Source organism: Triticum urartu, chromosome 4A (assembly GCF_056163025.1).
Source record: "Triticum urartu cultivar PI428250 chromosome 4A, HENAU_Tu73, whole genome shotgun sequence".
NCBI classification, from domain to species: Eukaryota; Viridiplantae; Streptophyta; class Magnoliopsida; order Poales; family Poaceae; genus Triticum; species Triticum urartu.
The window spans coordinates 576,641,542-576,713,630 of NC_141876.1; the positions used below are offsets into that span (position 1 = coordinate 576,641,542).

A 72,089-nucleotide genomic window follows, 5' to 3' on the forward strand; every position below is an offset into this window, starting at 1 on the left:
ATACTTCGACCGAATTATGCCCTCAAGGGGATCAGCCCTCCACCGAGCCGTAAGTAGAAAGGAGTTTTCTTTTTAAGAAACGAGAGAAATCCTTGCTTTAAATCTGAGAAAAGTAATAAAAAATTTACCTTGTAGCTCGGACCTTAGCCCTTCTCAGCTGAGCTCGTCTTCGGGGGATCTTCTTCCAGAGATGATGGAGAGCGGAACGCCTCCCCCTGCCGTACCGCCTTGCGAGGCGGGCGACCCTGAGGTATCGTCGCGAAGGGTTTCTTCGAATCCGGTAGGGCCGGAAGGTAGTCATATGGCCCCCCAAAGCCCTCCGCGTCCGGCCTTCGAAAAGGGCCATCAGACAAGTCCGGCGCCGTCTGGTGCGCGGTCAGAGGAGCTGAAGGATCTGCTAGGGCGAGCATCTATCTCAGAGGAGCACCGTGCATTGATGGGTACGGTGATTGAGAGGATTTCATCCGCGGAGAGCGGATTGCACGAGGCCGTCAGGAGTTTGCTGACAGGTTTTGAGGTACACGAAATAATTTACCCTTTTTGGACAGTTGCGCATAAATAAGATGCGCCCTATGTAGATAGTAGCCCCTGAGACTCTGTGCGTTCTCAAAAGTGATGGCGCGTAGAGGATCATAATACCAGGTCTAATATGCCGCCTTCATACATAGGTGGCGAAGTGTCCGGTGGCAAGCCGGACTGACGAATTTGCCGAGCTAAAGCAGCAACTTGACATGGCAGATGCCGACATCGCGCTTGTCAATAAGCGGCTTGACGAGGCACAAGGTATGTAATTCCTCTGGCGGCACCTGGTAAGAGGAGCTTTATGCCAGTATCTTACAATGTGTGCGCTTGATGCAGATGGTGCTGCTGCCATGGAGAATCTTCGGGCGGAACTTGCCCGAGCCAAGGAGCAAGCCAGGAAAAGTGATGCGGCTGCCGGAAAGGCAATTGAAGAGCTGAAAGCCGAACAGGCTGCTCACTGCCGAAGCAAGAAGGAAATGGCCGAGATGGCCGTGAAGCTGAAGAATGCTGCTGACCGTTGCAAGCTTCTTGAAAAAGAAGATCGGGCGGAACAAACGGACCTGGAGAAGGCCGTTTCCGATGCCAAGGATGCTCGTTCTGCAATGAGAGCTATGAAGGAGGAGCTGCGTCAGGACGGAGAGATCGCGGCTGGAAAGCCCTTTACGCTGCGGAGGAAGTTATGTGATCCTAAACATGCTCCGTTAGACCGGATGTGGAGTACGGCGGACACCTATCTGGATTTGGCAGCGAGTGCCGCAGATGTGGCCGAACACTTCTGAGATCAAGAAGATCGCGAAGTGGAAAAGCTCTTTTGGTCGCAGTTCCACAATCCGGAGCGTCCACTGTCATTAGCTGATCGTTTGGCCGAATGGGCTGAGCTAAATAGGTTGTCCGGACTCGCCATGAAGTATGTCGTGAGTCATCTATGGCCAGAGAGGCCAGAGCTGAAAAGTTATTTCAACTTAATGCAGCAGTTCCTTGGTGCGGCGCCGCATATCGATGCGATGAAGAGGTCAGCGTGCATAGAGGGTGCACGGATGGCTCTTGCCCATGTGAAGACATACTGGGCGGAAATGGAGGCCACCGCTGTTGCATCCCCAGACTCGAATGGAAGCCGAGTACCTGCCGAGCACTATTTTCAGGAAGTTCTGCAAGGTGCTCGTTTAATAGAGACGCAGTGCTCGAAGGATACTATATTCGAATAGCATATATTATTGTAAAACAATATTTTGATAAATTGTAGAAGCTTTTTATACTTGTGCCTGCAAGTATTATAATACCTCCTGTGCGGCCGTTTAACATATATGTATATATAATCTGAAAGATGGCAGTCGTCGGCTTCAGCCCCCACGCACATAATGCGGGGGTGTTCGCAGAAGGCGCATTTTCACACTTGATCCAACATCTTGGTCCTACAAAGGAGGTGATAGTGCAGCAAACTAGGCAATCGGACTATGATGCTTTATCACTTTCACTTAGCCATAGGAGTTTGACAGTGAGGCTACTTATATAGCCCCTGGTGGCGCCTGCGCTCGCCCGAACTTGGGGCGCGTATGTGCCTGGCCGGGAAGCGGCCCTTCGTTAATGCGGAGGAATCCTAAAGATTCCGGTAAGTCATCGAGTGGTTGACCAGTCTCACGCTATATCATGACAGTCAATTTTCGGCTTTCTCTACTGAGGTGCTCGCCTGGCCGAACCAGGGCACAATCGCAGTAGTTCTTCTGGTGCCGCCTTAGCCGATAGAGCGGAACGTAAGGTAGCAAAACACAGGAGCCGGGCAAACCCAACATTTGACCAAAGACATGATTCGGAGCCGATGCATATAAGGCCAAACTCACGACGCCGAACACTCCCTAAGGTATTCGGTCTTTATGAGGGTGGGCGGGATAATGCCCTTAGTAATAAGCCCCTAGTGTCCAGGTACGCGCAAAACTCTGACGTGGCCACATGGCAAAATGCCAGCCTCCTCCTTGGTTATACCAAGAAACCAGGGGATGTGTATCAACAAGAGACAGTAAAAAAGGTTTACACAGGGTCTTAATCTGAAAAGAATCCTTGGAACGGGTCCATGCTGCACGTCTGCGCCTGTGTCTCCGTTGTGCCGTATCCTGGACGGGCGTAGCACGGTGTTCATCTGGAAAAGAGAGGAACTTAGTTTAGGAAAGATCGTGCCGAACATGAGTTATACTAAATAAACGAAGTATAAATCGAAATGGGTAAAATTGAGCTTTATTGTCTCTTGTTTTATATGCACAGAGCCCCTAGTACAGGGGTATACGACTATTAAGCCTTTATCAATTGTATGTTTATGCCGGACTCGTCTAGCCGTGTCCGTGGTCTTGACGACCTGTTTAGGTGCTTTGGCTGGTGAAGCCGCTTTATTGTGGGGCTGTCAAGGCAGCCGCACTGTCCTCCGCGCGGGGGGAACACTCAATGTTTTCCCTTTAATGAGATGATACCTCGTGGACCGGGCATCTTAAGCGTGAGAGATGCATAATGCGGTATTGCGTTAAAGCGGGCGAAAGTTTCGCGTCCCAGTAGTGCTTGATAGCTACTTGAGAATGGGGCGATGTGGAAAGTTAGCTGTTCGCGACGGAAGTTATCGGGGGAGCCGAACATAACTTCTAGCCGGAGAGAACCCTGCAACGGGCATCCGGGCCTGGCGTTACCCCTTGAAAGGAGGTTTTGCTATGGCGAATTTTTGTTGGGTCTATCCCCATGTTGCGGATTGTGTCCTGGTATAACGGGTTTAGACCACTGCCGCCGTCCATCAGGACATTTGTAAAGTGGAGTCTGCCGATTATTGGATCTAATACCAAGGCAGTCCAGCCTGCGTTCCGGATACTTCTAGAGTAATCCTGATGGTCGAAGGTGATCGGTTTTAACAACCATTGGCGAGACTCCTTTGGGATAGGCCGTATGGCGCATATCTCTGTTGGCGCCATTCTATTCGTCACGTGAAGTAAGTTTACTGTTTTGACTTCTTGTGGGAAATCCTTTTGTTTCCTGGTGCTCTGCTTGTGGGGTTCATCGTCGTCCTCACTTGGTGTGTCGAGCCCCTTGTGTTCGGCGTTGAGTTTGCCGGATTGCTTGAAAACCCAACAATCTCTGTGGGTATGGTTCGTAGGCTTCCCGGGAGTACTGTGTATTTGACATATCTTGTCCAAGATTTTGTTTAAGTTGGATAGCTCGTCCCTGTTATCCTTGAGGGGCGGCTTTCTCTGATTCTGCCGTGAGCTTTTGAATCCGGTGTTGACCGCCGTGCTCTTTGGGATGTTTCTCTTATTCCGGCGCTGGTCCTTGTTGCATCGGGGTTTTCTGTTTCCATCCCTAACTTCGGATGTACTTGGGTCGCTGGTGCTACATCTTGCCAACCAGTTGTCCTCTCCTGCGCAAAAGCGGGTCATGAGGCTCGTTAATGCGGCCATTGTTCTTGGCTTTTCTTGGCCGAGGTGTCTGGCGAGCCATTCGTCTCGAACATTATGCTTAAAAGCTGCTAGGGCTTCGGTGTCCGGACAGTCGACTATCTGATTCTTTTTAGTAAGAAATCTGTTCCAGAATTTCCGGGCTGACTCTCCGGGCTATTGAGTTATGTGACTGAGATCGTCTGCATCCGGAGGGCGGACATAGGTCCCTTGAAAATTTGCCCGGAAAGCATCCTCAAGCTCTTCCCAACTTCCAATGGTGTTTTCGGGAAGGCTTTTGAGCCAATGCCGGGCTGGCCCTTTAAGCTTGAGGGGTAAGTATTTTATGGCGTGGAGGTCATCTCCTCTGGCCATGTGTATGTGGAGGATATAATCCTCGATCCAGACCCCAGGGTCTATTGTTCCGTCGTATGCCTCTATGTTTGCGGGCTTGAATCCCGCTGGAAATTCATGGTCCAGCACCTCATCGGTGAAACATAGGGGGTGTGCGTCACCCCTGTATTTGGGTGTGCCGTGATGTTCGGATATTTGTTGTGTTGCATTGCTTACTAGAGCTTGCTTTCTTGGCCCGTAGATAGATCTGGCTGGGCCATCTTTTTGATGCGGATCGTTTGGTGGATCGCGTGCCGGCTTGTGTGCGTCGCCGCTTGCCGCTCCATGCCGGCCATGCGGTCATCTATCCAACCGGGTGGCTTTCCTATTTTTTGACTGCGGGGGCTCTAAGGCCTCCTCGTCAAATTCAGGCAATAGCTTTCACTTTGGATAGCTTTTTGTGCGGCGACTGCCGCCATATTTGTCTGTGGTGTTGCGTACTTTGCTCCATCTGATTCTGAGTGCATCTTCCGCAGTTTTGAGCTTCCACTTCTGCTTTTTTAGGCTACGCGCAGTAGCGACGAGCCCTTCATGGAGGTTCTTCTGCTCCATGAGCCTATCCGGTGTAAGGTCGTCCGGACTGTTGCTTTCGCCGGGGACGGGGTGTTCGGTTTGTTTATCCAAGTTACCCTGTTCGGACGGTTACTCGAAGGCATGTTCGTCGTCCGCCGGCTCGTCCTGCTCTATGGCTGGGTCTTTATGGCTGTTGTCTCTGTCGAGGCGGGGCTTGGAGCGGCGCTTACGTCGCCGCTTTGATTGCTTTTCGAGTGAACAATCCCTCGTTGCATCCCTATTGTCGCTTCCTTTCGGTGTGTCCACCATGTATACATCATGAGATGAGGTGGCTGTCCAGTGCCTTATAGGCGTTGGTTCATGTTCATCTCCTACATCGTCGTCCATACCGTCGATGTCTTCGGAGTCGAAGTCGAGCACGTCATATAAATTATCGACAGTGGCTACGAAGTGGGTCGTGGGTGGGCTTTGAATTTTTTCATCATCCGCATCCCAACCTTGTTGACCATAGTCCGGCCAGGGCTCTCCTGATAAAGAGAGAGACTTTAGTGAATTCAGAATATCGCCGAAGGGCGAGTGCTGAAAGATGTCCGCGGCGGTGAACTCCATGATCGGCGCCCAATCGGGTTCGATCGGTAAGGGCGCGGAGGGCTCGGAGTCTGGAGAGGAGTCCGGCTCCTTGGAGTCACGAGCATCGCAGAGAATAGGGCTGGTGTTCAGCTCGATTGCCGTAGAGATTGCAGCCCCCGAGGCGGTGTCGAACCATCCATCCTCGATTGGCGCAATTGGCTCCGAATTAAGGGTCGGAGCTGATGCGGGTGCGGCCTCCAGGGCACTGTTCGGCGGCAGAGCTAGATCATGCCCATCGTGATAGTGCGGCGCGCTCGGCTGCGGCTCGAATTCGTCGAAGATCAAGTCTCCGCGGAGGTCCGCTGTGTAGTTTAAACTTCCAAATCTGACCTGACGGCCACGGGCGTAGCTTTCGATCTGCTCCAGATGGCCAAGCGAATTGGCCCGCAGTGCAAAGCCGCCAAATACGAAGATCTGTCCGGGGAGAAAAGTCTCACCCTGGATCGCATCGTCGTTGATGATCGGAGGAGCCATCAGGCCTAAAAGTGATGACACAGAGGAACTCTCAATGAAAGCACCAATGTCGGTGTCAAAACCGGCGGATCTCGGGTAGGGGGTCCCGAACTGTGCGTCTAGGCGGATGGTAACAGGAGACAGGGGACACAATGTTTTACCCAGGTTCGGGCCCTCTTGATGGAGGTAAAACCCTACGTCCTGCTTGATTAATATTGATGATATGGGTAGTACAAGAGTAGATCTACCACGAGATTAAGGAGGCTAAACCCTAGAAGCTAGCCTATGGTATGATTGTTGTTCGTCCTACGGACTAAAACCCTTCGGTTTATATAGACACCAGAGAGGGCTAGGGTTACACAGAGTCGGTTACAATGGTAGGAGATCTACATATCCGTATCGCCAAGCTTGCCTTCCACGTCAAGGAAAGTCCCTTCCGGACACGGGACGAAGTCTTCAATCTTGTATCTTCATAATCCAGGAGTCCGGTCGAAGGTATAGTCTGGCTATCCGGACACCCCCTAATCCAGGACTCCCTCAAGCGCATGAAGAAAATCCATGCTGATGGGCTTTTGGAATCACTTGATTATGAATCAGTTGATGCTTGCGAACCATGCCTCATGGGCAAGATGACTAAGACTCCGTTCTTTGGAACAATGGAGCAAGCAATAGATTTGTTGGAAATCATACATACTGATGTATGTGGTCCGATGAATATTGAGGCTCGCGGCAGGTATCATTATTTTCTGATCTTCATAGATGATTTGAGCAGATATGAGTATATCTACTTGATGAAACACAAGTCTGAAACATTTGAAAAGTTCAAAGAATTTCAGAGTGAAGTGGAGAATCATCGTAACAAAAAAAAAGTTTCTACGATATGATCGCAGAAGTAAAATATTTGAGTTACGAGTCTGGCCTTCAGTTAAAACAATGTGAAATAGTTTCACTACTCACGCCACCTGGAACACCACAGTGTAATGGTGTGTCTGAATGTCATAACCGTACTTTATTAGATATGGTGCGATCTATGATGTCTCTTACCAATTTACCAATTTACAGCTACATTCACGTTAAATAGGGCATCATCTAAATCCGTTGAGACGACACCGTATGAACTATGGTTTGGCAAGAAACCTAAGCTGTCGTTTCTTAAAGTTTGAGGTTGCAATGCTTATGTGAAAAAGTTTCAACCTGATAAGCTCAAACCCAAATCGGAGAAGTGCGTCTTCATAGGATACCCAAAATAAAATGTTGGGTACTGTTGGGGAACGTAGCATAAATTCAAAATTTTCCTACGTGTCACCAAGATCTATCTATGGAGTCATCTAGCAACGAGGGAGGAGTGGATCTACATACCCTTGTAGATCGCGCGCGGAAGCGTTCAAGAGAACGGGGTTGATGGAGTCGTACTCGTCGTGATCCAAATCACCGATGATCCTAGCGCCGAACGGACGGCACCTCCGTGTTCAACACACGTACGGAGCAGCGACGTCTCCTCCTTCTTGATCCAGCAAGGGGGAAGGAGAGGTTGATGGAGATCCAGCAGCACGACGGCGTGGTGGTGGAAGTAGCGGGATTCCAACAGGGCTTCACCAAGCGCTGCGGGAGGAGGGAGATGTGTCATGGGAGGGAGAGGGAGGCGCCAGGGCTTAGGTTAGGCTTCCCTCCCTTCCCCCCACTATATATAGGGCCAAGGGAGAGGGGGGAGGCACAGCCTTGGCCCTTCCTCCAAGGAAGGGTGCGGCCAGGGAGGAGTCCCTCCTCCCCAAGGCACCTCGGAGGTGCCTTCCCCTTTTAGGACTCTTCCTTTCCCTTGATTCTTGGCGCATGGGCCTCTTGGGACTGGTGCCCTTGGCCCATATAGGCCAAGGCGCACCCCCTACAGCCCATGTGGCCCCTGGGGCAGGTGGCCCCACCCGGTGGACCCCCGGGACCCTTCCGGTGGTCCCGGTACAATACCGGTGACCCCGAAACTTGTCCCGATGGCCGAAATAGCACTTCCTATATATAATTCTTTACCTCCGGACCATTCTGGAACTCCTCGTGACGTCCGGGATCTCATCCGGGACTCCGAACAACTTTCGGGTTACCGCATACTAATATCTCTATAACCCTAGCGTCACCGAACCTTAAGTGTGTAGACCCTACGGGTTCGGGAGACATGCAGACATGACCGAGATGACTCTCCGGTCAATAACCAACAGCGGGATCTGGATACCCATGTTGGCTCCCACATGTTCCACGATTATCTCATCGGATGAACCACGATGTCAAGGACTTAATCAATCCCGTATACAATTCCCTTTGTCTAGCGGTGCGATACTTGCCCGAGATTCGATCGTCGGTATCCCGATACCTTGTTCAATATCGTTACCGGCAAGTCTCTTTACTCGTTTCGTAACACATCATCCCGTGATCAACTCCTTGATCACATTGTGCACATTATGATGATGTCCTACCGAGTGGGCCCAGAGATACCTCTCCGTTTACACGGAGTGACAAATCCCAGTCTCGATTCGTGCCAACCCAACAGACACTTTCGGAGATACCTGTAGTGTACCTTTATAGCCACCCAGTTACGTTGTGACGTTTGGCACACCCAAAGCACTCCTGCGATATCCGGGAGTTGCACAATCTCATGGTCTAAGGAAATGATACTTGACATTAGAAAAGCTTTAGCATACGAACTACATGATCTTGTGCTAGGCTTAGGATTGGGTCTTTGTCCATCACATCATTCTCCTAATGATGTGATCCCGTTATCAACGACATCCAATGTCCATGGTTAGGAAACCGTAACCATCTATTGATCAACGAGCTAGTCAACTAGAGGCTTACTAGGGACATGGTGTTGTCTATGTATCCACACATGTATCTGAGTTTCCTATCAATACAATTCTAGCATGGATAATAAACGATTATCATGAACAAGGAAATATAATAATAACCAATTTATTATTGCCTCTAGGGCATATTTCCAACAGTCTCCCACTTGCACTAGAGTCAATAATCCAGTTCACATCGATATGTGATTAACACTCAAGGTCACATCCCCATGTGACTAACACCCAAAGAGTTCTGGGTTTGATCATGTTATGCTTGTGAGAGAGGTTATAGTCAATGGGTCTGAACCTTTCAGATCCGTGTGTGCTTTACAAATCTCTATGTCATCTAGATGCAACTACCACGTTCTATTTGGAGCTATTCCAAATAACTGTTCTACTATACGAATCCAGTTTACTACTCAGAATAATCTGGATTAGTGTCAAAGTTTGCATCGGCGTAACCCTTTACGACGAACTCTTTTACCACCTCCATAATCGAGAAAATTCCTTAGTCCACTAGTTACTAAGGATAACTTTGACCGCTGTCCTGTGATCCATTCTTGGATCACTCTTGTACCCCTTGACTGACTCATGGCAAGGCACACTTCAGGTGCGGTACACAGCATAGCATACTGTAGAGCCTATGTCTTAAGCATAGGGGACGACCTTCGTCCTTTCTCTCTATTCTGCCATGGTCGAGCTTTAAGTCTTAACTTCATACCTTACAACTCAGGCAAGAACTCCTTCTTTGACTGATCCATCTTGAACACCTTCAAGATCATGTCAAGGTATGTGCTCATTTGAAAGTACCATTAAGCGTTTTGATCTATCCTTATAGATCTTGATGCTCAATGTTCAAGTAGCTTAATCCAGGCTTTCCATTGAAAAACACTTTCCAAATAACCCTATATGCTTTCCAGAAATTCTACGTCATTTCTGATCAACAATATGTCAACAACATATACTCATAAGAAATTCTATAGTGCTCCCACTCACCTTTTTGGAAATACAAGTTTCTCATAAACTTTGTATACACCCAAAATCTTTGATCATCTCATCAAAGCATACATTCCAACTCCGAGATGCTTACTACAGTCCTTAGAAGGATTGCTGGAGCTTTGCATACTTATTAGCATCTTTCAGGATTGACAAAACCTTCCGATTGTATCACATACAACCTTTCCTCAAGAAAATCATCGAGGAAACAATGTTTTTGACATCCTATCTGCAAGATTTCATAAATAATGCAGTAATCGCTAATATAATTCCAACAGACTCTTAGCATCGCTACGAGTGAGAAAGTCTCATCGTAGTCAACTCCTTGAACTTGTCAGAAAACATCTTAACGACAAGTCGAGCTTTCTTAATGGTGATATCTACCATCATTGTCCGTCTTCCTTTTAAAATCCATATGTACCTAACAGCCTTACGACCATCAAGTAGTTCTCCCAAAGTCTACACTTTGTTTTCATATATGGATCCTCTCTCGGATTATATGGCCTCGAGCCATTTTGGAATCCAGGCCCACCATCGCTTCTCCATAGCTCGTAGGTTCATTGTTGTCTAGCAACATGACTTCCAAGACAGGATTACGTACCACTCTGAAGTAGTACGCATCCTTGTCATCCCACGAGGTTTGGTAGTGACTTGATCTGAAGTTTCATGATCACTATCATAAGCTTCCACTTCAATTGGTGTAGGTGCCACAGGAACAACTCCTGTGCCCTGCAACACACTAGTTGAAGAGACGGTTCAATAACCTCATCAAGTCTCCACCATCCTCCCACTCAATTCTTTTGAGAGAAACTTTTCCTCGAGAAAGGACCCGATCCTAGAAACAATCCCTTATTGCTTTCGGATCTGAGACAGGAGGTATACCCAACTGTTTTGGGTGTCCTATGAAGATGCATTTATCCGCTTTGTGTTCGAGCTTATCAGCCTGAAACTTTTCCACATAAGCGTCGCAGCCCCAAACTTCTAAGAAATGACAACTTAGGTTTCTCTAAACCATAGTTCATATGGTGTCATCTCATCGGAATTACGTGGTGCCCTATTTAAAGTGAATGTGGTTGTATTTAATGCCTAACCCATAAACTATCGTGGTAATTCGATAAGAGACATCATGGTATGCATCATACCCAATAGGGTGCAGTTATGATGTTCGGACACACCATCACACTATGGTGTTCCAGGCTGTATTAGTTGTGAAACAATTTCCACAATGTCTTAATTCTGTGCCAAACTCGTAATTCAGATATTCATCTCTATGATCATATCATAGATATTTTATCCTCTTGTCACGACGATCTTTCAACTTCACCCTGAAATTACTTGAACCTTTCAATAATTCAGACTCGTGATTCATCAAGTAAATATACTCAACATCTACTCAAATCATCTGTGAAGTAAGAACATAACGATATCCACTACATGCCTCAGCACTCATTGGATTGCACACATCAAAATGTATTACTTCCAACAAGTTGCTTTCTAGTTCCATTTTACTGAAAACGAGGCTTTCAGTCATCTTGCCCATGTGGTATGATTTGCATGTCTCAAGTGATTCAAAATCAAGTGAGTCCAAACGGTCCATTTGCATGGAGTTTCTTCATGCATATACACCAATAGACATGGTTCGCATGTCTCAAACCTTTCAAAACAAGTGAGCCCAAAGATCCATCAACATGGAGCTTCTTCATGCGTTTTATACCGATATGACTTAAGTGGCAGTGCCACAAGTAGGTGGTACTATCATTACTATCTTATATCTTTTGGCATGAACATGTGTATCACTATGATCGAGATTCAATGAACCATTCATTTTAGGTGTAAGACCATTGAAGGTATTATTCAAATAAACAGAGTAACCATTATTCTCCTTAAATGAATAACCGTATTGCGATAGACATAATCCAATCATGTCTATGCTCAACGCAAACACCAATCTCGATGGTAGAGGGAGCGTACGATATTTGATCAACCTTGGAAATACTTCCAACACATATCGTCATCTCACCTTTTAGCTAGTCTCCGTTTATTCCGTAGCTTTTATTTCGAGTTACTAACACTTAGCAACCGAACCGGTATCTAATACCCTGGTGCTACTAGGAGTACTAGTAAAGTACACATCAACACAATGTATATCCAATATACTTCTATCGACCTTGCCAGCCTTCTCATCTACCAAGTATCTAGGGTAATTCTGCTCCAGTGGCTGTTCCCTTTATTACAGAAGCACTTAGTCTCGGGTTTGGGTTCAACCTTGGGTTTTTCACTAGAGCAGCAGCTGAATTGCCGTTTCATGAAGTATCCCTTCTTGCCCTTGCCCTTCTTGAAACTAGTGGTTTCACCAACCATCAACAATTGATGCTCCTTCTTGATTTCTACTTTTGTGGTGTCAAACATCGCGAATATCTCAAGGATCATCATATATGTCCTTGATATATTATAGTTCATCACGAAGCTCTAGCAGCTTGGTGGTAATGTCTTCGGAGAACCATCACTATTTCATCTGGAAGATCAACTCCCACTCGATTCAAGCGATTGTTGTACTCAGACAATCTGAGCACAAGCTCAACAATTGAGCTTTTCTCCCTTAGTTTGCAGGCTAAAAAAATCGTCGGAGATCTTATACCTCTTGACGTGGGCACGAGCCTGAAATCCCAATTTCAGTCCTTGGAACATCTCATATGTTCTGCGATGTTTCAAAAACGTCTTTGGTGCCTCAATTCTAAACCATTTAGCATTACGCACTGAACTATCATGTAGTCATCAAAACGTGTATGTCAGATGTTCGCAACATCCACAGACAACGTTCGAGGTTCAGCACACTGAGCGGTGCATTAAGGACATAAGCCTTCTATGAAGCAATGAGGACAATCCTCAGTTTACGGACCTAGTCCGCATAATTGCTACTATCAAATTTCAACTAAATTTTCTCTAGGAACATAACTAAATAGTAGAACTGAAGCGCGAGCTACGACATAATTTGCGAAGACCTTTTGACTATGTTCGGGATAATTAAGTTCATCTTATGAACTCCCACTCAGATAGGCATCCCTCTAGTCATCTAAGTGATTACATGATCCGAGTCAACTAGGCCGTGTCCGATCATCACGTGAGACGGACTAGTCAACGTCGGTGAACATCTTCATGCTGATCGTATCTTCTATACGACTCATGCTCGACCTTTCGGTCTCTTGTGTTCCGAGGCCATGTCTGTACATGCTAGGCTCGTCAAGTCAACCTAAGTGTTTTGCATGTGTTCCGAGGCCATGTCTGTACATGCTAGGCTCGTCAACACCCGTTGTATTCGAACGTAAGAATCTATCACACCCGATCATCACGTGGTGCTTCGAAACGACGAACTTTCGCAACGGTGCACAGTTAGGGGGAACACCTTCTTGAAATTTTAGTGAGGGATCATCTTATTTACTACCGTCGTTCTAAGCAAATAAGATGTATAAACATGATAAACATCACATGCAATCAAATAGTGACATGATATGGCCAATATCATATTGCTCCTTTTGATCTCCATCTTCGGGGCTCCATGATCATCGTTGTCACCGGCATGACACCATGATCTCCATCATCATGATCTCCATCATCGTGTCTTCTTGAAGTTGTCACGTCATCTATTACTTCTACTACTATGGCTAACGCTTTAGCAATAAAGTAAAGTAATTACATGACGTTTATGTTGACACGCAGGTCATAAATAAATAAAGACAACTCCTATGGCTCCTGCCGGTTGTCATACTCATCGACATGCAAGTCGTGATTCCTATTACAAGAACATGATCAATCTCATACATCACATATATCATTCATCACATCCTTTTGGCCATATCACATCACAAGGCATACCCTGCAAAAACAAGTTAGACGTCCTCTAATTGTTGTTTGCATGTTTTACGTGGCTGCTATGGGTTTCTAGCAAGAACGTTTCTTACCTACGCAAAAACCACAACGTGATATGCCAATTGCTATTTACCCTTCATAAGGACCCTTTTCATCGAATCCGATCCGACTAAAGTGGGAGAGACAAACACCCGCCAGCCACCTTATGCAACTAGTGCATGTCAGTCGGTGGAACCAGTCTCACGTAAGAGTACGTGTAAGGTCGGTCCGGGCCGCTTCATCCCACGATGCCGCCGAATCAAGATAAGACTAGTAACGGCAAGTAAATTGACAAAATCAACGCCCACAACTACTTTGTGTTCTACTCATGCATAGAAGCTACGCATAAACCTAGCTCATGATGCCACTATTGGGGAACATAGCATAAATTCAAAATTTTCCTACGTGTCACCAAGATCTATCTATGGAGTCATCTAGCAACGAGGGAGGAGTGGATCTACATACCCTTGTAGATCGCGCGCGGAAGCGTTCAAGAGAACGGGGTTGATGGAGTCGTACTCGTCGTGATCCAAATCACCGATGATCCTAGCGCCGAACGGACGGCACCTCCGCGTTCAACACACGTACGGAGCAGCGACGTCTCCTCCTTCTTGATCCAGCAAGGGGGAAGGAGAGGTTGATGGAGATCCAGCAGCACGACGGCGTGGTGGTGGAAGTAGCGGGATTCCAACAGGGCTTCGCCAAGCGCTGTGGGAGGAGGGAGATGTGTCATGGGAGGGAGAGGGAGGCGCCAGGGCTTAGGCTAGGCTGCCCTCCCTTCCCCCCACTATATATAGGGCCAAGGGAGAGGGGGGAGGCGCAGCCTTGGCCCTTCCTCCAAGGAAGGGTGCGGCCAGGGAGGAGTCCCTCCTCCCCAAGGCACCTCGGAGGTGCCTTCCCCTTTTAGGACTCTTCCTTTCCCTTGATTCTTGGCGCATGGGCCTCTTGGGGCTGGTGCCCTTGGGCCATATAGGACAAGGCGCACCCCCTACAGCCCATGTGGCCCCCGGGGCAGGTGGCCCCACCCGGTGGACCCCCGGGACCCTTCTGGTGGTCCCGGTACAATACCGGTGACCCCGAAACTTGTCCCGATGGCCGAAATAGCACTTCCTATATATAATTCTTTACCTCCGGACCATTCCGGAACTCCTCGTGACGTCCGGGATCTCATCCGGGACTCCGAAAAACTTTCGGGTTACCGCATACTAATATCTCTATAACCCTAGCGTCACCGAACCTTAAGTGTGTAGACCCTACGGGTTCGGGAGACATGCAGACATGACCGAGATAACTCTCCGGTCAATAACCAACAGCTGGATCTGGATACCCATGTTGGCTCCCACATGTTCACGATGATCTCATCGGATGAACCACGATGTCAAGGACTTAATCAATCCTGTATACAATTCCCTTTGTCTAGCGGTGCGATACTTGCCCGAGATTCGATCGTCGGTATCCCGATACCTTGTTCAATATCGTTACCGGCAAGTCTCTTTACTCGTTTCGTAACACATCATCCTGTGATCAACTCCTTGATCACATTGTGCACATTATGATGATGTCCTACCGAGTGGGCCCAGAGATACCTCTCCGTTTACACGGAGTGACAAATCCCAGTCTCGATTCGTGCCAACCCAACAGACACTTTCGGAGATACCTGTAGTGTACCTTTATAGCCACCCAGTTACGTTGTGATGTTTGGCACACCCAAAGCACTCCTACGGTATCCGGGAGTTGCACAATCTCATGGTCTAAGGAAATGATACTTGACATTAGAAAAGCTTTAGCATACGAACTACATGATCTTGTGCCAGGATTAGGATTGGGTCTTTGTCCATCACATCATTCTCCTAATGATGTGATCCCGTTATCAACGACATCCAATGTCCATGGTTAGGAAACCGTAACCATCTATTGATCAACGAGCTAGTCAACTAGAGGCTTACTAGGGACATGGTGTTGTCTATGTATCCACACATGTATCTGAGTTTCCTATCAATACAATTCTAGCATGGATAATAAACGATTATCATGAACAAGGAAATATAATAATAACCAATTTATTATTGCCTCTAGGGCATATTTCCAACAGGTACACCTTGTATCACAGATCCGAAGGCAAGATATCCATTGCTGAGAATGGATCCTTTCTAGAGAAGGAGTTTCTCTCGAAAGAAGTGAGTGGGAGGAAAGTTGAACTTGATGAGGTAACTGTACCTGCTCCCTTATTGGAAAGTAGTTCATAACAGAAATCTGTTCCTGTGACTACTACACCAATTAGTGAGGAAGCCTAATGATGATGATCATGTAACTTCAAATCAAGTTACTACCGAAACCTCGTAGGTAAACCAGAGTGAGATCCGCACCAGAGTGATACGGTAATCCTGTTCTGGAGGTCATGTTACTTGACCATGATGAGCCTACGAACTATGAGGAAGCGATGATGAGCCCAGATTCCAGGAAATGGCTTGAGGCCATGAAATCTGAGATGAGATCCATGTATGAGAACAAAGTATGGACTTTGATTGACTTGCCCAATAATCGGCGAGCCATTGAGATTAAATGGATCTTCAAGAGGAAGACGGACACTAATAGTAGTGTTACTATCTACAAAGCTAGAATTGTCGCAAAAAGGTTTTCGACAAAGTTCAAGTTGTTGACTACTATGAGAGTTTCTCACTCGTATCTATGCTTAAGTCTGTCCGAATCAGTTAGCAATTGCCGCATTTTATGAAATTTGGCAAATGGATAAACAAAACTGCATTCCTTAATGGATTTATTAAAGAAAAGTTGTATATGATGCAACCAGAAGGTTTTGTCAATCCTAAAGGTACTAACAAAATATGCAAGCTCCAGCGATCCATCTATGGACTGGTGCAAGCATCTCGGAGTTGGAATATACGCTTTGATAAGTTGATCAAAGCATATAGTTTTATACAGACTTGTGGTGAAGCCTGTATTTACAAGAAAGTGAGTGGGAGCACTACAACATTTCTGATAAGTATATGTGAATGACATATTGTTGATCGGAGATAATGTAGAATTATTCTACAAAGCATAAAGGAATGTTTGAAAGGAGTTTTTCAAAGAAAGACCTCGATGAAGCTGCTTACATATTGAGCATCAAGATCTATAGAGATAGATCAAGACGCTTGATAAGTTTTTCAATGAGTACATACCTTGACAAGATTTTGAAGTAGTTCAAAATGGAACAGTCAAAGAAAGAGTTCTTGCATGTGCTACAAGGTGTGAAACTGAGTAAGACTCAAAGCCCGACCACGGCAAAAGATAGAAAGAGAATGAAAGTCATTCCCTATGCCTTGGCCATAGGTTCTATAAAATATGCCATGCTGTGTACCAGATCTATTGTATACCCTACATTGTTTTTGGCAAGGGAGTACAATAGTGATCTAGGAGTAGATCACTGGACAACGGTCAAAATTATCCTTAGTGGAATAAGGATATGTTTCTCGATTATGGAGGTGACAAAAAGGTTCGTCGTAAAGGGTTACATCAATGCAAATTTTGACACTGATCCAGATTACTCTAAATCTCAATCTGGATACATATTGAAAGTGGGAGCAATTAGCTAGAGTAGCTCCGTGTAGAGCATTGTTGACATAGAAATTTGCAAAATACTTACGGATCTGAATGTGGCAGACCCGTTGACTAAACTTCTCTCACAAGCAAAACATGATCACACCTTAGTACTCTTTGGGTGTTAATCACATAGCGATGTGAACTAGATTATTGACTCTAGTAAACCCTTTGGGTGTTGGTCACATGACGATGTGAAAACTATGGGTGTTAATCATATGGTAATGTGAAATATTGATGTTAAATCACATGGCGATGTGAACTAGATTATTGACTCTAGTGCAAGTGGGAGACTGAAGGAAATATGCCCTAGAGGCAATAATAAATTTATTATTTATTTCCTTATATCATGATAAATGTTTATTATTCATGCTAGAATTGTATTAACCGGAAACATAATACATGTGTGAATACATAGACAAACAGTATGTCACTAGTATGCCTCTACTTGACTAGCTCGTTGAATCAAAGATGGTTAAGTTTCCTAGCCATAGACATGAGTTGTCATTTGATTAACGGGGTCACATCATTAGAGAATGATGTGATTGACTTGACCCATTCCGTTAGCATAGCACTTGATTGTTTAGTTTCTTGCTATTGCTTTCTTCATGACTTATACATGTTCCTATGACTATGAGATTATGCAACTCACGTTTACCGGAGGAACACTTTGTGTGCTACCAAACGTCACAACATAACTGGGTGATTATAAAGGTGCTCTACAGGTGTCTCCAAAGGTACTTGTTGGGTTGGCGTATTTCGAGATTAGGATTTGTCACTCCGTTTGTCGGAGAGGTATCTCTGGGCCCACTCGGTAATGCACATCACTATAAGCCTTGCAAGCATTGCAACTAATCAGTTAGTTGCGGGATGATGTGTTACGGAACGAGTAAAGAGACTTACCGGTAATAAGATTGAACTAGGTATTGAGATACCGACGATCGAATCTCGGGCAAGTAACATACCGATGACAAAGGGAACAACGTATGTTGTTATGCGGTCTCACCGATAAAGATCTTCGTAGAATATGTAGGAGCCAATATGAGCATCCAGGTTCCGCTATTGGTTATTGACCGGAGACGTGTCTCGGTCATGTCTACATAGTTCTCGAACCCGTAGGGTCCGCACGCTTGACGTTACGATGACAGTTATATTATGAGTTTATATGTTTTGATGTACCGAAGGTTGTTCGGAGTCCCGGATGTGATCACGGACATGACGAGGAGTCTCGAAATGGTCGAGACATGAAGGTTGACATATTGGAAGGATATCAGAAGTGTTCCGGGTAAAATCGGGATTTTACCGGAGTACCGGGAGGTTACCGGAACCCCCCGGGAATCAAATGGGCCTTAGTGGGTCTAGGTGGAAGAGAGGAGAGGAGGCAAGGGCTGGCCGCGCGCCCCTCCCCCTAGTCCGAATAGGACAAGGAGAGGGGGGCTGCGCCCCCTTCCTTCCTTCTCCTCCACTCCTTCCCCCTCAAGTCCTAATCCAACTAGGAAAGGGGGGGAGTCCTACTCCCAGTGGGAGTAGGACTCCTCCTGGCGCGCCCTCTCCCTTGGCCGGCCACACCCCCCTTGCTCCTTTATATATGGGGGCAGGGGGCACCCTAGAGACACAACAATTGATCATTGATCTCTTAGCCATGTGCGGTGCCCCCCTTCACCATAGTCCACCTCGATAATACTGTAGCGGTGCTTAGGCGAAGCCCTACGTCGGTAGAACATCAACATTGTCACCACGCCGTCGTGTTGACGAAACTCTTCCTCAACACTCGGCTGGATCGGAGTTCGAGGGACGTCATCGGGCTGAACGTGTGCTGAACTCGGAGGTGCCGTACGTTCGGTACTTAATCGGTCGGATCGTGAAGATGTACGACTACATCAACCGCGTTGTGCTAACGCTTCCGCTTACGGTCTACGAGGATACGTGGACAACACTCTCCCCTCTCGTTGCTATGCATCACCATGATCGTGCGTGTGTGTAGGATTTTTTTTTGAAATTACTACGTTACCCAACACCTCTTACGTTCACCTTGATGATAACATCGAGTGGAATTCACCGGGAGTGATTCCTCGGGTTTTCCCCTTGGTGTTAGACACACAGTTACTATGGTTACTATGACTTTACACTGAACCATGTTACTAAAAACGGGTCGGCCCTGAGAGGTACCCGCGCGAGCTTAATTGCGAGTGATATGGAGACGGGTTGACCTGGAGGGTGCCCGCGAGATACTTACGAGGCGTGGCCGGGCATTCTTAGCCCTTGCCGCAAGTACTCAAGACGGGGCGACGGGGTCACATCGATCGTGAGTCTCTGCTCGTTACCGCGTGCTCCTAATCCACTACGATTTGGATATTTGATCCGAGGGGCCTCTAGCCTGATAGCACTAACCATCACGTGGGCATAGTATGGGCGTTCTGCGTCGTATGCATCAGCCGAAGCTTAATAGACGTCAGCGATTGAGCGGCGCGCACCGGGTTGGACTGGTAAGCACCTGCCTTTTTGAAGGAGGTAGCTAGGTCTGCTCACCGGCCGCCCACGCAACGTGCAGGAGTTCCCGGGGAGATGGCCCATGACCCCTGGGGGCATAGGTTTAGTCCGGCGTGCTGGCCTCTATATTAAGCTTAGGTCGGGTTGCGGCGTATTGTTTGGCTGAGGCCGGGCATGACCCAGGAAAGTGTGTCCAGCCGGAGTTAATCGAGTGTGATGGGTAAGTTGGTGCACCCCTACAGGAAAGAAAACATCTATCGATAGCCTGTCCTACGGTAATGGACACTTGGAGTTGTATCCCGATCGATACAACTAGAACTGGATACTTGTGATGAGAACTGGACGGTGATGAGATTCAGAATGTGTTGACACTTGGATAGTATGGCTTTGGGATTGCTTTCTCGCAGGGAGTCGAGAAAGGATCTCTGGCCGAGGTTGATAACATTACTGCTACTTTACTTTATGCTACTCTACTCCCTCCTGTTGCTGCAAGATGGTGGTTTCCAGAAGATGCTAGTCTTCAATAGGCTAGGCTTTCCCCCTCCCTTCTGGCATTCTGCAGTTTAGTCCACATATACAACCCATTTTCTTTGATACAGATGCATACTTAGTTTAGATCTGATGTAAAGCTTGTATTATTTTAATTTGTGTCTAGAGTTGTATTGTGATATCTTCCCGTGAGTCCTTGATCTTGATCGTACACATTTGCGTGTATGATTAGTGTATGATTGAATCGAGGGCGTCACAACTCACTCATACGCACATACTCATCCACAAGATCACCGGGAATTTCATATGCAAGCATGCGAATAGCCGCGGTGCATTTCTGGTAAGAAGAGAGGCCAAGTTTGCTAAGGGCATCCTCTTTGCATTCAAAGTATGGGTCATATGCAACCACTCCTTCCCGAATACGATTGAACACATGCCTCCTCATTCGGAAGCGGCGACGAAATTGATGCGGTTTGTAGAGTGCGGTTCTCTCAAAGTAATTGGAATAGAGGAGGTTGTGCCCTTTCTCCCTATTGCGGTTCAAGGCCGGAGCATGCCCGGGGATTGATCCCCTGAACCGAGGCTGCATCCTACTGATGTGGTTATGGATGACCAATACTGCCACCACTACGTCATCATCGCCCGAGGATGAATCATCCGATGAACAAATGAAATTGTGAAAGAAGTACTCATCTCCGCTATCCATGGTACCTTCCGAGCAAAGCATCGAACACCTTGCGGTCGTGGTGGAGACACGGCCGAAAAGGGCATGTCGAGCCCGTTGGTAGGAAGCAAGGTGGACGATTGCGGTTAGAGGGCAGAGCGACGACAGGGGAGGAAGAAAATGAGGCTGTGTCACCGACGGGCGGACAAGGGCACGCATCCGCGTGTGTCCGTTCGGCCGCAAACGCGGCCCAAACTTAGGCCGAGAGCGGGTCGAAAGCGGATCGAAAACAAACATTTGCTTATTTGCTCCTGCGCGTTGGGCTGCGGTTTGTGCCCGTTTACCCTCAAATGAACGTGAGCAGACGATTTGAGGTCGTGCTTTGGAGTTGTCCTTGGCTCGGCAGTGAGCTTCCCGATCACACACTTGGAGTCCACGAGTGCTGTCACGACCTACGCCGCGCCGATGCAGATCCCCCGTACAAACGGGGCGGCAGACACGCGATCGAGTCGAGCGGCGCCCCACCCGCCGCGCAAGGACAAGAGCCGTGCAGTGCTCCCAGTCGCTCCGTCCCCGAGTCAACAAAAAAAACGCTCGGCCGTGGCGCGGCCGCGGGAAGGGACAGCGCGGCGCGGCGCCCATCCCCCAGGCGCCGCCACCTGGCCCGCGCCACCGCGCCACGCAGCCCCCCACGTCGAGCCGTCAACCGCAGCCGAAACAAACCGACCGCATCCGTTGCAGCCCAGTCGAGTCCACTGCAGTCCAGTCCGCCTCACGCCTCGTCGTCGTTCCGTTTCCATCCCGCTGACCCCCCCTCTCTCCCGTCGCTTTTATTCCCTCCCTTCCCCTTCCCCCCTCCTCCAGCCAGAATCTCCACTCCACCAACCCACCCGCCCGCCCGCATTCCATTCCTCCTCCGTTTCGCCCGCGATTCGATCCCACCCGCAGCAGAGCCCGGCGGCCCGATCACGCGCGCGGCCATGGGCTCGACGCCGGGGAGCAGCTACGACTGCTCCTTCAAGGTGCTGCTCATCGGCGACTCCGCCGTCGGCAAGAGCAGCCTCCTCGTCAGCTTCGTCTCCGCCGCCCCCACCGACGATGACATCTCCCCCACCATAGGTATGTATCATCACCTCACCCCACCTCCCTCCCTCCTTCCCTGGATCTCGCTCGCTGCTTGCCCCGGCTTGGGCACGCAACATCCAGCAATAAATACATCCTGTCTCTCGCTACCAAGCGTCCGGAGACGGCAGCCGTCCGATTCCGGGCGGCTCTACCATGCGCGCCCCGCTGTTTCATTCACAGTATCAATCAGATTTCGTTGCGCCGTGCGTATACGTACCAAACGCGCCTACGTAGTACTCCTACATGATAGTTGTTGGGGGAACAGTTCAATTCATTTGAGGGATCGACCAACACCGCCATGCCTACTTGCGGAACGACGCAGATGTTTTGCTTCTGCTGTTTCAGCCACCCTCCGGCTCCGTAACTGCTTATTAATTGCTTCGCCATCTGTGTTGCAGCTAGTATCCAACTTTGACCAATTCTTACACTTATTTTAGCTATTCCTGCCTAAACATTTATTTTAAGGAACCTTGAGCCAAGGATGGATGTTTGTCTGTTCCTTTGCCAGAGGCTGGAAATTCAGTGCAAACATGTGTAAGCAGTTGTCTAGGATGCATCAGGTTGCCATCTTCTTCTTAAAACACCAGGACAAAATTCGGCCATCCTTTTCTGGGTGCTACTAGTTCTGACCAGGCACAGGAGAGAACACTGAAAGTGCCCCTAGTTCCTGCATAACTACTAGCAAACAGATTTACCCTCATCATTTTTTAGGATCAATTCGCTGACAGTAACCTGCTCAAAGTGCATATATGTTTGATGTTATTTTTCTCGATCCAAATGCAATCGGAGTTATATATTACCGTGGGGCACAAACGTTCTATATGTTCATATCAGCTAAGTTTCTGAGCAGAGCAAAATACTCCACTCCTCTAACAGCTAGCAGCCCCTGCCTGACCTTATTATGTCCTGAATAGGAATCCGTCCAACTGTTCAGTTATGGACTCATGATCATCTTCTTGTATAAGTGTGCCTTTTTGCTGTATTCTCCCTGTTATTTACTTGCCAGGATTTAGTTTTAATCCACAACAATTTCTTTCCAGGGGTGGATTTTAAAATCAAGTTTCTCACTGTTGGTGATAAGAAATTGAAGTTGACAATATGGGACACCGGTAAGATTTTTGCTGCCTATTTGCTTATGGATATGGTGTTTACATGCTTTCCCGACAATTTTTTGTCTATGTTACTTATATGCTTTTCAGGGGCAATTACTCCTCTGCAGTATGCACTTCCGGACTTCCAATAGTACCCCCCAAATTACGAACCTACTTGTCATTTGCCCCCGAATTGTTCTTTTGCCCGGCCATAGGTCATTACTTGGGCTGTTCTGTCCCGAGCACAATCACCTTACTATACAACGTGTAAAGAAAATATTTCTAGAAAAACACTGCATTCCATTCTACTGAGCAGTGTGTTTCTGTACAATACTTCTCTGCTGTATCATGTTCTTCTACAGTCTATTGTATCTAATGGTGTTCCTACAATATCAAGTGTTTGACCAACTGAATTTCTTTCTTTGCAGCTGGCCAGGAGAGGTTTAGGACAATCACTAGTTCTTACTACAGAGGTGCTCATGGAATTATCTTAGGTAATATGATTTCTCCTAAGATTTGATTAATGACCATGATTAGAAGCACTAACCATTTTCCATGTGTGACTTACAAATGTACTTCCATGCCATCTTACTGTTAAATATAATTGGTTAAATTGTTTCCTTGCTCTTCTGACACAACTAAATTTTGGCTTACAGTTAATCTTACAAACTTGTTCATGCTCAACTCTGGTGCCACTGTTAATGGTCCCAAACATGTCATATAAGCCGAGCAAGATGCCATACTCAATAGTGATTTCTGAATAGTAAAGTGACTTCTCAAGTTTAGCCGTTATCTAGATGCATGTATCCTTCCCACCAAGTTGATAGTTGTGCTTGTTAGCTGTAACCATTCCATTCGTGTACCAATTCTTGGATATGCTTCCAATGGGTGTTTAACAAACATTGCCGTTTTTCGTCATACTAGATTGAATTTGTCACTGAACTTAGATGTCACCTCACTATGATAATGTACCAACAATCATTTTGTAGCGTTTGGTGAATGGAAACTTCTATTGAGATTAGTGATGCTCAAATGCTTGTCACGATGACTTGTAGCAACAAAATATATAGAAAGAACCCTTACAGTATTTCATTTTATTCTGCGGAAGGTGTTGCAGGTTAACTTGCAGAAGTTTTAACTTTGTGCTGTCTTCTTCTGTTAGTTTATGATGTCACGAAGAGACAAAGTTTCACAAATTTGGCTGATGTATGGGCCAAAGAAATAGAAATGCACTCAACAAACAAAGAGTGCGTCAAAATGCTTGTTGGAAACAAAGTGGACAAGGTATATTTTCTTTCATTTAAATCAAATGGTTACTTGCTGTGACGATTGTTCCATTTCAGCTCATGTTGATGTTTTACATTTTAAATACAGAATTATTTGGTGGGTGAGTGATAAGTTGTTAGATCAGTTTTAGGTCCCGTTGCATGAATATTGAGCCCTCAGATACTACATGACACTTAGATAGAATGGGTGAAGAGAAGAATTTTGCTCATACAATGAGATTGATTACCCAAAAAGAAAATACACGTTTAAGGTTTAACCTTATTAAATGCTACCCATTTAGGCTAGTCATAGTGGGGAGTAACTTAGAGTAGTGTCATGCATATGACACTAGTCTATGTTACTACCTTCATAGTGCAAAGTAACATAGAAGTAGTATCATAGGTAATTGCATTTATTAGGTTGTAGACTCATTTTGCTTTGGGTTGCGCTATGTTACAGTAACATATTATGTTACTCTAAACGCCTCTCTCCTTATTAACTACATGCCACATAAGCAAACTAGTCTTGAAATACGCTATGTTACTCCCACTATGACCAGCCTTACAGGAATAATGTGCAAGATGAAGTAACACTACTGTCTTCTGAATATTATGGTTTTACCTTGCAGGATGAGGACAGAATGGTAACAACAGAAGAAGGTCTTGCCTTTGCACAGCAGTGTGGATGCCTTTTTCTTGAGAGCAGTGCCAAAACAAGAGAAAATGTGGAGAAATGTTTTGAAGAGCTTGCACTAAAGGTACACCCAGAGGAACATACTAAGCACCATAACCTTAACCTCTTTACTTTTTGAGCACCCTGAAAAGTTAACTTGTAAAGGTATGCATCATTCCGTGCAGTAGCATTATTAAAGTTAAAAGTTAAAACTAGCAGTGAACATTTCATCATTGAAGTTTGTACTAGCAATTTAGAATACGACCATGTGCTTCACAAAACCAATCTTCTGGCAGTGAACATTCCCTTACTAGATGAAATGTATTTTATAATTGTTATCCCATCTTATTGCAAAACACAGCTAGAGATAGTATAGGCTTGTTACATTGACATAACTGCTATGTTTATTTCAGTAGTATACTGTTCCTGTGTCGCGAATCTTGAATCTGTCTTTCAGAGATGTATCCTGAATTTGTTGTTGCGCATACCTTTTATTGTATATGCTCAACACAATAATCAATTTTTGTTGTGCTGTCACCCATTAGTTCGTTAAGTACCATACACTTGAGTTCCTGGACTTGAGAACAGCCGCTTTAGGTCTTTGAACCTGTATTACTAAGTCAACAATTTACAATTTTTTAGAGGCAGTAGGAGAGCAGTTATAGACCATTGCAGTTGCTTAAGTGTTAGGACTTGTACAATGCTAGGTGCTTATGGAGGTGCTTAGAAAAATAAATCTGGTTTTCTGAAGCACCAATGCCTATTTCTAGAGGAGAGACGCCTAATTAAGTGTCTATCCTGTACAAATAAGCACCGGTGCTTAAGAAAAGTCTGGTTTATTTCTTCAAGCACCTCCCCTAAACACCTTGCATTGTACAAGGCCTTATAGTTTTCTCTTCCCATACCGCCACTTGGGCATAGTGGTTGCCTTTTGAGAGGAGGGAAGGGCAAGCTAGTCTTGAGGCAACCTCTTTGGGCAGCATATCACCAGATGTACTGACAAAGGACATGCTTGAGCCAATTGTCTGTTTTGTCAGATGATTGACTTTATGCACTATAATGACTTGTTTTCACATCACTATATGTTACATATTCCTTCTGCCCTTGGGTATGGATAGTGCAGTTTCCCCCCTGATTTCTGTATGTCTTAGCAGCGTATGTGCTTATATACAATATATGTGTTGAACAGCCCTTTTTCTTTTGTCATAAAAATCATGCAGCTCCATGCGAAGATACAAATTTTCATTCAGAAACAAGTTGAATACGATTTTTTTTTTAACAAGATAGGAGCTAGATGTAAGCCTTAGTGATATCTCCACTCATCGGTGTCACACAACTCAGAATTTCTGTTCTGCAGTTTAAAACATGTGTTCTGAAGTGGTAGCTAGCAAGTAGCAACTATATTTCCTTGACTCACAGTAATACAACATGACGCTCCCCTTGTTCAGAGAAAGTGTAAATACCTTTGCTGTGTTGCAGATTCTCGAGGTCCCAAGTCTGTCGGAGGAAGGCTCGTCCGTCGTCAAGAGGAACTCGCTGAAACAGAAGCACGAGAAGAGCGGGGGATGCTGTCAGTAGATCCGGCCACTGTATGCAACCAACTAGATCTACCTAGGCCTAGACTGTTCTTGGTGTTCTGATGTAAATGAGTTGTATCTAAGTGCTCATCGGTGCGAGTAAAGGGAGAAATAACAGCTTGAGGTTTTGGTGTGAAGGATGGGCGGGGAAGTTAATTGACCTGTACAAATGAAGAAGAAGAAGAAAAAAAAAACTTTGTTTCCTGACTCTTCCACACTGGTGTGGTGTGCGTGGGAGTGTGCTGCTGGTACATAATTCAGGGGCGTTTCCTGGTCTCAGCTGGTTATCTTTTGGTCTCTCTGTAACCTCTGTATGTATGATCTTGGATTTTCTGTGGAATTTTCATCTGTTATCCTGTTGAAGCCATTTCATCGTGTCTTGCTGTGACACAGCCTTATGAGGAGCACCATCGCTAGCCTGATCTGACCTCGGTCCTGGCGACGCGACTGTGCTGAATCAATCACATGCATGCATCCAACTCTTGTGTCGATCGAGTACTGGTTAGCAAGGCTTTCTCTTGTGATCATCTCAACTGTAGTGTAGCAGATGCTTGCATGATTACTGCATAGTGTTCACGTACCTGCATTGTCCAATTGCTCGTTCTTGTGAACAAACAGTGGACGCCGGAAGGACAAGCAGCAACCACGATGGGCTCCCAGCCCAGGAACACGTGCACGTGATGCGTGCAGCGACCAGTGGCGTTTCTCTCTGCACGGACAAAGAACGACCATGTATGTATCCCCGCGCCTTTGGCGGGCCAGTTGCATCAGGATACAGGACAAAATGCGCCAACAGTGTATGCACATCTGACTAAATTAGTACGTAGTACGGAGTAGTAGTACCCAAGGTGCGGTCATAATCAGTACTCTTGAGACTGTTGCACAAAATTTCCATGCATGGGGAACCGGGGTCACACGGCCAGTTCACGTGAGACCCTCAACTTGTGTACGTAGTACCATCTCCCTTGTCTACTGCTCTTGCATGAACCCCCATGGCCATGGGCCTGGCTGCATGTATGTCTCAAATAATACAGAGAAACGATGTGGCCCATCGGTGAACAGGCAAGGCGAACGATGTACGCCCATTTTTAGCCAATAACGGGGCACAAGTGCACAAGAAATGGTAGGATTCAGTGTAATGAAAGACAAAAAAATAAAAACACGGGGCTACTACATCACAGCCACAGGCCGCCGCGTATGGCTTCCCTGGTAGGAGTATATGTTTACTCCTATGAAATACTCAGTTGGTGGTGATGGTGTCTCTGTCATCCGTTATTTTTGACCATCAGATCTGTACCTAACAGCTGTGAGGTAAGCTGTGTCATTTTTACAACAAGACCCTACTTCTCTGCTCCAATTTACAGAAAACTCATTGGTATCTTAAAACTAATCACGTCCCTCCGTCACCTCAAAACAGCCACGAGAAATATATTTTGAGTGAAACTTAATATGAGTATATTTTGATGATATATGTGTTTTTCTTTCAAGTTTGTGAACATGTATTATTCTACTTTGTATCCGTTGCAAGCGCATGGCATATTGCTGGTTCCCATGAAAGCACAAGAATGGTTATGATCCATGCAAAAAAGGAGAAGCAAGCTGCTGGTTCACATGCATTTCGAAAAGTTTCACCTGGAAGGGAACAGTAGCAGAGGTCTCCGGAGCAGGCAGCAGAATTATGAGGGCATCTCTGTCACCCTGATCGACCGATCTTTTCCGGGGAAGTGGCGCCAAGAACCCGGTGCGTACGGAGCGGTGGCCGGGGCCACGGCCTCGCTGGCCTTGTCCGCGGCTCCGGTCCCCGTGCATGGCGCCGGCGCCGGCGGGTTCCACCGATCCAGTCAGCGCAATCACAATCATCAACCCTTTGCATGGGTGCCGGTGCCGCGACGGCATCCAATGGCACTTTTGATGCAGCGGTAATCTATACAAGATGCCTTTTGGTTTACACTAGTACTTTACTACTTACTACTAGCTACTCCGTGCAACTGTGTCGAGAGCTAGCGTGTCCTTCACCGATGCTGCTGTCAGGTCGGCCGTTCCGCCGAGCGAGGTTGCACCAGTAAGATCCACCGGCTGAGAGGACGCATCCGATAATGAGCTAGCTGTTACGGTCACGCGGAGCCGGCAAAATCACCGCGAAATCGGCTCCATCGATCGATCCACGGAGGATGTGACTGCTCCGTGGATTTGCTTCTGGGATCAACGGTAACTGCAGTTCCTCTCAGCCGTCGGATGCTCTTTCACCCGCTTCGCACTCAGCCCTCGGATAACCGACGAAGCGCTCTTCTGTAAATGACATGGACTGGCTGAGACGTTCAGCTCCGGCCCCGCGGTATCGTCGAGGTGAAGATGGATTAGCCATCGATCTCGGAGAAACGGCCGGCCATGGCTTTAGGGTCGGCCGGTTCCTATCTCCATCTTTCTTTCTTCTCTCTACCCACATCATCAACCCATCTCATCTCTAGAAGAGAGTGCCTGCCCAGGAAGACGCCCGTGCCGGATAATCTCGGCTCCACGTCAGGCGATCTCCCGCGACGTGGAGAGATTCAATGCCGCAACAGCGACGGCTTCACATCCTCATCACTCAGTGTTCATCATTGCCAGTGACACCACTTTGTAATAATAACCGTGCTGCGCTGATGTGAAGGCTGGATGGAGACAAATACCAGCGCGCGCGTCACACTCGGTTCGTATGTACTAGACGGCTATCTCTTGCTACGGCCCAAACATCTGCGCTTTCGACTTCTTTAACACTCCTTCCGATCCATATTAATTATCGTCGATTTAGTATAACCGACGAAGCATTGTCCATGTAGTCCCTAATCACAGCTCGGTTTTTCCCGATCAAAAATCGCAGCTGGATTAGCTCTGGTGTCGCGATCAGGTGATCGGATAAAACAAACCGGGAAGATATATTATATGCGAGCGATTAGGAAACTCCAACGGAGCGGTATTTATATACCCCCTGAAGAACCCTTTTCTTAAATCACAGCTTGGATTAGCCCACACACACCGAGCAAACTAAGACAGACTTTTTTTGACATGAAATTAAGACAGTTCTGGCGTCGTAATCAGGTGGTCAGACGAATAAGCTGCGAAGATAACGCTGAGCGACAGGCGCGATCCATGATTGATGTGGTCCGGACAGACACTTGAAGTAATAATATCCAAATACCACTATTAGATTAGAGCCGCCTCTGGTGTTCAATAGGTTTGGATGATAACAATTCCCTGACAAGAGGATTATTCCACCGAAGATTCCAACGGATTAGCAAACGAGACAGTTCAGACTTCAGACTGGAGCTCTGTTTGAATGCCTAGCTAGCCGAAACCAGCATTTAATTACCGGGAGTGCGTCATGCATGCGTGCCGAGGAAAAATGTGAGTACTAATACTACTCTACTTGATACTCCCGAATTATTTGTCGGTGAAATGAATGTATCTATACGTATAAAATAAATTCAAATAAATTTATTTAATTACTGCAACTTGGTAGTGGTAGGTGCCTGCAGGTCTCGGCACCAAGCTGCGTTTCAGCTAACAGCCGCATACATACATACATAGCCGCATACATACATAGCCGCATAAGACAAAGACAAAGCTGGTATTAATTCGGTTGCTGATGGTGATCATTAGTGCTTCGGCCGCTAGTTAGTCGTGCAGTTGCTGTGCGCGGGAGAGAAAACAACAGTTTACGCACTCCACTCCACAGAAGAAGACACAACGTAGTACAGCAAAATAATGGTGACGTGTCCGTACGTGTCATCCCGGCCGGAGTTAGTGGCGGTCAGGCCGGCGGAAGAACCGAAGCTGCACGAGCCGTCTGCAGAGCTCTGCCGGCGACACACCGTCGACGTGCGGCTGAGCGATCAGCACGTACGTGCGTACGACACTTGCTCTTGCAGGAGCAGCACCGTCGCGGAGGCGTATTACGCGGGGAAATCAGAGGAGTTGATCGGGTTTTCAGCTCCAATAATGCTCCTTCGTCCACCTTCCTCTTGTTTGGAGTTGTTGATCTAATAATTCCTTAATCTCTTAACTACTAAGCTAGTACTAAGCACCACCAGAACTGACCGAACGGTGCGTAGACTTTATTAGACTGTTTATTAGGGGTGCTGCTTGAGTTCTAAATATGCTCGTGAAGAGGAGCCTACAGTTGGGTCCATCGGACAGGGCAGTAAACGTGCCAACAACCCCCACGAAATGCGCATGATTAGTAGATGGGCCGGGATGGCCGGATGCATGGCCGCATGCGTGTGTGGTACGTACGTACCCGGCACGGGCACTCCGCCGTGCGAGCACGACCTGATAGGGTTAGCTAGGGCAGGGTAGATCGACTCGGCCGGCCCGGTCCAGCCGACAACAACAGCTCAGCCTTATCACCACTCCGACGTGGCGTCGTACCGTCTCCCTCGTCGCCACATGCGTGCCATGCCACTCCATTATTGACACTGACCCCCGCGCTCGTGCCTCCCCAGCGCTAGAAGCCTAGAACCATGGCGATTCGAGGAGCAACAGCCTCGGGCTGGTCACAATGGGATGAACTTAGAAATAACATCACACACTCTAATATAACTTTGCTTATGTGTCACATATTTAATAAAGAAAGAGATGCTTGTGGTAACTAGCTAAGTTACCGAAACATAACACACTCCAAAAAAACAATGAGTCTATAACCTAATAAATACATTATTACATAACACTACATAAATGTTCCTATCCACTGTGGAGGTAGTAATATAGTCTAAGAAAATGTGTAAATTACTAGACTATAGACTATGTTCTTGCCCATTATGACCAGCCTACAAACTAAATAGTAGTGGACCTCACTGGCAATCTCAGACGGACGGATTAATTCCAGAATTCAAGTTTTCAGAGGCACGGTCGAACTCAACTCAACTTGAAATTACTCGGGCGGGACGGGCGAATTCACAGTTTTACAGAAGCAAATTGACAGTGTCGTCCACGGTTTTACAGCTCCACGAACTCACCACAAACTGATCGACCCAGGAAGCAAACTTAAACGACTCATGGTGATGGCAAGGAAGGAGACGACGCGATCATAGATCACACGGACGGACGGGCAGGCAGGCGGCGGGCTTGCACGCAAGCAAGCAGGCTGGCTGCGCTGAGCTCGCTGCTCAGTAGTCGGTGGTGGGGAGCTGCTCGTGGGTGCGGGAGATGAAGAGCAGCTCGTAGATGACGCCGGCGAGGCCGCCGCCGATGAGGGGGCCGACCCAGTACACCCACTGGTACCCCCACTCCCAGCTGACGAGGGCGGGGCCGAAGGAGACGGCGGGGTTCATGGACGCGCCGGAGAAGGCGCCGCCCACCAGGATGTTGGCGCCCACGATGAAGCCGATGGCGATGGGCGCGATGGTGCCCAGGCTGCCCTTCTTGGGGTCCACGGCCGTGGCGTACACCGTGTACACCAGCCCGAAGGTCATCACGATCTCCAGCACCACCGCCTCCCACGCGCCGATGCCGCTCAGCCCGAAGGTGCCGGTGGGAAGCCCGCCGGTGGAGAAGCGGAGGAGGAAGCAGGCGGCGGTGGAGCCCAGCAGCTGCGCGATCCAGTAGAGCAGGCCGCGGAAGAGGGTGATGTTGCCGCCCACGAAGGCGCCGAAGGTCACGGCCGGGTTCACGTGCCCGCCGGAGATGTTGGCGCCCACGGACACCGCCACGAACAGCGCGAAGGCGTGGGCTATCGCCGCCGAGATGAGGCCGGCGGGGGTCGCCGCGCCGTCGGGGCTCAGCTTGCCTGCAGCCACAATCAAACATGGAAAACTGTCAGTCGGATTCGCACTGGTGCAAATGTGGCAAGAAATCCCATCATTTTTTGCTACTTGTGGGCAGAAGCTAAGCACATGGGGAATGGCAGGCTCGATAGGAGCAGAAGCTACTGATTCACCACATGGGATTCTCCACGTAATCCCAGGGGCAAAGGAGTCATTCTGCTCCAATCATTCAACCTAAAAAGCCTGTAGCAATCAAACCCTACTCCTCTCTGAGACAGATTTCTCTAGGCTACTGGTAACTAACGCCTCATAAAGCGTTTCTTCCTTTCTTTCTTGTCATTTTAACTTGTGTCCAACACCAAAAGCAAGCGGTTTTTGCCCTGTCTTGTCGTAGGTGCACTAGCTAGCTATCCATTATGATGGTGCAAACTGCTAATTAACTAGCTTGATTTCTCCTAATTAAGCTAATTATGGTGATGGAAAGAATTAACCGATGAGAAGAAGGAAGGAAGAAGGAACTCACTGAAAGCCATGCCGGAGCCCTGGCCGGCGAAGACGAAGATGAGCGTGGAGATGAACTCGGCGAGCGCCGCCTTGAGGGCGCCCACCTCGTACACCTCACGGTGGCTCCCCACGGCGATCCTGCTGACCGGCATTTTCGCTCACCTCCGAGCCTAGCTCGCTCGCTCGCTGGAGAAGAAGAAGAAGAGACTGGCTGGCCGGCCGGAGTGGAGAGAGATGAGGGAGGCGAGTTGGTGAGGAAGGAGCGGGATAGGGAGGCGGTATATATACACCGCGCGCCGGGCCGGGCCACCGGGCGTGGCCGGTTCCAGCGACGAACGGACGGTGTGGCGTGAGGCCCCCGGGAAAACGCCATATTGGGCTCGCGTGCTTGCTACGCCTGCCTGAAGCTTCTGGAGGCCGGGCTCAGGTGCGATTTCTGGGAAACAGCCGGATGTAACTGCATGCCGAATGTGCGTGCGTACGTGTCATCATTCATGGGTGGATGTACTGATAGTTTCGGAAATTGATGGGAGGGAAGACAAGATAATGTTTTCTCTTCTGAGAAGACGTAATTCATGGGAGAGATAAGATGAGGCTTGGTATAGAATAAAGAATGGGAAATGAGATGAAAAACTCGGTCACTTCTTCTGCGCTGTACAGGTGCCAAAATGTTTGTCTAGGTGAGCAAAACGAGATACTCTGTGTAGGTGAAAAACGGAGAAGCCGACAAGCTCTCGCCATCATCGGTGATTTTTCCTTGTGATATTTTTCCTGAGGTTAACTTCGCGACGATTGAACACTGTGGTAATTAAAGTGAGCTCCTTTGGTGCACACGTAACACGAGGCCGTGCAGCGAACAGTGTGCTCTGGGATGGAAGATGGATCGGGACGGCAACCGGCCGGCGGGTGGGCGCGCGCGCTGCCAGCTCAGGCGCGCCGGCCACGGAGCTGTCAGGGGGCAGGCCTTGTGGTTTGTGTGTGTTTGGAGGCCGGGGCGACGTGACATCCCCGGGCGGCGCCGAACCGGGGCGCCGGGATTGGCCGCTGGGCATTTGGCCGGCGGTCTATGGCCGTGATGGCGACCGTGAATTGTGTCCGTGAACGAACGCGGCCGGGGAGCTGATTGGCCGGGCGCGCCTGGACGGGGCAGACGCAGACTTTGGTGGCCGTGCGCTGCGTACGTCGTCGTTGCCTCTGGCTCGATCTGGCTCCACCGCCACCGCCGTGTCCTTTTCGGCGAGTTGCTCCGAGGTGAATGAATCGACACGCCACGGTGGCTGCCTATATCGATCTTGAAATCTTGGCGGAAACACAGAAGAATCTGATTGATCGGAAGCTCCTCTAAACATAGTAAGAGCATCTACAACCGGACGTCTCAAACCACTCAAGCGTTTGAGCTACATCCCGATCACTGGCCGGTAAAAAAAAAAAAAACGGCGCGTCCGCCGTGTCGGATCCGAGGTAAACACGACATCTATATCGTTCTTGATTTTCTTTGCAAACAACATGAGATTTCCTCTTTTTCTCCCACGGGACGGGTGAACCCACTCTTCCTAGCTAGACTAGACAATTGCGTGCGCCGTCCGTCGGTCCCACGATCGATTGCTGCCGTCGGCGACAAAAACGGCGTCCGGCCCATCTCCCCCGTCGCCCCTCTGGCTCGTACGACGGGGACACGTCACCCGCTAAACCAACCCCGCGGCACGCTAGGCGCGCCACGCCTGATGCCCGTCATCCCTTCCGCGAGCCAATAATTTGCTGACAGCCTCGCCGCGAATTACCACACTGCCTTCCACCGGCTTCTCGAACCCTCCACGCCCCATGCCCGAGCGCCATTGACCGGCCAGTGATCGATCGAGACAGCGGCGTACGTCCTGCTCCGCTCCGCTGGACTAACCGGCCGGGTTACGAGGGCCTCTACTTACAAAGCTCAATTATCATTATCATAATCCGCGTGAGACATGTGTGTGCGCCCATCCATATCCGCCCACATGAGCTTCCCCACCATCGTTGCAACTTTTTGTTCTCTTTCATGTTACTCTCCTGTTCATGATCGAGTGATCGTGCTGGTAGTACACGCGCGCTGTCCTCTCACATGCACCACCACGTTGCATTGCATGCGGCTCGTCGACCCCTCTAGTTCCCAGATGGCCAGATCGATCGGCTCCAGAGAAGAATCCAGATCCCATCCGATACTCCTCCAAGTCTATTACTGGTAATTGAAGCTCTGCACAGCGGAGTACTATTAAGAGTAAATGGAAATGATCAAATGATATTGCTCCTGTTGGCTAGCGGAGGAAGGGGTGCAGTTGCATGTGCCGTGATCGGGCGCTTGATTCGCCGGCCCCCTTCCGGCCGGAGAACTAGCTAGTACTACGAGTATTATCTGTCCGGCCATGAACTGATAATGATGCTTATCATGCACCCGATCACCACCTGATCCGATCGCATGCATGCGCGAGAATGGGTCATGATGCTCTTCTTCTAGCTGCCGCCGAGCTGGAATGGGCCGGGATTATCCGTTTATTGTGCGAATCGTTCTTGGTTTATCTCCATGGATCGATCAAGCTCGATCTCATCGGGGGACCAATGATAATCTTGTATAATCAGCGTAACTAATAACCGTATTAAAATGCAGTGAGGAGGAACTTGCGTGGCGAGGCAATTGATTTTGCGCCTATTTGTGAGCTGGATGGAGTGGCAAGTGCTGCTGGTCAATGGCTGCGCGTGCATATATGCTTCTGAGCTGGACAGGTTACCTCGTGGCGACATAACAAATCGGGGGCCGGGTTTGGTTGGGAGCCTCTCTAAACCCGGCATTATGTTAGGCCCCTACATCGCCATCACTCCATGATAATGGAGCTGGCGTTGCCCTTTCCCCCCTTTTGGAGTAGAGAATCACGGGTATAAATATGCACACCTGTTCTTTAATCCACAGGAAAAAGGATGTCTATAGACAACAATTTCAATCACTCGCTCCTTTCCAGTGTGCCCTAGTACTATTTAGTCATCACCTGGTGCTTCACGCTTGGCTTCTGCTCTAACCTTTATTAAAATTTGATAATCTACACATTAATCATGTTCTTTGTTTTAACAATTGAATATCTTTATCGGATTGGCTAAGTCACATCTAGATGATATATAATTATCTCACATCTAAGTTCATGACCACAGGATCAAACTTACTATAAGATTTGTGCTGATAAATAACCTGTCGTTCTTGTCCTTGTCGATGTGTCTCCCGAGTCTGGGCTTTTTTTGTTGTCTTGTCCGCTCAGGGTTGTACACCCTCGTGTCTAGGCCTGGGGCCTTTTTATTGTGGGCTTTCGTTTGTTCGGCGGCCGGCTGCGTTTTGCATTTCCTTTTCAAGTCTGTGCTACAACTCAGTCCAAGTTTTTTCTTTTTATTTTTGCACACTTCCATGCCACACCCTGTATTTGCTTTTTTGTTTGTTTATGTTTCTTTTTTCTTTTATTTTTTCTATTTAATTATTTGTTTTAAATTACAAACTTTAATTGCATGATTTAAAAAAATCATTTCTTTTTCTTTTTTATTTCCCTTTATTTCTTATATATTTATTTGTTTAAATTCATGAACCTTTTCCACTCTCCCATCTTTTAACATTAAATGTTCTGCAAATGTTCATTGCGGGTTCATTTTGTCGCGCACGTTCGTGTCGCGTCGTCTATGTAATGTCTACTTGTCGACCTGTTTGCGCGTGCGTCTTTTGTTGGGCCGTTTTCGGCGGCGCGATATGGGAGTCCGGTTTTGGATTGGTTTTGCTGACTCTCATCTGGCTGATAGTTCAAAATGTCATGTAACTGTATACTGTTAGATACACACTCGTTATTTTAAAAAAAAGTGTCATGCTAATTTCTCGTTGTGTCATGTTTTCTGTTCGTTCCTTATGAAGAATTGACATATGAATTTTTAGTGGGCCGTTTTTATTGTGTATTGGGTTTTTTTTGTGGTCTATATTTTTTTGTGAAGGGTCATGTGTCTTTTTATTCCATGTTTTTTATTTTGTTTTCGGTTCAGCTGTTTAGTTAGAGAAGAGTAAACTAGATTTTTTTTCTTTTCGGATTTGCTAAATCATAGTGATGTCTCGTCTAATAAGTATATAACCATCTAATTTGTTTGCTTTAATGTCCACGCAAACTCATTCATGCGCGCCCATGTCAGCTCGTTCTTTTGTCCCGTTTGTTTTGTGTCGGTCAGTTCTCGCGTTTCTTTTCACATGGGCTCATATATTTCATCGTTGGAGGGGGGGGGGGCTGTTTATTTTTGTTCATTTTCTCTGTGCACTATAAACTCGCAATTTCGTGTCAATGTATTCTTGTGATGCCTTGTTTTTTTGCCCACTTGTTGGTTGTTCCTGTCGCACGTTTGTGTTTTTTTGTCAAATTTTGTCAGTGCACTCTATGGCTCATTTTAGCTGGCCCGTGTTGTTGAAGTGGAAGAGACATGCTATGTCGCTTGTCGCTGCCTATTTTCTATTTTCTTTTAAGTTTGATGTCAAGAGAGAAGCTCTGACTTGCCCTTGACGCATAACTGGGCCCGGCCTATTTATCGTTGACTCGCAACTAGGTGGGGAGTGTGTTTGTAGGGGGGCGGTTGCAAGTCAACCATCGACTCGCAACTGGAGGGGGGGGCAGTATCTATTTTTTGTAGGGGGGGGGGCAGTTACATGTCAACCATCGCCCCGCAACTAGGGGTGTGTGTGTTATTGTAGGGGCCTCAGTTGCAAGTCTACCATCGACTCGCAACTAGGGGTGGGGAGTGTGTTTGTCGGGGCTCCCGCTATCAACTCGCAAACTAGAGGTGTGTGTGTGTGTGTGTGTGTGTGTGTGTGTGTGTGTACGGGACCAGTTACAAGTCAACCATCAACTTGCAACTATGGGTGGCGTCTGCTTTTTTGTAGGGGCCCCAGTTGCAAGTCAACTATCGAGTCGCAACTATGGGGTGGTGTGTGTGTTTTTTGAGGGGGGGGGGAGTTGCATTTTAGCTATCGACTCGCAACTAAGGGTGGCGTATGTTGTAGGGGCCCAGTTGCAAGTCAACCATCGACTCGCAACTGGGACGCGTCATACTTTTTTGTAGTTTCCCTAGTTGCAAGTCAAGCATCGACTCGCAACTAGGAGGTGCATGTTTGTTGCCAGTCAACCATCGACTCACAACTAGGAGGCGGACGTGTGTTTGTAGGGGTCCAGTTGCATGTCAATCATCGACTCATAACTAGGGGGTGGACATATGTTTGTAGGGGCCCAGTTGCAAGTCAACCACCGACTCGCAACTAGGACGCATCAGACTTTTTTGTACTGGACCCAGTTGCATGTCAACCATTGACTTGCAACCAGGAGGACGCATGTTTGTAGGGGCCTAATTGCAAGTCAAGCATCGACTCGCAACTGGGACGAGTCGTACATTTTTCTAGTTGCCCCAGTTGCAAGTCAACCATCGACTCGCAGTCGGGGGGCGTATGCTTGTATGGGTGGGGGAGGGGGAGTTGCAAGTTAATCATTGACTCGGAACTAGGGGCGTATGTTTGTAGGATCCCAGTTGCAAGCCAACCATCGACTCGCAACTAGGGGACATATGTTTGTAGGGGCCCAATTGCAAGTTAACCATGACTCGCAATTGGGACGCATCATACTTTTTTTACTGGACCCAGTTGTATGTCAACCATTAACTTGCAACTAGGGGGTGTATGTTTGTAAGGGCCCAGTTGCAAGTCAACCATCAACTCACAACTAGAACGTGTCGTACATTTTGTAGTTGCCCCAGTTGCAAGTCAACCATCGACTCTTAACGGGGGGACGTATGTTTGTTGGGGGCCCAGTTGCGACTCAACCATCGACTCACAACTAGGGGGACATATGTTTGTAGGGGCTCAGTTGCAAGTCTACCATTGACTCGCAACTAGGGGGTGTATGTTTGTAGGGGCCTAGTTGCAAGTCAACCATTGACTCATAGCTAGGGGGTGGGCGTATGTTTATAGGGGCCTAGTTGCAAGTCAACCATCGACTTGCAATTGGGACACATCATACTCTTTTTGTACCGGCCGGACCTAGTTGCATGTCAACCGTTGACTTGCAACTAGGGGGCGTATGTTTGTAGGGGCCTAATTGCAAGTCAACCATCAACTCGAAACTGGGGCACGTCGTACTTTTTTGTAGTTGCCCCAATTGCAACTCAACCATTGACTCTCAATAGGGGGTCGGGTGTTTGTTGGGGGCCTAGTTGCAACTCAACCATCGACTCGCAACTAGGGGGACATATGTTTGTAGGGGTTCGATTGCAAGTCAACCATCAACTCTCAACTAGGACGCGTCGTACTTTTTTGTAGGGGGGCAGTTGCAAGTCAACCATCAACTCGCAACTAGGATGCGTCGTACTTTTTTTGTAGTTGCCCTAGTTGTAAGTCAACCATCGACTCGCAACTAAGAGGCGTCTTTTTTTGTAGTGGCCCCAGTTGCATGTTGACAATCGGCTCACAAACTAGGGTGTGGGCGTATGTATGGGAGTAAATGGTTGACTTGCAACTCGAAACATAAAACTAGGACCTTTTTTAGTTTGTGGGTGTCACATTTTTGCTAGTAAACACCAACTCGCAATTCGGGTCCTTTTTCAAATTGGTTTTTAACCATTGTCATATATTTTTTATTTTTTCGTCAATTATTTTTAATCATAATTATTGTATAATCGTTTTTTTAAACTAAACTAGGCATGTTGTTTATTTCAACCCAATTGCAGTCCACCCTTGACTCGCAATTGGGCTCGTAGTATTGTAGTTGTCTCGGTTGCAAGTTCACCCTCGGCTCGCAACTAGGCCCATAGTTTTGTTGTTGTCCCTGTTGCAAGTCCACCCTTCGACACACAACTCAGCCGCTTGTTTTTCTAGTTGCAAGTGCATCCTCAACTCGCAACTGGAATGGTAGTTTTGTGTAGTTGTCCCAGTTGCAAATCCACCCTCGACTCACAACTTGGGCAAAGGTTTTGTAGTTGCCCTGGTTGCAAATCAAGACTTGACTTATAAATTGGGCTTTTCCATAGGTTGTAGTTGCAGCCGGGCCCCCCAACCGAGTTGCATGTCAACTATCGACATGCAACTAGGCTTTTTCGTAGGTTGTAGCTGCCTCAACTACAAGTCAACTCTTGACATGCAACCGACGCTTTTTTTGTAGTTGTAATTACCCAGTTGCAACTACAATCCTCGACAAACAACTAAGCCTCTCTCTGTGGTTGTAGCTACCCCAAGACCCAGGTGCAAGTCAAGCATCAACTCGCACCATGGACAGGGGGGGGAGGGGAAGGGAGGAAGCGTCGAAAAATAGGTGTGTGTGAGGATGTTTTTTTGTTTGAGTTTACTTTTTAGCATGGGATGTTCTTTTTGCAGTTTTTGCACTTTTCATATAATCGGACATTTTTTAAACCCGTGAGTATTTTTTGAATTGTGAACATATTTTTCTTATTCATGAATACTTTTTTTATTTCATAAATATTTAGGATCTAGGGGACATTATTTTTTTGAATAGATGAACATTGTTTTCAAATTCATGACCATTTTTTGAATCCATAAAAAAACTGAACTCACTATTTTTTCGGAATCACAAATATTTTGGAACTTGTGAACATTTTAAAAAAATGAGTTTTTTAAATCAGGAACATTTTTTCTATTCTCCAGTTCACGAACATTTTTTCAAATTAGTGGATAATATTTAAATCCATCAACTTTTAGTAAAATATTTTCTTGAAAATTGTTAGTATTTTACCCCAAAAGCACTTACACGTTTCAAAAAAAAGTATATTTAGTACTTGTGTAAATGCTATTTGCAGGACACCTATTTTTTCTTGAGGTTAGTGTGATACCTTGTTTTTCAATAGACACAACACAAGCGCTCTAGGTAGTAGATATGGACCTGCCTAACTAGAGCTGCCCAAACTCGCAAGAGAAAAACACCTAAAAAAACTCAAAAGAAAGAAAAACTAGAGCGGCCCAAGTGGAAGACGTGAGCTACATATAGCAGTGTTGGGCTCGACTAACGATGGTGGCAGAATAAGATTTTATTAGGCTGGACGTTAACGATCATGACAGATAACAAACAAAAGATACCAGAAAAGACAAACAAAGACAATACAAATAATTGATGATGTCATCTTAGATGTGACATAGTTATGTCACATCTAAATGAGTCCTAGATACACCCTATCTTTATTCCGTACTACCTCCACGCTGGTTTATTGGTCTCTTTAATATTTTGTCCCATATTTTCATCAAGGATTTAACTAACAAAATGTTAATGCATGTCAAAAAATAATACAATTAAAAATTATGTTCAAATACAAATCCAACGATATAGTTTTGTACGACATGCATTAACATGTTGTCAGTTAAATTTATGATTAAATTTTGGCATGAAATGCGAAGAGGACCAATAAACCATGACGAAGGTAGTACTATTTAGCTACATTATCAGTTGTGCACTACTAGTTTGTGCTTTCAACTATTCAAAAGTAATGGTATACATCATCAAGTATTAAGTGTAAGAATGGGACAACATGCATATGTGAATTGTTGTCTCCAGAATCCTCCCCCCCTGTGTCGTCCGCTCCAGAGCGACTCGGGGCCGAATCCCTAGCCCCGGCCTAGTCCTCGCCCGCCCCCTCCTTCTCCCCACGCCGTCACCAGCGGTCGTCTCGGGCTTTGCTTGTGCGACTGTTGGCGGCGTGGGGGGGGGGCATTCCTGCTGCGTGCTCCTCTGCCCGGTCGCCCGCCCCCCTCGTCCTCTCTACGCCGTCACCAGCGGTTTTCGCGGGCTTTGCCTGTCCAGCTGTTGGCGGCGACAGGGGGCATTCCTGCGTGCTCCTCTCCCCGGTCGCCCGCCCCTCCTCCTCCCTACGCCGTCACCAGTGGTCATCGCGGGCTTTGCCTGTGCGGCTATTGACGGCGGCGGGGGGGGGGGGATTCCTGCTTTCTCCTCTCCCCGGTCGCCCTCCCCCATCGTCCGTCCCCATCAACCTCATCTAGCAGCGGCGTTCTCCCCCGGATCTGGCTGTTGCGGCGTCGACCATGGTGGCTGTTGTCCCTGCCGTGCTCTGAGGACGGCCTGGACTCGGCCCCCGCCTGGCCGCCATGGAGGTCGTCCTCCTCATATCTGGGTTGGTGGCGGCTGGTGGCCCTTACCTGGCCGACGGGAGGCTGGCTAACGGATGTGACCCCTTTGCCCTGCCTGGATGTGTTGGCCCCGCTCATGTGCTGGTGGATTTGGCGTTCGAAGTTTGGAGGCTTTGCATCCCGGCTAGCTCTCTGGCTGTTTGAACGCTACAGGCCCCTTTCTTGCCTTATGGTTGTTGTGGTGGCTCTAGTCATGTCATGCTGGGGGGGGTATTGGTGCTTGCTAAGGGGGTGGTATGGGTGGATACCGGGACGGCGACCTCGGGTCGTGTGGACGGCGCCATCTATATGGTGAGTCGTGGCGGTGAGTGCTATACCGCAACTTCGGTCGTGCGGGCGATGAGGTTCAGGCGGGCATGCTCTGGATCCTTCGAAGACTGCTACCCTTCACTTGTGGGTGCACCCACCGGCCTGATCCGCCTATGGCGCTTCGCTTCGATGGCTTGTGCTCTCGGGTCCGGGAGGTTGGGTGTGGTGAGTCACTACAAGAACCAGGAACTTTGCCGTCAGCCAGCAGATGGCAAGACGTCCGGCTGAACAGGCTACGACAAAGGCTTCTTTGCCATCAGTTGGCGGATGACAAAGATACAAAGGTCTTTGCCATCCGCTAGCCGATGACAAAGAGCCTGGACGGCGCACGTGTCAGCTTTGGCCCGTTAAGGGGTTAATGGCGTGCATTGCCGTCAGATGGCGGACGACAAATACCTTTGCCAATTTGCCGTCCGCCAGCGGATGGAAAACAGCATTGAATCATTGTCGTCCGCCAGCGGACGACATAGCATGCCACATGGCGGCACCTGGGGGGCTGGCCTATTTGGTAGCTTTGCCGTCAGCTGGCTGACGACAAATATTCAACGTTCTTTGCCGTCCACTGACCGACGACAAAGCATCCAAATAGCCAACCTACTGCCCCAGGTTGCAGAGGTAGCTGACACGTGGCATGTTTGCCGTTCGCTAGCTAATGGCAAAGCTCGTTGCCGTCCGCCAGCTGACGACAAAGAGTCTATATAGCCCCCGTTTTTTTTTCTGTTTTTTCTTGAATTCATTCAATTTGACAGAATTTCATGCACACACACACATATGAAAATACTTTCGACAAGCATACCAACACATATACATACCAAATCATATTCCTGCCATATGGATATGATCATCCAACACATATACATAGCAAATGGTTTCATCCAACACATATACATAGGCAACATATCCAACAACAAGCATACAATGGTTTCATCCATACATACATATATAGTTAGCAAGTTCGACATTGTTCATCGTACAAAATCAAAACAAGAAGGAAGCATAAAGAGAAGAGTAGACTCCATCAACGCAAGCTTCCTCATCTAAAGCAAATCTGCAAATTGGGAAAGAAGCAAGTTAGAAGAAGAAGAAGACTAGCTAGAAAAAGAAGAAGAAGAAGAAGAGGAAGAAAAGGAAGAAGAAGAAGATAAAAAAAATCTTCTTCTTCTAACTAAGGTAGATAAAAATGCCATTTTATTGCTAAGCTAGATAAAAATGCTAAGTGTAGCTCATTTATAGCTAAGCTAGGTAAATAGGTCATTTTGAAGCTTACTAAGGTTATTATGTCATTTTTGAGGAAAGTAAGGTAAGTCTATATCATTTGGGGGGTAACAAAGATTATCATGACATTTTTAAGGAAAGAAAGCTAAGTATAGCTCATTTTTTTTCTAACTTAGGTAGTTATGCCATAAGAGGAAAGTAAGCTAAGTATGCATTTCTTAAGCAAAACACTGGAAAAAACTTACCCTCATCATAACAAATGCGATGAAGATTGCAACTAAGGTAACAGTTGATCCAACGGCATAATGATACCAAGCCTTGTTATCAATGGCATATTTTCTAATCTTCTTAAACTTCAGGCGCATTGCATCCATCTTCAAGCGCATTGCATTCATCTTCATCTTGTGATCATCGACGACATCGGCAACATAAAACTCCAATGTCATCTTATCTTCTTCAATTCTTTTAATTTTTTCTTTCAAATACTCATTTTCTTTTTCAACTAAATTTAACTTCTCGACAAGAGGGTTGGTTTCAAATTCCGGTTCACATACCTCCTAGATTAAAATATCTCTATGTCAACTTGATGGCCATAATTGTCATAAATGAGAAATGCAACAAATATTTATGAAAGAGAATTTACCACATCTGAATCATAAAGTGGCGAGGGCCGACGGGGACGGGAATCAAGACCATGGCACTATGTATAAGAAACAATCATACAAAGTAAGAAAATATACAAGTAACTATATAAATCATACAATCATACAAGTAACTATATAAATCAAGTACAACATAAACAATTGAATACCTAGTCATAATCTGGTTCGATAAATGCTTCGGAATCAATAAATGCATCATCACCATCACTATCAGTAATGACATGCTCATCATCATCATTAATAAATGCATCATCATGTGGAAGGCCACCTCTACGTAATCTGTCAAGCATTGACAGGTCATCCGCAGCAGTAACCTCTTCTAGTTCATGCTCTTCTTGTTCCGGCTGAGGGGTGAAGTCGGGTTCACTGTCGCTGTCTACTTCAATGTTCTGGGGTGAAGTAGAGGGGTTCTTGAAACGTTTTTTTGGAAAGACACGTTTCTTGGAAGAATTCTGTTGGAAATATGCCCTAGAGGCAATACTAAATTAGTTATTATTATATTTCCTTGTTCATGATAATCGTTTATTATCCATGCTATAATTGTATTGATAGGAAACTCAGATACATGTGTGGATACATAGACAACACCATGTCCCTAGTAAGCCTCTAGTTGACTAGCTCGTTGATCAATAGATGGTTACGGTTTCCTGACCATGGACATTGGATGTCATTAATAACGGGATCACATCATTAGGAGAATGATGTGATGGACAAAGACCCAATCCTAAGCCTAGCACAAGATCATGTAGTTCGTATGCTAAAGCTTTTCTAATGTCAAGTATCATTTCCTTAGACCATGAGATTGTGCAACTCCCGGATACCGTAGGAGTGCTTTGGGTGTGCCAAACGTCACAACGTAACTGGGTGGCTATAAAGGTACACTACAGGTATCTCCGAAAGTGTCTGTTGGGTTGGCATGAATCGAGACTGGGATTTTTCACTCCGTGTAAACGGAGAGGTATCTCTGGGCCCACTCGGTAGGACATCATCATAATGTGCACAATGTGATCAAGGAGTTGATCGCGGGATGATGTGTTACGAAACGAGTAAAGAGACTTGACGGTAACGAGATTGAACAAGGTATCGGGATACCGACGATCGAATCTCGGGCAAGTATCGTACCGCTAGACAAAGGGAATTGTACACGTGATTGATTAAGTCCTTGACATCGTGGTTCATCCGATGAGATCATCGTGGAACATGTGGGAGCCAACATGGGTATCCAGATCCCGCTGTTGGTTATTGACCGGAGAGTCATCTCAGTCATGTCTGCATGTCTCCCGAACCCGTAGGGTCTACACACTTAAGGTTCGGTGACGCTAGGGTTATAGAGATATTAGTATGTGGTAACCTGAAAGTTGTTCAGAGTCCCGGATGAGATCCCGGATGTCACGAGGAGTTCCGGAATGGTCCAGAGGTAAAGAATTATATATAGGAAGTGCTATTTTGGCCATCGGGACAAGTTTCGGGGTCACCGGTACCGGGACCACCGGAAGGGTCCCGGGGGTCCACCGGGTGGGGCCACCTACCCCGGGGGCCACATGGGCTGTAGGGGTGTGCGCCTTGGCCTGTATGGGCCAAGGGCACCAGCCCCAAGAGGCCCATGCGCCAAGAGATAAGGAAAGGAAGAGTCCTAAAGGGGGAAGGCACCTCCGAGGTGCCTTGGGGAGGATGGACTCCTCCCTGGCCGCACCCTTCCTTGGAGGAAGGGCCAAGGCTGCGCTCCCCTCTCCCTTGGCCCTATATATAGTGGGGGGAAGGGAGGGCAACCATACCTAAGCCCTGGCGCCTCCCTCTCCCTCCCATGACACACCTTCCTCCTCCCGCAGCGCTTGGCGAAGCCCTGTTGGAATCCCGCTACTTCCACCACCACGCCGTCGTGCTGCTGGATCTCCATCAACCTCTCCTCCCCCCTTGCTGGATCAAGAAGGAGGAGACGTCGCTGCTCCGTACGTGTGTTGAACGCGGAGGTGCCGTCCGTTCGGCACTAGGATCATCGGTGATTTGGATCACGACGAGTATGACTCCTTCAACCCGTTTCACTTGAATGCTTCCGCGCGCGATCTACAAGGGTATGTAGATCCACTCCTCCCTCGTTGCTAGATGACTCCATAGATAGATCTTGGTGACACGTAGGAAAATTTTGAATTTATGCTACGTTCCCCAACAGTGGCATCATGAGCTAGGTCTATGCGTAGTTTCTATGCACGAGTAGAACACAAAGTAGTTGTGGGCGTTGATTTTGTCAATTTACTTGCCGTTACTAGTCTTATCTTGATTCGGCGGCATCGTGGGATGAAGCGGCCCGGACCGACCTTACACGTACTCTTACGTGAGACTGGTTCCATTGACTGACATGCACTAGTTGCATAAGGTGGCTGGCGGGTGTCTGTCTCTCCCACTTTAGTCGGATCGGATTCGATGAAAAGGGTCCTTATGAAGGGTAAATAGCAATTGGCATATCACGTTGTGGTTTTTGCGTAGGTAAGAAACGTTCTTGCTAGAAACCCATAGCAACCACGTAAAACATGCAAACAACAATTAGAGGACGTCTAACTTGTTTTTGCAGGGTATGCTATGTGATGTGATATGGCCAAAAGGATGTGATGAATGGTATATGTGATGTATGAGATTGATCATGTTCTTGTAATAGGAATCACGACTTGCATGTCGATGAGTATGACAACCGGCAGGAGCCATAGGAGTTGTCTTAATTTATTTATGACCTGCGTGTCAACATAAACGTCATGTAATTACTTTACTTTATTGCTAACCGTTAGCTGTAGTAGTAGAAGTAATAGTTGGCGAGACAACTTCATGAAGACACGATGATGGAGATCATGATGATGGAGATCATGGTGTCATGCCGGTGACGATGATGATCATGGAGCCCCGAAGATGGAGATCAAAAGGAGCAAAGTGATGATGGCCATATCATGTCACTATTTGATTGCATGTGATGTTTATCATGTTTATACATCTTATTTGCTTAGAACGACGGTAGTAAATAAGATGATCCCTCACTAAAATTTCAAGAAAGTGTTCCCCCTAACTGTGCACCGTTGCGAAAGTTTGTCGTTTCGAAGCACCACGTGATGATCGGGTGTGATAGATTCTTACGTTCGAATACAACGGGTGTTGACGAGCCTAGCATGTACAGACATGGCCTCGGAACACATGCAAAACACTTAGGTTGACTTGACGAGCCTAGCATGTATAGACATGGCCTCGGAACACAAGAGACCGAAAGGTCGAGCATGAGTCGTATGGTAGATGTGATCAACATGAAGATGTTCACCGATGATGACTAGTCCGTCTCACGTGATGATCGGACACAGCCTAGTTGACTCGGATCATGTAATCACTTAGATGACTAGAGGGATGTCTATCTGAGTGGGAGTTCACAAGATGAACTTAATTATCCTGAACATAGTCAAAAGGTCTTCGCAAATTATGTCGTAGCTCGCGCTTCAGTTCTACTGTTTAGATATGTTCCTAGAGAAAATTTAGTTGAAAGTTGATAGTAGTAATTATGCGGACTAGGTCCGTAAACTGAGGTTTGTCCTCATTGCTTCATAGAAGGTTTATGTCCTTAATGCACCGCTCAGTGTGTTGAACCTCGAACGTTGTCTATGGATGTTGCGAACATCTGACATACACATTTTGATAACTACGTGATAGTTCAGTTAAACGGCTTAGAGTTGAGGCACCGAAGACGTTTTGAAACGTCGCGAAACATATGAGATGTTTCGAGGGCTAAAATTGGGATTTCAGGCTCGTGCCCACGTCAAGAGGTATAAGACCTCCGACGATTTTCTTAGCCTGCAAACTAAGGAGAAAAGCTCAATTGTTGAGCTTGTGCTCAGATTGTCTGGGTACAACAATCATTTGAATCGAGTGGGAGTTGATCTTCCAGATGAAATAGTGATGGTTGTCCGAAGTCATTACCACCAAGCTGCTTGAGCTTCGTGATGAACTATAATATATCAGGGACATATATGATGATCCTTGAGATATTCACGATGTTTGACACCCCAAAAGTAGAGATCAAGAAGGAGCATCAATTGTTGATGGTTGGTGAAACCACTAGTTTCGAGAAGGGCAAGGGCAAAAAGGGATGCTTCATGAAACGGCAAATCAGCTGCTGCTCTAGTGAAGAAACCCAAGGTTGAACCCAAACCCGAGACTAAGTGCTTCTGTAATAAAGGGAACAACCACTGGAGCAGAATTACCCTAGATACTTGGTAGATAAGAAGGCTGGCAAGGTCGATAGAAGTATATTGGATGTATTATGTTAATGTGTACTTTACTAGTACTCCTAGTAGCACCAGGGTATTAGATACCGGTTCGGTTGCTAAGTGTTAGTAACTCGAAATAAAAGCTATGGAATAAATGGAGACTAGCTAAAGGTGAGATGACGATATGTGTTGGAAGTATTTCCAAGGTTGATCAAATATCGTACGCTCCCTCTACCATCGAGATTGGTGTTTGCGTTGAGCATAGACATGATTGGATTATGTCTATCGCAATACGGTTATTCATTTAAAGAGAATAATGGTTACTCTGTTTATTTGAATAATACCTTCAATGGTCTTACACCTGAAATGAATGGTTTATTGAATCTCGATCGTAGTGATACACATGTTCATGCCAAAAGATAGTAATGATAGTACCACCTACTTGTGGCACTGCCACGTAAGTCATATCGGTATAAAACGCATGAAGAAGCTCCATGTTGATGGATCTTTGGGCTCACTTGTTTTGAAAGGTTTGAGACATGCGAACCATGTCTATTGGTGTATATGCATGAAGAAACTCCATGCAAATGGACTGTTTGGACTCACTTGATTTTGAATCACTTGAGACATGCAAATCATACCACATGGGCAAGATGACTGAAAGCCTCGTTTTCAGTAAAATGGAACTAGAAAGCAACTTGTTGGAAGTAATACATTTTGATGTGTGCAATCCAATGAGTGCTGAGGCATGTAGTGGATATCGTTATGTTCTTACTTCACAGATGATTTGAGTAGATGTTGAGTATATTTACTTGATGAATCACAAGTCTGAATTATTGAAAGGTTCAAGTAATTTCAGGGTGAAGTTGAAAGATCATCGTGACAAGAGGATAAAATATCTATGATATGATCATAGAGATGAATATCTGAATTACGAGTTTGGCACAGAATTAAGACATTGTGGAAATTGTTTCACAACTAATACAGCCTGGAACACCATAGTGTGATGGTGTGTCCGAACATCATAACTGCACCCTATTGGATATGATGCATACCATGATGTCTCTTATCGAATTACCACGATAGTTTATGGGTTAGGCATTAGAGACAACCACATTCACTTTAAATAGGGAACCACGTAATTCCGATGAGATGACACCATATGAACTTTGGTTTAGAGAAACCTATGCTGTCATTTCTTAGAAGTTTGGGGCTGCGATGCTTATGTGAAAAAGTTTCAGGCTGATAAGCTTGAACCCAAAGCGGATAAATTCATCTTCATAGGACACCCAAAATAGTTGGGTATACCTCCTGTCTCAGATCCGAAAGCAATAAGGGATTGTTTCTAGAATCGGGTCCTTTCTCGAGGAAAAGTTTCTCTCGAAAGAATTGAGTGGGAGGATGGTGGAGACTTGATGAGGTTATTGAACCGTCTCTTCAACTAGTGTGTGGCAGGGCACAGGAGTTGTTCCTGTGGCACCTACACCAATTGAAGTGGAAGCTTATGATAGTGATCATGAAGCTTCAGATCAAGTCACTACTAAACCTCGTGGGATGACAAGGATGCGTACTACTTCAGAGTGGTACGTAATCCTGTCTTGGAAGTCATGTTGCTAGGCAACAATGAACCTACGAGCTATGGAGAAGCGATGGTGGGCCTGGATTCCAAAATGGCTCGAGGCCATATAATCCGAGAGAGGATCCATATATGAAAACAAAGTGTAGACTTTGGAAGAACTACTTGATGGTCATAAGGCTGTTAGGTACATATGTATTTTATAAGGAAGACGGACAATGATGGTAAGTATCACCATTAAGAAAGCTCGACTTGTCATGTTTTCTGACAAGTTCAAGGAGTTGACTACGATGAGACTTTCTCACTCGTAGCGATGCTAAGAGTTTGTTGGAATTATATTAGCGATTACTGCATCATTTATGAAATCTTGCAGATAGGATGTCAAAACATTGTTTCCTCGACGTTTTCTTGAGGAAAGGTTGTATGTGATACAACCAGAAGGTTTTGTCAATCCTGAAAGATGCTAATAAGTATGCAAAGCTCCAGCAATCCTTCTAAGGACTGGAGTAAGCATCTCGGAGTTGGAATGTATGCTTTGATGAGATGATCAAAGATTTTGGGTGTATACAAAGTTTATGAGAAACTTGTATTTCCAAAGAAGTGAGTGGGAGCACTATAGAATTTCTGATGAGTATATGTTGTTGACACATTGTTGATCAGAAATGATGTAGAATTTCTGTAAAGCATATAGGGTTATTTGGAAAGTGTTTTTAATGGAAAGCCTGGATTAAGCTACTTGAACATTGAGCATCAAGATCTATAAGGATAGATCAAAATTCTTAATGGTACTTTCAAATGAGCACATACCTTGACATGATCTTGAAGGTGTTCAAGATGGACCAGTCAAAGAAGGAGTTCTTGCCTGAGTTGTAAGGTATGAAGTTAAGACTTAAGGCTCGACCACGGCAGAAGAAAGAGGAAGGACGAAGGTCGTCCCCTATGCTTTTGTCATAGGCTCTATACGGTATGCCATGCTGAGTACCGCACCTGATGTGTGCCTTGCCACATATCTGGCAAGAGGGTACAAAGGTAATCTAGGAGTAGATCACCAGATAGCGGTCTAAATTATCCTTAGAGGAATAAGGATATGTTTCTCGGTTATGGAGGTGATAAAGAGTTCGACGTAAAGAGTTACGTCGATGCAAGCTTAACACCTATCCGGGTAGCTCTGAGTAGAGATACCGGATACGTATAATGGAGCAACAATTTAGAATAGCTCCAAGTAGAACAGTTATTTGAAATGGCTCCAAATATAGCGTAGTAGCTACATCTATAAGATGACATAGAGATTTGCGAAGTACATACGGATCTGAAAGATTCAGACCCGTTGACTATAACATCTCTCACAAGCATAACATGTTCAAACCCAGAACTCATCGAGTGTTAATCACATGGTAATGTGAACTAGATTATTGACTCTAGTAAACTCTTTGGGTGTTAGTCACATGGGGATGTGACCTTGAGTGTTAATCACATGGCGATGTGAACTGGATTATTGACTCTAGTGCAAGTGGGAGACTGTTGGAAATATGCCCTAGAGGCAATAATAAATTAGTTATTATTATATTTCCTTGTTCATGATAATCGTTTATTATCCATGCTATAATTGTATTGATAGGAAACTTAGATACATGTGTGGATACATAGACAACACCATGTCCCTAGTAAGCCTCTAGTTGACTAGCTCGTTGATCAATAGATGGTTACTGTTTCCTGACCATGGACATTGGATGTCATTGATAACGGGATCACATCATTAGGAGAATGATGTGATGGACAAAGACCCAATCCTAAGCCTAGCACAAGATCATGTAGTTCGTATGCTAAAGCTTTTCTAATGTCAAGTATCATTTCCTTAGACCATGAGATTGTGCAACTCCCGGATACCGTAGGAGTGCTTTGGGTGTGCCAAACATCACAACGTAACTGGATGGCTATAAAGGTACACTACAGGTATCTCCGAAAGTGTCTGTTGGGTTGGCATGAATCGAGACTGGGATTTGTCACTCTGTGTAAACGGAGAGGTATCTCTGAGCCCACTCGGTAGGACATCATCATAATGTGCACAATGTGATCAAGGAGTTGATCGCGGGATGATGTGTTACGAAACGAGTAAAGAGACTTGCCGATAACGAGATTGAACAAGGTATCGGGATACCGACGATCGAATCTCGGGCAAGTATCGTACCGCTAGACAAAGGAAATTGTATACGGGATTGATTAAGTCCTTGACATCGTGGTTCATCCGATGAGATCATCGTGGAACATGTGGGAGCCAACATGGGTATCCATATCCCGCTGTTGGTTATTGACCGGAGAGTCATCTCGGTCATGTCTGCATGTCTCCCGAACCCGTAGGGTCTACACAGTTAAGGTTCGGTGATGCTAGGGTTATAGAATATTAGTATGCGGTAACACGAAAGTTGTTCAGAGTCCCGGATGAGATCCCGGACATCACGAGGAGTTCCGGAATGGTCCGGAGGTAAAGAATTATATATAGGAAGTGTTATTTCGGCCATCAGGACAAGTTTCGGGGTCACCGGTATTGTACCGGGACCACCGGAAGGGTCCCGGGGGTCCACCGGGTGGGGCCACCTACCCCGGGGGCCACATGGGCTGTAGGGGTGTGCGCCTTGGCCTGTATGGGCCAAGGGCACCAGCCCCAAGAGGCCCATGCGCCAAGAGATAAGGAAAGGAAGAGTCCTAAAGGGGGAAGGCACCTCCGAGGTGCCTTGGGGAGGATGGACTCCTCCCTGGCCGCACCCTTCCTTGGAGGAAGGGCCAAGGCTGCGCCCCCCTCTCCCTTGGCCCTATATATAGTGGGGGGAAGGGAGGGCAACCATACCTAAGCCCTGGCGCCTCCCTCTCCCTCCCATGACACACCTTCCTCCTCCCGCAGCGCTTGGCGAAGCCCTGTTGGAATCCCACTACTTCCACCACCACGCCGTCGTGCTGCTGGATCTCCATCAACCTCTCCTCCCCCCCTTGCTGGATCAAGAAGGAGGAGACGTTGCTGCTCCGTACGTGTGTTGAACGCGGAGGTGCCGTCCGTTCGGCGCTAGGATCATCAGTGATTTGGATCACGACGAGTACGACTCCATCAACCCCGTTCTCTTGAACGCTTCCGCGCGCGATCTACAAGGGTATGTATATCCACTCCTCCCTCGTTGCTAGATGACTCCATAGATAGATCTTGGTGACACGTAGGAAAATTTTGAATTTATGCTATGTTCCCCAACAAATTCTCCTTCATATGTGTCTTGGTTAATGTGAGGTTCATAATCATCTTCATTGGGGGAGGTGGTCTAACATGTGGTGGCACTTCATAAACGACATCCCAACCTTTGAGATTAGGATCACTTTGACAGGCCCACGGTAGATAGAAAACTTGGGTTGCCTGTTGAGCCATAATATAGACATCGAGAACATCCAAATGGGTGCTTTGATTGATTTCCACTAGCCCTATATGTTCATGAATCCTTCTAGTCTCCTTCGGCTGGAACCAATAACATTTGAAGACTACGACGTTTGGTGGGCTTGCACCATAGAATTGAAGTTCATAAATTGCTTCAACTCTTCCATAATACTCGGTATCTCCGCCGATAGCAGAGACACAACAATTTGTAGACTTTCGGTCGGCCATAGATAGCTCTTTGCCATAGGTACGAAAGCGATACCCGTTGATGTCGTATTTCTCAAATGAACAAACCATATAGTCAAAACCATTAGCGACTTGTCTCAATTCGGCGTCCATAAGCTCTGAATTAGCCTACAAGTATATATGGAAGGGATTTTTGCATTAGCCACAAATTAGAGAAAGAAATGAAATTGTCTAATGGAAATTACCATTTGTTTAAACCAAGAGATGAAACCAGGATAGCCGCATCCATGCTTTGCCAGAAGCTCATACTCCTCGACGGAATCCTTTTGGATCACCGCTCCATACGAGAATTTGGCGATGTATCGACTGTATCAAATTTATCAGGGAATAAGAGAAGTTCAAAGGAATTAGAAGTTGCGAAACAATGTACCGAGAACATACTTGATGTACGGCCGCACTTCTGTTAGGTTGGTGAAGATATACAACAAAATGATCTGCCATTCTTTGAAATCCAATGTTAATGAATTAGAAGCACCGGCTGGTGCGATATCCCCTTTGAATAGGCTGAGGTTGGATCCACCCTTTTTAGGTTCGTCAGCATTGTACCGAGGCTTCGGATTATGCAAATGACGATTTTTGGCTTCGTAGTGTGCTGTCACGAAGTTTGCCGCCTCCTTAGTAATGAATGCCTCAGCCATCGATGCTTCAATTCTACATTTATTTTTACACTTTGCTCATAGCGTCTTCTGCATCCTCTCAATGGCGTAGCACCAATGATTTTGCACGCCCCCAATCTTGCCTCGGTTGGGAGATGCAAAATCAAGTGCTGCATTGGATTAAAAAAGCCCGGCGGAAAGATCTTCTCTAACTTGCAGATCAACTCAGACACCAACTCTTCCATTTCTTCTAGCAGGCCAGGCGATAGTTCTTTTGCACAGAGAACACGGAAGAAATAGCTCAGCTCTGCTAGTACTAGCCATTCATCCTCAGGCATGAAGCCACGCAACATCATCGGCATTACCCGCTCAATCCATATGTGCCAATCATGACTCTTGAGACCAAATATCTTCAATTTATCAAGACCCGCTCCCCTCTTTAGATTCGCTGCATACCCATCGGGGAACATCAACTGCTGTTGCACCCACAAGATAATTTCCCTCATAGCTGGCCTTCCAAGATTGAACCATGCCTTTGGCTTCGTCCAGTTCTGCTTTCCTTTCGGTTCTTTCATGTTTTGTAACGGCCTATCACATAGCGCCTCCAGATCGACTCTAGCCTTAGTATTATCCTTTGACTTTCCATCTATGCTGAACAATGTACCAAAAAGTGCCTCGGCGATATTCTTCTCAGTGTGCATCACGTCGATGTTGTGTGGGCAAAGGAGGTCTTTGAAGTAAGGCAGATCCCACAAGCATATCTTGTGAGTCCAAGCATTTTTTGAATTATACCCCTTGAAATACCCTGGACGCTCTGGATCAGGCTCGAGAGTGTTTAACTGATCCAATGTCTCTTGGCCTGTCAACGCAGGTGGTGCAGAGTTTTTGACAACTCTACCTCTGATGAAGTTATTCTTGTCTTCTTGTCTTTCCTGAACTTATGGCGAGGATCCAGGAACTGTCTATGCATGTCGAAGCAAGAAAACTTGCGACCGGCCTGAAGACAATGAAACTCAAGAGCTCCCTTGCATGTGGGGCATAGGAACCTTCCATGCACACACCAGCCAACGAATAGCGCATACGCCGGCAAGTCATGCATCGAGTACATGTACTAGACACACATTATGAAGTTCCGTTTGCTAAAGGCATCATATGTCTTGAACCCATTATCCCAGGCTTCTTGCATTTCGTCCTTTAGCGGCTGCATGTACACATTCATATTCTTCCCCGGATAGTTGGGCCCTGGAATTATCAACGTCAGGAAAATGTTCTTTCTTTGCATAATTTGTCCGGGGGGGGGGGGGGATTGAGTGGAAAGACAAATACGAGCCAACAACTGTATTGGGCTGCCGTCAGACCAAACACACTGAACCCATCCGTGTTGATGCCGACTCGAGGATGCCTCGTATCTGCCGCTTTGTCATCATGTAATGCATCGAAACTCTTCCATGCTTCACCATCCGATGTGTGCACCATCATTAGCTTCCCATCTGCATCTAGTTGGGTTCTTTTGCCTGTTTTGTGCCATGTCATCTGTCTTGCCGTCTCTTCGACCATGAAAAGACGTTGAAGTCTTGGTACGATTGGCACATACCGAAGAACATTAATGGGGATTTTGGTCTGCGTCTTCTCACCCATACCGTTATCTACCACAACATACCTAGATGACTTGCAAATGGGACAATAGTTCAAGTCCACATATGGAAGCCTAAATAAGGCACATCCTTTCTCACGGGCATGTATCTTCTCATAGGGCATCTTAAGAGCACAGAGGATTCTGTCTGACTAGTACAGGTTTGCAGGTAGTACATGGCCTTTGGGTAGAAAACGTCCAAATATTGTCATCATTGTGTCATAGCATTCTCTGCCCAAGTTGAATTGAGCCTTTAGAGCCATTATTTGTGAGATGGCATCCAACTGACAAAGCTCGGTGTGCTCGTGGAGAGGACGTTTTGAAGACTCCAACATTTCATTGAAGGCCTTTGCAGATTCCTCCATCACATTGTCCGAGTCCCGAGCATCATCAAAGTCTTGCACCATGCCTTGCATCCCCGTACCATGCTCGTCAGTGCGATGATGAAGCACCTCAGCTCTGGCACGTTGGGCAGACTCGCCATGAAATGTCCACACCGTATAATCTGGTGTAAAACCCCACTTCCGCAGGTGTTTACCCATTTCATCCTCTGTCCTCTTGTGCCAATTGTTGCACCCGGCGCAGGGGCACCATGTTATCCTCTGGCCATTTGCAAATGCGGCTCTTAGGAACCCCTTGGTTTTTGTTAACCATTCAATGGTCATGTCTTTCTGACTAGTGTGACCGGTGTACATCCACGCATGATCAGTCATCTTGCCTAGCTACTAGACACATAAGAAATATATATATAAATCAGCATGTATATATTCATCGGTTAATGGAGTTTGTCACTTTTATTACGTCCATGCAACCTAGACACTAATAGGTAAAGATAGGTCCTAATCCCACCCGAGTATGTGTAGATTAGGTTCGTTTTCCCATGCTTTGCTCTGGATCCGACGCAAAATTTCGGCAGCACCTCAGCGCCGTTCTCCTGATACGTGTTTGGGCAATAAGCAGAGAGGATGTGTACCCAGAGAACAACAGGGAGGCACTAACGAAATTCTGCATCGGATCCGGAGCAGAGCATATGGGAAAACGAATCCAATCTACACATACTTGGGCTGTCCATGGATAACGTTGGACAATTCGAAAGAATCATGGTTATAAATATGCAAATGCATGCATATTTATAGATGTAGCCCTTTCGAACAGGAGACGCATAGTGATCATGCATACTAATGATTGAAGACACCTATAACTAGCAAGTTTCATTGGCACGAAGACCGGAACTAAGCAAATCAAGGGGGGGGGAGATGTCATTTGTTCTAACCCACAAACGCAGGGGCAGAGCTCGTCAAACACTAGACCCTCGCAGCGACGAAAAAACTGCACATTTAAATCGAAAGATGAGTTTCATAGCAATATAGTTTTTCCGTCAACCTAACTAAATATTAACAACAGGACGAGCGGGTTAGGGGTTCCTCGGCATTGATAGAACCCTAAATAGCAAGTATCATCGGTGCAAGATACATGAGGTGCTCGGCGTTGAACACTAGATCCACGTCCCACAAGTGACGCCGGCGCCCGGCGTCCCACAACAATAGTTCTGGTGGCCGATGATGGTCGAACACCTTGGCAAATTTTCCTGGCAGCCTCTGTGATGAGGATTAAAGCCAAGTTTTGAAATTTCAAACAACCAAACCGACTTGAGTCAGTTTGGGTGTTTGAAGTTTCAACACTTAGCTTTATCATCATCTCAGAGGCTGCCTGACAAATTAGCAATGGTGTTCGACCGCCATCGATGCCGAGAACTGTTGTTGTGGGACACAGGACCCCTGTGTCACTTGTGGGACGTGGATGTAGTATTCGACACCGACGGCCACATGTATCTCGCACTGACGACACTTGCTATTTAGGGTACCATCGACACCAAGGAACCCCCTAACCCGCTCATCCCCGGGTAAACTAAATTAGCATGAATTCGAATTAAACCTAAACTAAACTAAACTAAAAAATAACAACAAACTTCACATGTTCAAAATAAACCAAAAACTTAAACTAAACTAAACCTAAACTAAACTAACTAAACTAAAACTAAACTAAACCAGAAACTTAACCTAAACTAAACTAAACCTAAAGTAAACTAACTAAACTAAAAAAACCTAAACTAAATTATACTAAACCTAATTAAACTAAATCTAATAAAACAAAAAAAGAAAAGGTCTCACCTTGGGGCGGCGAGGCGGGGTGGCGGGGCGGAGCTACTGGGGCGGCGAGGTGGTGCGGCAGGGCGGGTCGGCGGGGCGGCCGGGGCGGTGACGGGGCCGGGGCTGCACGGTGAGGCGGGTGGCTGGGGCGGCGACATGGGACGTGGCGGCGAGGCGGCCCGGGGCTGCGCGGCGAGGCGGGACGGCCGGGGCGGGGCGGTGGCGCGGGGTTGGGATGAGGGGAGGGAGAGAGAGGGGTAGGGCGAGGGCGTTTTGTTACATATAGGGCATCGCTCTTTGCCATCCGCTAGCTGACGGCAAAGAGCCTAGCTAACAGGCATTAGTTTGGCCACTTTCTTTGCCGTCTGCTAGCGGACGACAAAGAAAGTGGCCGTTAGCTGCCCCTCGCTAGCGACCCACCCTGCCTCTTTGCCGTTCGCTAGCGGACGACAAAGGTTCTATGCCGTTAGCTAGCTGACGGCAACGATGGGGCTGACGGCAAACACTTTCTTTGTCGTCAGCTGCTTCTTTGCCATCAGTTTTCTTCATGCTGATGGCAAAGACCCTAGCTGACGGCAAAGAACTGGCTACGGCAAAGTTCCTGATTCTAGTAGTGAGTGGGATCGCGGGAAACCCTTGGCCATCAACGGCCACGACGAGGCCGGCTCCGTGTCGTGGAGTCGGTCCCCTTCTTGGAGGCCTCGTCGATATCCCCTCCCGCCTCCATCCTCCTCGCCCATGCTTCAGGCGAAAGTCCTAGTTCCCCTTGTGGACGGCGGCGGCGTGTCAACGTCGTTCCCCTCCCTGGAGGCACCGTCTAGGGTATGCAGAGGTGTGGGTGGTGCTTCTTTGTGTGTTGAGGGCAAATGGTTGCGACGACTTGCGATGTTCTTCATATTCTCCGTGCACTCTTCATATTCCGGTGGCGTCCTTTAGTTTGCGTCTGGATGTGTGGTTTCCCAGGTGGTGGTGAGGCCATGGGCACCCAGCGGAGGTGGTGCTTGTTGGGAAACACAGTAATTTCAAAATTTTCCTACGCACAAGCAGGATCATGGTGATGCATAGCAACGAGAGGGGAGAGGGTCGTCCACGTACCCTCGTAGACCGTTAAGCGGAAGCGTTATGACAACGCGGTTGATGTAGTCGTACGTCTTCATGATCGACCGATCCTTAGTACCGAACATACGGCACCTCCGCGTTCAGTACACGTTCAGCTCAGTGACGTCCCGTGAACTCACGATCCAGTAGAGCTCAGAGAAGAGTTTCGTCGGCACGACGGCATGGTGACGATTTTGATGAAGCTACCGTAGCAGGGCTTCGCCTAAACACCGCTACAGTATGACCGAGGTGGATTATGGTGGAGGGGGGCACCGCACACGGTTGGGAGAGATCTTTGTGATCAACTTGTGTGTCTAGAGGTGCCCCCCTGCCCCTGTATATAAAGGAGCAAGGGGGAGGCCGGCCGGCCCTTGTTGGTGCACCAGGAGGAGGAATCCTCCTCCTAGTAGGAGTAGGATTCCTCCCTTTCCTACTCCTACTAGGAGGGGGAAAGGAAGGAGAAGAAAGAGAAGGAAAGGGGGGCGCCGCCCCCCTATCCTAGTCAAATTCGGACCAGAGGGAGGGGGCGCGCTGCCTGCCCTAGGCCGGCCCCTCTCTCTTTCCCTTATGGCCCAACAAGGCCCATTAGCCCCCGGGGGGTTCCGGTAACCCCTCCGGTACTCCGGTAAAATCCCGATTTTACCCGGAACTCTTCCGATGTCCAAATGTAGTCTTCCAATATATCAATCTTTATGTCTCAACCATTTAGAGACTACTCGTCATGTCCGTGATCATATCTGGGACTCCGAACTACCTTCGGTACATCAAAACACATAAAATCATAAAACCGATCGTCACAGAACATTAAGCGTGCGGACCCTACGGGTTCAAGAACTATGTAGACATGACCGAGACATGTCTCCGGTCAATAACCAATAGCGGAACCTGGATGCTCATATTGGTTCCTACATATTCTACGAAGATCTTTATCGGTCAAACCGCATAACACTATACGTTGTTCTCTTTGTCATCGGTATGTTACTTGCCCGAGACTCGATCGTCGGTATCCCAATACCTAGTTCAATCTCGTTACTGGCAAGTCTCTTTACTCGTTCCGTAATGCACTATCCCGCAACTAACTCATTAGTTGCATTGCTTTCAAGGCTTATAGTGATGTGCATTACCAAGAGGGCCCAGAGATACCTCTCCGACAATCAGAGTGGCAAATCCTAATCTTGATCTATGCCAACTCAACAAGTACCATCGAAGACACCTATAGAGCACCTTTAAAAACGATCAAGTGCTAAGCTAATGGAATGGGTCAAGTCAATCACATCATTCTCCTAATGATGTGATCCCATTGATCAAACGACAACTCATGTGTATGGTTAGGAAACTTAACCATCTTTGATCAATGAGCTAGTCAAGTAGAGGCACACTAGTGACACTATGTTTGTCTATGTATTCACACATGTATTATGTTTCCGGTTAATACAATTCTAGCATGAATAATAAACATTTATCATGAAATAAGGAAATAAATAATAACTTTATTATTGCCTCTAAGGCATATTTCCTTCAGTGCTCTGCTCCCTCTTACCCGAGCTGCTAGTCGACTTTGTCCATTCGGTTCTAGGTGAGCACTATGCCTTATGACGATACGGCGCCCTTCAAGCCAGGATGAGAGGATTGTGGTCCTCCTCGGAGGTATATAAATGATTGGCTTGTTGGTCTTGGCATGTTCTTTGGGTGTAGGTGCGGAGTTGTTGCTTACTGGTGTTGGTGTCTTGCTGCCCATCACCCTATTGTTGGTGTGGATGTTGCTCATGACGTTTGGCCTTGGTGATTTTTGCTAGGCTCCTTCTTCCATCTTGTGTTTGCCTGTATCTACACTAGGTCTTAAGCTGCTACAGCTCTTTATATCTTTGTCGTTTCTTGCTTCTTTACTTTGTATCTGCTTCATTGTAATCCTGGCCGATTGATGGCTTTGTTAATTCAAAGTCGGGATAGGCTCGAGCCCTATCTCGGGCTCGGCTGACGCCTTTCCTCCAAAAAAGTATTATTTGTAAGAACAACAATATGTCTTTAATAATGTATTAAAGAAAGTAAAATAGACCACAGTTAAAGAACACCAACAACAAAGATACTCGGCAAAACCATAATCTTTATCGGAATCCTTCGATTTCAACATCCCTAGAGTTGTCGTTAGTATCTCGATGTTCCGACATATCACCAACCATAAAATTGCACAACACCAAAAATGCTTAAAATGATAAAAAGCAGCTTGAGCGGTCCATGTAAATGATTCGATGAAGGAAATATGCCCTAGAGGCACTAATAAAGTTGTTATTTATATTTCCTTATATCATGATAAATGTTTATTATTCATGCTAGAATTGTATTAACCGAAAACTTAGTACATGTGTGAATACATAGACAAACAGAGTGTCACTAGTATGCCTCTACTTGACTAGCTCGTTGAATCAATGATGGTTATGTTTCCTGACCATAGACATGAGTTGTCATTTGATTAACGAGATCACATCATTAGAGAATGATGTGATTGACTTGACCCATCCGTTATGTTAGCATGATGATCGTTTAGTTTGTTGCTATTGCTTTCTGCATAACTTATACATGTTCCAATGACTATGAGATCATGCAACTCCCGAATACCGGAGGAACACTTAGTGTGTTGTCAAACGTCACAACGTAACTGGGTGACTATAAAGATGCTCTACAGGTGTCTCCGAATGTGTTTGTTGAGTTGGCATAGATCGATATTAGGATTTGTCACCCCGATATCGGAGAGGCATCTCTAGGCCCTCTCGGTAATGCACATCACTATAAGCCTTGCAAGCAATGTGACTAATGGGTTAGTTGAAGGATTATGCATTACGGAACGAGTAAAGAGACTTGCCGGTAACAAGATTGAACTAGGTATTGAGATACCGATGATCGAATCTCGGGCAAGTAACATACCGATGACAAAGGGAACAACGTATGTTGTTGTGGAGTTTGACAGATGAAGATCTTCATAGAATATGTAGGAACCAATATGAGCATCCAGGTTCCACTATTGGTTATTGACCGGAGATGAGTCTCAGTCATGTCTACATAGTTCTCGAACCCGTAGGGTCCGCATGCTTAACGTTCGGTGACGATAGGTATTATGAGTTTATGTGTTTTTGTGTACCGAAGGTAGTTCGGAGTCCCGGTTATGGTCACGGACATGACGAGGAGTCTCGAAATGGTCGAGACGTAAAGATCAATATATTGGAAGCCTATGTTTGGACATCGGAATGGTTCCGGATGAGTTCGGGCATTTTCCGGAGTACCGGGAGGTTACCGGAACCCCCTCGGGGAGTATATGGGCCTTCTTGGGCCTTAGTGGAATAGAGGAGAGGAAGGGAAAAGGTGGGAGGCGCTCCCCCTAGCCCAATCTGAATTGGGTGGGGGCCGCCCCCCTTTCCTTCCCCCTCTCCTCCCCTTCCTCCTCTCCTACTCCTACTACTTGGAAGGGGGGAATCCTACTCCCGGTGGGAGTAGGACTCCCCTAGGGCGCGCCATAGAGGGCCGGCCCTCCCCCTCCACTCCTTTATATACAGGGGAAGGGGGCACCCTATAGACATAGAAGTTGACCATTGTCTTAGCCGTGTGCGGTGCCCCCCTCCATCATAATCCACCTCGGTCATATCGTCATAGTGCTTAGGCGAAGCCCTGCGCCGGTAGCTTCATCATCATCGTCATCACGCCATCGTGCTGACGAAGCTCTCCCTCGACACCCAGCTGGATCGAGAGTTCGTGGGACGTCACCGAGCTGAACGTGTGCAGATCCCGGAGGTGCCGTACTTTCGGTACTAGGATCGGTCGGATCGTGAAGACGTACGACTACATCAACCGCGTTGTCATAATACTTGCGCTTACGGTCTAGGAGGGTACGTGGACAACACTCTTACCTCTCGTAGCTTGATACGTCTTTGTCGTATCTATAATGTTTGATTGTTCCATTCCAATATTCTACAACTTTCATATACTTTTGGCAACTTTTTATACTACTAGGAAAATTGCCCGTGCGTTGCAACGGGAGAAAATATAATCATATATTTCCTTAGAGCATCTCTAGCAGACTCCGTATAATGCCCAGACTCGCAAAATAACCGTCAAAATACGGATCCGCGCGAAAAAAGTTGTCCGATCAGACCTCGCAAACGCGTTGGACCCGTAAATATTTTTGCGGGGCGCGGAAAAATTCCAACCCCAACCCGTGAAAATGCAGGTCCCCCCTCGGTGCAAATATGAAGAACAGACCCCTTCCAAGATTCACATGGTTTTTGAACCATCTATCATAGCCAAGAAGATTTGAATCTCAGAAAATGGGGCAGTACTAAGATGCAGATTTTTCAATAAATCATTGCACTGTAGTTTGAATCCCTATGCAGAACGAAATTTATGTTCAATGAAATCCTATTAACCCAATGCCATAATCCAAGATAATCTACCGAATTGCATTATTGAACATGAGAACTATTGATGGCTAGTACAAATGCCCGTGTTTTGCTATTATTTTATTCAAATATGATAATTAATGTTACATTTATTCAAATTTGATAATTAATGTTGCATTGATTATTGCATCTTCGTTGAATTTTGGTCGTTAAGAAGCCACCTTAGCGTTCTTCGTCTACTTGAAGAGTAGAGTTGTGGATCATCACTCCTAACTTTTTTCTCCTTCTATTTGATTATATATAGGAAATTTTCCCGTGCGTTGCAACGGGACATTCTTCAATATAGAGCGGACACGGTCCATGAATCAAGATCGTTTAATTTGCCAGCTCATAATATATATGAAGCTAACATTCCACATAAAAATTACAACAAACGACAATGATACACTCCATAGGATCTACTGGCATCCAATTCATGTTCGTGGATGGCATGGACCATGGTGCGCGTGGTCAACAACAACATGATGACGGACAATGTCTAGGAGGTTGGTGGAATCTAGATAAGTAGATGGATGAGAGTAACTGAATAATTTCTCACTGAGCATGATGTAGGCTTACGACGGTTGGTGTATATTGAATGGTGAAATTCATTCTCCGTGATAGATGGTTTGAGCTCTTCTTCGTGTGAATGGGTTTTTCCTCACTGATGCAATCTTGATGATGCAAGATCATGTACGCCAGCGATGATATCCATATGAGATCTCTGGATGGATTTTTCCTGGTCGATGTAGTCTTGATGACGCGAGCTTATGTTCCGGTGAGCTTCGATGCGTTAGCGATGATACCGGTGATGAGGTCCCGTAACCAATAATGTAAACAAAAAATTAGATCACATAAGACCTCATCAAATCTAGAATCAATTATGAATTGTATTTTAATTGGCATGGACAAAACATATTACACATCTATTTCTTACATGGATGAAAAAGAAAGTCAAAAATGGCCTCACCAATTAGTACAACATGCAACTAAAGAAAAAACGTACACCATTTTTCTTTTTGAGCAACAAAAAAAACAATATGCATATGTATAATGTTTTGTTTTTTGAGGGGATGCATACAGACAACCATAACGTGTACATATTGAAGCGACACTTCAAAGTTATCCATTTATACTCGTTCTATTCTATCACCCCGTCTGTCTCTCTCTCTTCCCGTATGGACTGCATCGATCCAGAGCAGATCGAGGAGCGCCGCCGCTGTATACCACTCCGGCGAGATCAGCGACACACACGCCCGTTCGTTGTCACGAACAGGATTTGACCCTTTGTTGCCTTTCCCTTTACTTGTTGGGTTGGATTTAGGATTTGACCCTTTGTTCGCCGCCCAGGATCCCCCTCGTTGCTCGTCAATTGTTTCTCTCCAATGTATTGATACCCCGTTTGTTTATTTTTGAGGAGGCTGATTGATATTACAGACAATGTGCAAACATATTTAAATAGATGAGAATCTGTTTAAAGGAGCGACGTGGGACTATTTCACACGAAATTATGAACAACCAGAATTTGCGTGCGTGCAATCCGTGGTTTAGTATTATATTGTAGGTGGGCTTGTGCCAGCTCATGGGCTGGATCGTTCGCTTGCCTATCTCAGTGCCGGTGCCGAACGAAACTGACTTACAAACAAAACGGTGGACGGACCAAAATAGATGATGAGGTAGAGCCGAATTAGTACCACCTTGCTTATATGTTTTAAATCCAAAGTAAAAGCATAAAATCACGGGAAGGAACATGTTGCAACGGGAGACATTATTACATGTCTTATGCCTCAGTCAGTCTCATCGTCTCAATCTGCGCTCCTTGTCCTCGTCATCGTCTCCTGATCTTAGTTTGTGCTCCATAAATTATTCCTTACACCTCTTCCTTATTTGTCTCAATTCCTTTCCTTTCCTTTATTATTGTCTCTCATTTCCTTCCCTTCCTCTTTCCTTGCACGTAGGGAATTAGCAAGAGCCAGACCATTCCTCATAGTCATCACTTCTACGGTGATCACATCTGCTGCAAATGAATGAATTTACACTGAACCGCCAAAAAATTACCTCTATCATCCCTGAGTACGGCCGTCGTAGCTCCAACTCCTTCGTCTGGGAAAAATATTGCATCAACATTTAGTTAAGTGAAACTCAGGTTTGGCTTATACCATCTGGCTTCAGGTATACTTGGTGAATGGGGTGATGAGTTCTGATGATTGCTTGCAATTGACAAGACAAAAAGTGACCATCTCCATGCTAGCAGAACCGCTTTGTTGTGCATAATTTGTCTGCGGATCCGCCACAAGTACCAACCTCCTGCTGCTATCTCTTGTTGAAATTCAAAGATGTGTTTGAATATAATAGAACCCGATCTATCCACTGGCAAAGTGTGATCAATGTGTTGTATCACCCCAAGGTGGGTCCACGTGACTCGCGCATTTGTGCACGTGAATAGTAGATGTCGGATGTCCTCCGCCCATTGATGAGAAATATGGCAGGATCCATTTGACCCGATATGCCTATTGGTTAAGATAGCTCAGAGAGGAATAGTTTCTCGCAAAACTCTCAATCCGAAAATCTATACCTTACATGGAATTTGAAGTTTGCAAAGAGTATTCCAGACAGTCAAAGGGGTAGCCACCAGGTCGCTCGTTCATGTTTGCATGCACCTGGAAAATATGTGTCTAGAACTTCGACTGAAAGAACGCCGGTTCTATTTTGGTGCCATGCTTCTTCAAAGGTTTGAGAGTGAATAGGAACTCAGGCGTTTATTAGTCTAGCAAGTAGAGTCACGGGCCCCCTCCTCCGCAGGAGCTGCCGAATCGTCCGTCGTCGTCCATTTGGCCGGTGCCTGTTCCGCAGCCGCCGGTGCTGACTCGTTCGCATAGCTTTCTTTCTGTCTCTACTGATTTCCATCCTTATTATGTACACCTATTCCATATTTTCATTTCCTTTCTTTTTCCTTGCGCGTCTTTTTTTATTCTTTGTCTTTATTTCTTTCCTTCCTTGTTCCTCTCCTTATATGTTGTACAACTTTCTTATTTCTTTGCCTTAATTCTTTCATTCCTCTTTGCATAGTAATTCTTAAGATGGCTCCTTGATACCAGGGATCTCAAATATATATATAAATCGGAAGAATTTTATGTAAGGGGCACGAGGTGGGATTTTTTATAATGTCGGAGTTGTGCAGCGTTGATGGGCCGGCCCATAGTGGAATTTGCTATAAGCGGGCGAGATGGGACTTATAGACGAAGCAACCTGTTTTATGCCACAAGGTAACCAAGCTCGGTTGACGTGGCCTGTCGGACCTGAACTCAAGGTTGCGTGTTCGAATCACTTGAGCTGTTATATTTTTTCTGGTGTGATAGGGATTTTGTCTATACGAATCGTAAAAGCGTATTATGACTGGGCGAAAGCTTATTGTGACGATGAACCCACGGAGTAGGAAAATTGCCCGTGCGTTGCAACAGGAGATAAAATTCACATACCCATCAGCTCAATGGCAGAGACACCTGGTGCATCGTATGGCCATGATTCTTTAAGATAAACACCCGATGAATATATATAACCATAAAATGGTGCAACATATAGCTTTTGTTAGCCTCTAGTTTTAGGACCCTCATCAAAACTTAAATGAACTGTCTCCAGCTGACCCCCAATTCCCTAGTTCTCCATCAACTCGGTTTCTCCAAAAACTTCCAACCGTCCGAATTCCAGGTCACTCCATGGAGGCAAATCGGAGCACGGATCGATGGTGATGCTGCTCTATTCGGAAGAGCATGTGTTCTATCTTATCTTACAAGCTATGTTTATACTAATACGATAATGCCGACATAAATTCTCTTTAAAATGCATAAATAGAAAGTAAATAGATAAAGAAGAAAGGAAACCATGTGTAAAACATACTAATGAAAAACATGATTTTTTTGCAAACTTGTTGTTTGCAATACAGGAGTTGGAATGCCACATCAAAACTAATAGGTAGGCCAAAGTACAGCCAAAAACAGGAACCCCACCTGTCATTCAACCATGTCTAATACAAATAATTTTCAAGGTGCAACCCAATGTACATGTAGCCAAAAAAGAAGCAAGCAATCATTCTCCACCACATATCCTCTCCCGTAAGTTCCTTTATTCTCTCTCCTCATTCACCTTGGCCAGCTCTCGCTCAAGGATAGACTTTTTCTCTTCAAGGTATGAGAAGGGCAGACGGTGGTGGATCGTGTGAGGCCGGCATGTCCTTTGCCATTCTTTATGGCGCAAGCATGGAAGGTGTCGCTGCCCCCGACGCAGTCCTATATCCCGACCACGAGCTGCAGCTCCAGCTACGAGAATGCTACCCGACCTCGACTTGAGGTCCTCTGCTCCCATATGAACCTCCCGCCACGACCTCCTCCTGTTGTGAGCTCGCTGGCCGGCGCCGTCCTCTGCCCCAGCCATAAGGCGCTACTGAATAGGCTGAGAGCTCAGGCCCCGTTTTCCTTGTGAATCCGGTTGCCGCAGCCACCTCAACCACGTCATATGCCCACCTATACGACCAAGCGACCTCCAACTGGCCAGCTGGTGGCACTGTCGTACTTCGCCGCTCCTTCGCGCGGCTCTCCCCCGGCCACTACTGTTAGAGGTCGTGGCCTGTGGGTGGGTCTCTAGGGTGGGTTTTCTTTGCTGGATATTTTGGTAAGCACGTCTAGAGGTGGGATGAGTAGGTAGGATAAATGAAGGAATCGAGAACAGAACGTTTCAGAACATAGCGAATCGTTTTTCACTTAAAAAGGGAGTGCGGCTTGATTACCTAAAATCATGGGGACTATTTTGCAAAAGAGTCACGACGGTGAACCTGGAGACTCAATCCGTGCTTTATTATTAGGGAGAGATTTTTGGGACTAACATATTGATCTAGTGCCCAGTGCCAGTTCCTGTTTGTTGTATGTTTTTTGTTTCGCAGAAAATCCATATCAAATGGAGTCCAAACGGGATAAAAACTGACGGAGATTTTTTTTGGAATATATGTGATTTTTGGGAAGAAGAATCAACGTGAGACGATGCTCGAGGGGGCCACGAGGCAGGGGGCGTGCCCCGGGGGTCAGGCGCGCCCTGGGCCCTCGTGGCCACCCCATAAGGCGGTTGGTGCCCTTCTTTCACCACAAGAAAGCTAATATCCGGATAAAACTCGTGTCCAAATTTCAGCCCAATCGGAGTTACGGATCTCTGGGAATATAAGAAATGATGAAAGGGAAGAATCTGAAACACAGAAACAGAGAGAGACAGAGAGACCGATCCAATCTCGGAGGGGCGAGAGCCGCCATGGAGGCCATGGACTAGAGGGGAAACCCTTCTACCATCTAGGGAGAAGGTCAAGGAAGAATAATAAGATGGGGGCTCTCTCCCCCTCTCTCCCGGTGGCGCCGGAACGCCGCCAGGGCCATCATCATGTGACGGCGATTTACACCAACACTTCTGTCATCTTCACCAACATCTTCATCACCTCCCCCCATCTATCTACAGCGGTCCACTCTCCCACAACCTGATGTACCCTCTACTTGAACATGGTGCTTTATGCTTCATATTATTATCCAATGATGTGTTGCCATCCTATGATGTCTGAGTAGATTTTCGTTGTCCTATCGGTAATTGGTGAATTGCTATGACTGGTTTAATTTGCTTGTGGTTATGTTGCTGTCCTTTGGTGCCCATCATATGAGCGAGCGCGTGGACCACACCATAGGGTTAGTTGTATGTTGATGGGACTATGTATTGGAGGGCAAGAGTGACAGAAGCTTCAACCTAGCATACAAATTGATGCATACAGGATTGAAGGGGGACCAATATATCTTAATGCTATGGTTGGGGTTTACCTTAATGAATGTTAGTAGTTGAGGATACTTGCTAATAGTTCCAATCATAAGTGCATAGAATTCCAAGTCAGGGGTGACATGCTAGCAGTGGCCTCTCCCACATAAAACTTGCTAGCGGTCTAGTAAAGTAGTCAATTGCTTAGGGACAATTTCGCAACTCCTACCACCACTTTTACACACTAGCTATACTAACTTTATTGCTTATTTACCTAAAACAGCCCCTAATTTTTATTTACGTGCTCTTTATATTCTTGCAAACCTATCCAAAAATACCTACAAAGTACTTCTCATTTCATACTTGCTCTAGGTAAAGCGAACATTAAGCGTGCGGAGAGTTGTATCGGTGGTCGATAGAACTTGAGGGAATATTTGTTCTACCTTTAGCTCCTCGTTGGGTTCGACACTCTTACTTATCGAAAGAGGCTACAATTAATCCCCTATACTTGTGGGTTATCAAGACCTTTTTCTGGCGCCGTTGCCGGGGAGTTATAGCGTGGGGTGAATATTCTCGTGTGTGCTTGTTTGCTTTATCACTAAGTTATTTTTATTTGCTGTTCTAAGTTGTTCTATATCTTTAGTTATGGATATGGACCACAAAATACCAAAAAATTTAGGTTTACTTGCTACTCATGGAGATGGGAACCTCCTAGAACCCTCGATACTCATTATGTGAAAGATATTACTACTTTGATAATCCTGAGAAAACCCCATTCAACTTTATAATGGGATTAACATTAGATCAATGTGAATACTTTAGGGATTATCGCTTGACTCAAAAAGGAAACAATTATGGGATCAAATTTATATGTTGCATTGGTATGCTCGGCAACTATGCTTGAGATATGATTATACTTGTTGCTCTAGGATGAAGGCTCCACACCTTCCCTTTTCATGTGAATTTAATGACGATGAAACCTTGGCTTATGCTAATGGTATATATGAATATTTTGACGTGGAACAAATAGAAGAATTCGTTGCTTTTATGGGTGCTTATGAAATTGAATCTTTGTTTAAAGAGTTTAAAGATTTTGATGATTCGGTTTATAGACTTGAAAATTTAGCTATCCTTGAATATTGCTATGAGAATTATAAATACAATTATGATATTGATGAATTTATTGAGAAAGACTCCGCTGTCCGAGATGAGAATAATATTTTGCAGGAGTCTATGAAAAAAGAAATTGATGAAACTATGAGCTCATTGGATGAAAAAGATGATGAGGAGATCAAAGAACAAAAGGAGGAAGAGCGGATTAGCTACCCGTGCCCACCTTCTAATGAGAGTAACTCTTCAACTCATACATTGTTTAATTTCCCTTCGTGCTTACCGAAGGATGATTGCTATGATGATTGTTATGATCCCGTTGATTCTTTTGAAATACCCCTTTTTGATGATGCTTGCTATGCTTGTGGCCAAGATGCCAATATGAATTATGCTTATGGAGATGAACTTTCTATAGTTCCTTATGTTAAACATGAAATTGTTGCTATTGCACCCATGCATGATAGTACTATTATCTTTTTGAATTCTCCTGACTACACTATATCGGAGAAATTTGCCCTTATTAAGGATTATATTGATGGGTTGCATTTTACCGTTGCACATGATAATTTTGATGAATATAATATGCATGTGCTTGCTGCTCCTACTTGCAATTATTATGAGAGAGGAACTACATCTCTGCCTCTCTATGTTTCCAATATGATAAAATTGCAAGAAACTTCTTATGCTATGCATTGGCCTTTACTTTGTGTGCATGAATTGTTCTTTTATGACATGCCAATAAATAGGAAGAGAGTTAGACGAAGCCCTACACCGGTAGCTTCATCATCACCGTCATCACGCCGTCATGCTAACGAAGCTATCCCTTGACACTCAGCTAGATCGTGAGTTCATGGGACATCACCGCGCTGAACGTGTGCAGATCACGGAGGTGCCGTACTTTCGGTACTAGGATCGGTTGGATCATGAAGATGTACGACTACATCAACCACATTGTCATAATGCTTCCACTTACGGTCTACGAGGGTACGTGGACAACACTCTTCCATCTCGTAGCTATGCATCACCATGATAGATCTTGCGTGTGCGTAGGAATTTTTTTGAAATTACTGCGTTCCCCAACAATGGCATCCGAGCCAGGTCTAGGCGTAGATTTTATATGCACGAGTAGAACACAAAGGAGTTGTGGGCGTGGGTATATACATATTGCTTGCCGTCACTAGTTGATTCTTGATTCAGCGGTATTGTTGGATGAAGCAGCTCAGACCGACATTACGCGTACGCTTACGCGAGACTGGTTCTACCGACGTGCTTCGCACACAGGTAGTTGGTGGGTGTCAGTTCCTCCAACTTTAGTTGAATCGGATTCAATGAACAGGGTTCTTTCTGAAGATAAAAAAGAAATCACTATACCGCATTGTGGTTTTTGATGCGTAGGTAAGAACGGTTCTTGCTCAGCCCATAGCAGCCACGTAAAACTTGCAACAACAAAGTAGAGGACGTCTAACTTGTTTTTGTAGGGAATATTGTGATGTGATATGGTCAAGACATGATGCTAAATTTTATTGTATGAGATGATCATGTTTTGTAACACAGTTATCGGCAATTGGCAGGAGCCATATGGTTGTCGCTTTATTGT

At 46.2% G+C, this 72,089-nt stretch overlaps 2 protein-coding genes across 2 annotated transcripts; one reads left to right on the top strand and one right to left on the bottom strand.

The window, feature by feature from the left end:
• The first annotated feature begins 21,753 nt into the window (after positions 1–21,753).
• Positions 21,754–26,983, top strand: LOC147976762 (ras-related protein RABC2a-like). The gene is made up of 6 exons (XM_087519040.1): positions 21,754–22,004; positions 23,051–23,119; positions 23,530–23,595; positions 24,264–24,385; positions 24,996–25,124; positions 26,519–26,983. The coding sequence occupies exons 1-6, from the start codon at positions 21,866–21,868 to the stop codon at positions 26,615–26,617; spliced, it is 624 nt and encodes a 207-aa protein (XP_087375166.1). The 5' UTR covers positions 21,754–21,865; the 3' UTR covers positions 26,618–26,983.
• Positions 26,984–31,505: 4,522 nt separating this feature from the next.
• On the bottom strand, positions 31,506–33,146 carry GAMMA-TIP (gamma tonoplast intrinsic protein). The gene is made up of 2 exons (XM_087519041.1): positions 32,881–33,146; positions 31,506–32,380 (listed from the first exon to the last, which is right to left on the bottom strand). The coding sequence occupies exons 1-2, from the start codon at positions 33,011–33,013 to the stop codon at positions 31,761–31,763; spliced, it is 753 nt and encodes a 250-aa protein (XP_087375167.1). The 5' UTR covers positions 33,014–33,146; the 3' UTR covers positions 31,506–31,760.
• Positions 33,147–72,089: the final 38,943 nt, after the last annotated feature.

Excerpts from the sequence above, each read along its gene's own strand:
- LOC147976762 (XM_087519040.1), top strand. The coding sequence starts at position 21,866 with ATGGGCTCGACGCCGGGGAGCAGCTACGACTGCTCCTTCAAGGTGCTG. Across the intron at positions 23,120-23,529 it reads GTTGACAATATGGGACACCG|CTGGCCAGGAGAGGTTTAGG; the intron begins GTAAGATTTTTG and ends CTTTCTTTGCAG. Across the intron at positions 24,386-24,995 it reads TTGGAAACAAAGTGGACAAG|GATGAGGACAGAATGGTAAC; the intron begins GTATATTTTCTT and ends TTTACCTTGCAG.
- GAMMA-TIP (XM_087519041.1), bottom strand. The coding sequence starts at position 33,013 with ATGCCGGTCAGCAGGATCGCCGTGGGGAGCCACCGTGAGGTGTACGAG. Across the intron at positions 32,381-32,880 it reads GGGCTCCGGCATGGCTTTCA|GCAAGCTGAGCCCCGACGGC; the intron begins GTGAGTTCCTTC and ends TTGTGGCTGCAG.